General features: G+C 39.8%; 1 protein-coding gene across 1 annotated transcript; it reads right to left on the reverse strand.

Annotated features, from left to right (window-relative positions):
- Positions 1 to 10875: 10875 nt before the first annotated feature.
- Positions 10876 to 42203, reverse strand: SDHAF3 (succinate dehydrogenase complex assembly factor 3). Its single transcript, XM_065832238.2, has 2 exons — positions 42007 to 42203; positions 10876 to 11284 (listed from the first exon to the last, which is right to left on the reverse strand). Exons 1-2 carry the CDS (start codon positions 42166 to 42168, stop codon positions 11081 to 11083), a joined length of 366 nt encoding a protein of 121 aa, XP_065688310.1. The 5' UTR covers positions 42169 to 42203; the 3' UTR covers positions 10876 to 11080.
- Between the last annotated feature and the right edge of the window lie 22930 nt (positions 42204 to 65133).

Genomic DNA, 65133 nt, shown 5'->3' on the forward strand with positions numbered 1-65133 from the left:
CCCATCTCCATCGCTGGCACAAGCTGCACCAGCCTGGCTACGTGGGCACAGGTGAATTTTGCCACCTTCTTCCCTGCATCTGGGATTTATCGGAGGAGCGGTGCTCGCCCATGTCCTGGATTCCAACTCATCGATGATGCTGCCGGTTGCAAACCTTATTTCTACAGCACTGATGGTTTCCTTTTCCATAGATTACAAAGGACATTTTTATCATCTGAATTGCATGAGCTAGCAACACAATTTGCTGGAATATAGTATCTCTATAAATATTTCATAGAAAATGCCAAGTACTATAAATTGTTTCATACTGCCACTAGAACACTGCTGAAACACAGTGCACATCAAAGGCATTGCAAGGCCTGGAGTCCAAAACCTACCAGGAGGAGCTGCCTGTCCCATGTGTTGGCAAGGGGAAGAAAATACATTTAAAACCTTGCTTGAAGAAGCTATTCACCAGCACATCACCAAAAGCCTCTGTAAGAGTTCTAAATTTTCATGGCACACCATCTTTATCTCCACCCCTTACCATGCTCTCCAGGGGCAATCTCTGCACCTGCCTCCTCTGCCCCTGCTGAGCAGATGTGCTTTTTATGATGCAGATGTTCGTACTTTCCCTTCCATTGGCAGGGGGAGTGAGAATTGTTTCTAAAAAAATTAAATAACCAGCCTGGGGCTAATTGCCAGTGTTAAATAGTTTATTTTTTGTTTAAAGACGTGGTGTTTTAAGGCCATTATCTTTAAAAAGTTGGTGTAATGTAGTGCCCTGAGGCTGAAAAACCAACCTGGAAATGCTTTGATCTCCAATGCCTGAGGAGAGGCAGAAATAGTACATTGGGTCTTGAGTTGATGGATGAAAAGCTCACACGTGAGCAGTCTGTTGACACCAAAGTGTTTGAGTAATTACCAGAAAGGTTCACTTGCCGTCCAGCACAGACAGATGGTACAAAGTTTCCTTTCCTGTGTGTCACATTAAAAATAAGTCAGAAAAGCCACACAGTTCCTTTGGAGGGACGTCAGGGGCTCCTGCTCATTTGGACAGAGGAGACCTTTTGTGCAGGGCCCAGTGCAGTGGGTCCTGAGTTTCCCGAAGCTTCAGATATTGCTGTAAAATTGCATTAATTTTAATAATCTTAAACAGCTTTGCAAACCTTCAATAGGTTTGTTTACCTGCAAAGGGGCAGAGCTAAGGACTGCCATGTTTCCAAGACAGTTTTTCAGTGTTTTCAGCTGAAAAGCAAGTAGTTCTGGTAAAGAAATAGGATTTCCCTCGGTGGCTTTCTCTGCCACACCAGCAGTGTGGAGGATGGAGGTGGTTGCCCTGGGCCCCCTAAAGCTGGTCACCCCATCAGCACAAGTACCCGTTTGGGCTCCAGAGAATGCTGCAAGAGTGTGACATCCAGTGATACCTGATATCAAAAGAAGTCAAATGAAAGCCAGAAAGTGTGGTTTAGCTTTAATCAGGGTTACAGATCACACCTCATGTTCCCAAAAACACGCTCGCTGCAGCACTACGCTCTTAAGCGTCACAGCTATTGGAAAACAGCAACTGAATCCCACAGGTAGCACCAATATTTCATGCTTATAGCTCTCCCCAGTTCACTTTAGGCAGGGAACAAAGTTTTGCTCTTACAAATGACTACACCGTATCTAATTACACAGTGATCAGTTTGTTTTAATAGAAGAGGTTATGCCGTAATTATGAGACCCAGAAGTAATCATAAACTACAGATAAGGTTCATGTGACACACGCAAAGAGCTGCACGGATATCTCGCTACATAAACTATGTTCAGCAGTAAGCAATAAAATTATTCATTTAAGTCTTTTTCTGCAGTATAGCACAGGGTATTTTTGATTTCTAATGTCTTACTTCCTTAAAGGGACTTTTTAATAGTGGTCTTAAGAACCCTTACCATCAGTTTTTGTCATTACTTCCAAATTTGAAAAGAAGTAGCTACATTTTTTAACTCAACAAGTGGTTCTGATCATCTGGGTAGTTTCAACTTTGCAAAATTAAGCAAAAACAAAATCAAAACAACCCCACTATGATAGGAACAACTAAGGAAACAAGCCGGGTCAAGATGAAGATACTCAACTTGTAATTCATGAGACAGCCCAACTACCGCAATTCACAGAAAGTTAGCGAAGAAGGTTTCATCCTGCAAAGTTTGGGATTTGCTCTCAGAAGCCCCTTTGACTCCCTGGTAAGCTGCAAAGGTAAGAGCAGAAGAGACAGCAGCTCCAGCCCACGTGCCACCTGCTGTGCCTGGATCACTCCACACAGGAAAAGCACCTCACAGCGACAGGCAAGAGCAACAGACTTAAGGTAGTATCAATTTCTTAGCTTGCACTTCGCATTTCAAGACCTTCTGGGGTTTGAAGCACATCTTCCAGATCCCCCTTCCAGTTCTCCAGGCGTTTTATCAGGAGCTGCTTTACTCTCCCTATCTTTGAGACTGATTTTTACATGGGCTTTTAGAGTTCATCCACTTTTTGAGATGAGCAGAATTATGTTTTGGCCTATGAACTTGTTGAATAGTGGTTTCAAAATAACTACCCACACCGTAGATGACAATAACATCTAAATAGCTTTTACAGGATTGCCTCTACCTCCAAGTGCCCCCTTGGCATTCCAGGTTGATATTCCTTGCTTGCTTTGTCTCACTGTATAGCTTTTAGTGAGCTCCTATTGTGATATCTAGTAAAATCTCTACCACAGTTTGGCATTAGGAATCAAACTAGTAAATTCCTATAATGTGTCTCCTGATATCTCATTTCTGTTGTTTTGTTGTTCTTGTTTTGGTCTTTCAGGGTTTTTTTTGGTTGTTTTTTGTTGTTGGTTTGTTTTTTAATTCCGAAAGCCATTAGCCAGTCTTTAAATCACTGCCAGTCTGCACTGAAGTCCAGACACCCTCAGCCTGGCTGCTCTTAATGCATGGAGGCTATAGCAGATGTTTTCAAACAGCCAGGAGGGCATTTCCTGCTTTAGGAATCAGCTGTGGCTTTGTGGAGTCAATGTGAACAAAGACGAGCAAATGGAGAAGATAATTCCATCTGATTTGCTTGTTCTGGAACATCTCCACTCAGTGTGCTGCTGCTTCTTGACTTACACAGACATCACTGTGGGAAAGGACAGGGATTCAGGTGTGTTCTGAATCACAGCAACCAGAAGAGGCTGCGGATGAACCTGAAAGATTAGGGATGGGGCCACAGGGTCACCTTCTTTGCTCCTTCAGCACAGGACTTGTGCTCATAAACCAAAAGGGATGCTTCTCTATGATGCTCTGAAACCTCTTTGACCACTGTGTTAGGGATGCCTCACATGCCCACACCAGGGCTTAAATCCTGTAATATCAAAATAGCTTTAGTCTGGCAGAGTCTCACTGTTTGGTGTGGATATTTTTTCCAAAGGGCAATTTGTTATACTTAAGACGTGTCATCTCTTGAAGTTCCAGACCTGCTTTCAAAACTATGCCTAAGCAAATACTGCAACAATCTACTTACTGTAGCAATGTGATCAGACACACTTCATGCTTTCATCTGCAATAGAGCAGGGTACAGACACGTGCAGGACCATCATATTCACACCAATCACATGCCCACGAAGAACAGGTACATGTTTGTGCTGTTTGTGTTGTGTGTACTACACCGCCATGCCGTTCCTGCAGCAGATTTTGCCTCAGGCAGTGGACCAGCAAAGGAAGCCCTCAACCACAGCCATTGAGGAGAAGGCGAAATCCCAGAATCCATATCCCTGTTGTGCAAAGACACAGATTATAGAGAAAATGGGAGTAAGTCTTATCATTAGAAAGTGTCACACTGTTCACTGAGCATCTGATGCTGACCAGAGTGCATGAGCTGCCCGGCTGGAGCAGTGACTCTGGACAGGGAACACTGGATCCTACAAAAGACTTGCAACAGGTGGTTGTCCTTCTGTCCACTATGGCCCTAGTTTCTTCTTTAGCCTCCTCCTAGTTCCTTCTCTGCAAAAGAGACTGTCTTGACACAAAGACTTTTTTCCCCTTTTTCCTGTCATCTTTGTTTTCCTTTGTGATAATGCTGGGAGGTCCCTCAAACTGTAATCTCATGTACCAGAGGCTTTGTCTGTGGTTTTGTTTCCTTTATTTTGGCATAATATCAAGGAGATGGGAAGCAGAACAAGTCGTTACTACATAAATTTGTTCCCATAGCAACAATAAAAGTGTTTTCCTTCCTCAGGTTTACCATTCAAATCCTATAGTCTCATCTGAGGCTTGGGTGGGTAGTGAGAGGTTAAAACATTTCCCAACCTACTTGCTCATTGCAGAATTTTAAAACCAGGCTACTGGAGTGAGTAGAATGGGCCAAGTGAAAGCAAAAAAGCATCCTGAGTTCCAGGATGTGAGACAGGGGCTTGGGAAAGGTGAGCAGGAAACAAAATTTTTACCTCTGTAGGACTTGCATGCAGTCAAGCGCACTCCTGCAACACAAATTGGCAACGGCAAAGAAAGCGATGGAGAAAACACATTACACAGTGTCACTCTTCCTCAGATTGACCATCCCACCACAGCGGATCAGGAAGAAACACTGTACTAACTCACCCGAGAACATGACATGGCATTGCTGTACCTGCAGTACAATCAAAGCAATTGCCTTGTCCCAGGACTGTGCTCTGAGCCCGCTGCAGGGATGCAGGGTGCAGGTAGGCAATGCAGCACCCCCAGCTTGAGGGGACTGAGAGACACCAACCGCTGTCTCCTGCAGCTTCGTGCTGGGAAGCACAGTTCATGAAATGCTAAAATTGCCAAATGCTCAGGAAGAAAATTCAAGGAACACAATGGACAAATTGAATTCCCCAGCAGAGACTGGGGAATTTCAAGCCTGAGGAAGACTGGACCCCAGAGTCCCCATCGACCGCTGGCACCAAGATTTCTGCCGAGGCTTTGGTACTTTGTGTGATGGATTAGTGCTTTCTCTGGAGAAAAGTACCTACTTAGAAGGCATTACTGGTTTTTGTAAAGCCAGTTCTTCCTAAATGTCCTTTTCTTCCCTGCCTGCCAGCCTCCCGGGCAGGGGCTGCAGATGTGCAGTCATATGCACATCAACGCGTGCCAGCCACACATCATTAAGACATCCAAGTAATTTGAGTAAAAGGTTGTTGATTGCCTCTGTCTCACAGTCTGACCGAAGTCCTGTCGTATGAAATCAGCGATTAAGAGCATGACAGGCTGAAACACAGATCCATCTGAACAAACCTTATTGTACTTCAATGGACATTAAAATGTACTTAATTTACTTTCCAAGCTCATCTTCCAATTGATGATGTTCATTTGGAATAGCTGGACAGGAATAGCATATTTTAACTCAGGAAGAAAACAAAGCAGCAGGGTCAAGTTTCACCTTTTGTAAAGAAAAGCCCCAAATGAGTTTTCACTTTTACTGCACCTGAGGGTATATTCTGGGAGCACTGTACAATATCATCTTAAGATGAAGTTTTCCAGTGGTTAAGGATTGCAAGGGTTTGCCCCTAGAGGCTAAGAAACTGTCACTTCAAGATATTTAGGTCAGGTTCATTTTCCCACCATCCAGTAGTATGTGCTCACAATATAAAATTAAAGCAGAAAGAAATATAAATTCTCAAAACAGTTCTAACTGGGTCTTTGATTAACAGGGTGTTTTCTTCATCTTTGTAAAGTTCTTTTAACTGATTAGATCACAACCAAAGGTGACTTCACTGATGACAGCACGATATTGTTAACATGTACTCAAGTAGTAAAGGGCACGTACAAGGATGGGATCCTTCTGTGAGCAGACTGACTGCACCATCCCATTTTTGATGTGGGTTTCTTATGCAAGGGAAGAGCAAGTCCAGTTTCCATTGCTCTGGTGGACTTTTATGCTACACATTCTCTACATTATTCTACGACAGCAAAACTAAGCGATATCCTGCCTTTGGTATAACCCTCCAACAGAGTACTGCCAGCCTACTCTCCTCTATGTATTTTACTGGTTTTGCTGTTAATCTGTCAGGATAAACATATACCAGTATTTTAGATTCTGTGCTAGTTGTTCAGTCAAAACCAGAAACAGGAGCCTTCTGGGAAAAAAAGGTAAATATGCTATCTCACTTAAAAGATTATTTAGATTTCACATCATCCCTCTAGGAGCGTAATTGGCATAAAACAGAGAGCTCATCTGTGCTAGAAATGGTGTTGCAAATGGTGGTATTTCAACAAACCACTTATTAAGGGCTTTACAGCAGTAATACGCACTTGTCTCGATATTCTTCAGCATTTATAACAAGTTGACAGATATTCAGTAACTAAAGGTCATTTTATTAAATAAAGGATCCTTGTTTTATAGTCTCAAGTACAAGCTTTGGAACTGTTAGAGAGCAGTTTAAACACTGAACTCCCCAGACACACATATCTGTTGTGTAGGATCATATATCACATAAATGGGCTTGTTGAAACACCTGACATTTAGTCGTAACACACACCGCTACAAGTGGCAAAACAATTCAGTTCTTGGTCATTCATATGTTGAATTTATACATTGACATATAGCTCTCAATTTCAATGAACAAAGTATACTTTGGATGATACTTACATAATGGTTGCATCCAACTAAAATTAAATTCTGTGATCTTCATGTGCTTTAATTGGTAGACACAAATCACTGGAAAAGGTGGAAGGACTCAGCACTGTTTAGTCTGTTCCCAGGGCAGAGCTGTGACCACTGAAACTGCTGAAAATGTTCCTACCAAAGACAGAGGTTTTGCAGCAGCTAGGTAACCTCCATGAATAAGAGCAGATCATTTACAAATGCAATTATTGTAACTTTTAACAGCAGCCATTTGATTTGCATCAGCCTTTACAGTGAACTTCTTGATGTGGTTCAAAGGGGAAGCCTTTCTTCACGGTGAGGCTCTTGGGTACCAAGCACTGGCAGATGCACCAAGCCCAGGTCAGCACAGGGACACCAATCGGTAGGAGCTGGGGCAGACAGTTCTAGCACCAAACAAGATGTGCAAAAACTGCTGCTGCATCTATAACCTCCAGGAGGAAGGATTTCCTTTGAAACCCTTTCCAAGAGGTCTCAAAATCAACAGTTCGGTAGGACAGCGCCAGTATGGGAGATGCCTTTTACATTTACTCGGCTTTTATCCTTCCTCAAAGGCAGATGGACACTCTTTGTTCAAGCTTAACCAGTCTGCTGAGAGATTCAGCCCTCCCTCTGTTATTATTTTGGCTACACAGAGCAAAAATTTAAAAATATTACAACAGGCAAGGTATGATCTTGCTCCTTCACCAACTGTTCAATATTTTAACCTAGAAGTCAATGAAAACTTGGCCACTGACTCATCAGTGAGTAAGAAGCCTCTCATAAATATGTATCCAAGAGGAAGAAAGCCCACTAATAATTCTAAAAGATTACAGTCCAAATAGCTGAGAATGAAACTCCTTCATAAATTCTACCTTCAGTATGTTATTAATTTTTTTTAAGCGAGAAAGCTCACATTCTAATAGCTCTTGCTGGACAGCTAGTTTAAAAAGCGCAAACCCACGTCATAGAAATAATAAAACACTGAAGGAATTACATTTATAGTTGTTCTTTTTAAGATGTATAACTTCATATTTTGCAAATCAAAACTGTGGTAATTTTTAATGAGACAGATTTCTGAAAACTTCAGCTCATTCCTTTTCCAGCTATCTAAAATGCAGCTCCCTCCAACTACTACCAGTTTCCAGGCAATCACATAGCCTTATCACAGATAAGATTTAGCCAAATTAACCAATTAATTGTATCACTCTCTTTCAGCTCTAGAGAGCCAAATGAACTTACAATCGCCAAAATACAGAAGATCTTTCTTGATGATACGCTGAATGGCGAGAGGTCTCAAAAGATGGATGGTAGGAGCCTTTCAGAGCTCAGTTGTATAACAGTAATCCATGCCAATATGCACAGGACAGAGCTTAAAACTTCCTCTTCGTTTGTGATCACGGCTATTGTTCATTATAAGGTGATCATCTTTTTCTAAGCAACTCTTTTGCCATTTGAAATTGCAAGCTGCTAGTAGTTTTGAAGTAATTTTGATGAATGCTTTCTTTTGTTCATTATCCATCAAACTTTGTGTAAAATTCCCTACAGAACATATCCTGTACCTTAAAAAAATGAAAAAATAAAGAAAAAGTACCTTTGTCACTCAGCCTACCTGTGGACAGGATGAGATGCCGATTGTCCTCCTCAGCTTAACTGGCATTTTTCACACTTATAAATCAAAGAATTTCACCAACCCGTGGTAGCATTTGCTTTGCAAAGTTTCTGTGGGGCCACCCACGCCTGCCCCCCATGTAAGCGCTCCTCAGATCACAGCACGCCTTACCATTTGCACCAACTGTCTTAAAGCCAGCAAGCTTTAAAGAGGTTTCATTCCTATTGTAGAATTTTGGCTTTTGTAAGAGTTATTTTAAACAAGAATACAAACATAGTACAAAATAAGAGCTACCACTGGCAATGAAAGAAAAAAGTTGTCAGATTTACAGGAAGAGGGGCTGTGGATGCACAGATGTTTACCCTCACCTCCAACTCACTTTAGTTTTTGTTTTTCATACCAAATAGCAATTTTTCGTTATAAATTTAATTTAGCCTTTAGAAAGGTGTATTGTCTAGGTATAAACAGCAGTAGACAGATGCAAAAGAAGTGTTTTAGCTAGTTTCATTGAACTAACAAGTTTCATTAAATGTCCTGATAAAAATAACCATGCTCTAAATCACAATACTTGAAATAAATCTGAAGCAACTTGTATATTGACTGGAGAGCAGGCACACATGTAATAGCCATCAAGGAGTGGAAACAAACTCTGTTGTCAGGCACCCAAACATTGCTTTTGGTATTAAAACGAAGCAGATCTGGCCACAAAAATTACTGGTTACTTTGCAGTTGCCTTCAACGGGCCAAGAACCAGGACTTGTCGCCTCAGCCATGCAGCCTGATGTCATCTCCACCCTTCTGTCCCTATTTGGATTAAACCCTTTGCACAGTAGGATGTTCCTACTGTGCAAATGGCAGAGGAAGATGTAGCAAAGCTGCCTGAAGTTGCACACGAGTCTTTCAATCAACCTGTTAATAGAAATTAACAACCTGCAACCTAAAATCCTAGCAAAGAACTGGGCAGAGAGGTAAGGGAGAGCACAGCAGGCTGCTCCCCAAATTGCCCCCGGTCAGGATCCAGGAGCATAGCTCTGGAAACAGCGTGTTGAGACAGATGGAAATGTGCTCACTTGTCAATGCTGTCATCCCCCAAGAGGAAAGAAATTAAGTTGTCTTGAACATGCTGTGGGTAAGAGACAGGGAAAGGTCCAGAAATAGAACAAAACTAATAATATAAAACCAGGTTTGGAAGACAACATGAAAGGTGACTTTTGCACAGAAAGGGGGGTGTATTTCTTAGCAGATAAAAAAGTAAGACTTTTTTTAGTCACAGTAAGTATTACAATAGGCATGCATTCTCCTGATGAAGACTTAACCTATTACCCACTAAGTATTTATATTTGTTAAATAGTATTATGAACAGGATAATTTCTGTCATTGAGGAGTTTACAACTTCTGATCTATACAAAATATTGAGCAATATGAGATGCTGAGCTTTAAAAGGCCTTTGAATTCTAAATACAGCACAACCAACTCACAAATGTTTTTTCAAAATTTTAGAGACTAACAGTAATTTAGATCTAGCTTTGAAAAAACAGCAGAATTTTCTTCATAAGCCAGTGGTACCTTCAAGGTGAATTTAATAATGAACTACATCTTTTATTTTAAAGTGCTTTTCAGACTAAAGCTCAAGAAGAAAACCAACTTTCAATTTCAACAATTGCATGCGTTTCTAACACTTTTCATTTCTTTCCATTGAAATGAGCCCACTCTAGTACCATAACTTTGTTCTTTGGCCATTGAATCCACATCAGAAAACAAATGCTAACTGCATCTTTTCCATTAAAGCAGAGGATTATACACAAACAGAAAAAATGTTTTGCCCTACAGGTGCTAAGATTAAAAAAAAAATATAAAGCTTTCTATTTTAAAAATGTCAATTTACTCTTGCCAAATTCTTTCAGTCTCCACCTTCCATTAGTAGAAAAAATTATTGCCATTAACAGAAAATTGTTGTGATTATTCCATTTTAACAATTTGTCCTGTTTTTGGTTAAAACAAGACCAATTATCTTTTAGTGAATTTTCCTTTCAGCTAGGCTCTTCTAAGTGACTGCATTTTTCTGAAGTTGGCTGCATGATTTTTTGACACTGTTTGCTCTGCAGCTGATAATGGCTGATATTCGCAGTTTTACTGAGCTAACAGCAGGAATGCTATGCAGAAAAGGCCCAGGTTTATCTTTTCTTGCTCTAGGAGCCAAGGTTGCTGATAAATTTCATACATCCCACAAGTGAGAGGGTTTTGTTTGCAGGAAGGGGTGGAAATAACAGGTAAGCCAAACAGACCAATGAGGCATTCCATGCCACCCACATCATACACAGGATAAAACTGGGAGATCATGAGGATCTCTCTCTTTGTCCATGGCTAGCATCTGAAGAAGACCCTGCCTGTTCTCCTGCCTACAATCCTGATCCTGGTTCCAGTCCGTGCATCACTCAATCCAGCTCCTGTCTACTGCCGAATGCAGTCAGGGACTCCAGGACTTCCCAGTGCCCGCTTTGCAGCCTCAGGCACGACACTGTGCTATGCTGGGAAATTCAATATTGGGTTTGTATATTTTGCATTATTTTCTCTCATTATTAGTAAAGTTTCTTTAACTTTCCAACTTGTAAGTCTCTCTCTCTTGTTCTCCTATTCCCCTTCAGTAGTGGGGAAGGCGGGGGTTAACAAATTATTAATTAAATTAAAGTCTGACACACTTTATTGTTGCCCTGCAATAAATGTGGACACATTTATTCTTGCACAGAAAGCCAAATAGTCAGAGACATGTTTCAGACAAGTTATGCCATCAGCAGTGCCCATTACTGCACAGAAACCACATTCAAGTCCAAGTGGAAAAGGAAGTTTCAAAATGCTTCCATATGCATTAAAACATCTTTTAAAACCTTTCAGTTTTTGCGTTCCGAGTCTTTAGAAATGGTGATTTCTTTATTAGGTTTGGTAGCTTCGTCCATCAGTTCCTTCAGTTGCCCAATCTGTTCATCACGGAAGTCATTAAGTTTTTCTTCTGTGAGCTGGATTCCATACACAGTCTTTTCTCTCAAGTTTTGTTTGTCCTCATTAATTTGTTGCTGTATCAGTGCTGCGTAGTTCTAAAGAGGAAGGGACATAAAGGTCACCAAAATGACAAATGGAGGATTCAGGTCAACTTTTAATACCATCTTACCGTAATAACATACTCTTAATCAACCTTCTACAACAGCCTATTAATCAACATCAAATGACAAAACCCCACACTTTTTATAACAAAGTTAAGACATTTCTAGTATCTATAGTCAGTTTTAAGTAGATGATAGTTTAAAATGTGTGTCGTATATGTACAGGTTAATTTAATTCTGTCATATCATGTACCACCACTGAAAACAAAAATTAATTATAGGTTAAATATGTTTGTGTAGTTATAACTATTAAAATACATGTTTTCTATCTAGAAGGATATCAATAGGATTCACTTTCTAAACTGCTGTATCTGGAAAAGCATTATTCTTGAAGAAATATATTAGAAAAAGCAATCTATAATTAGACACTATCCTACAGCCTTTCTGTCTAACCACTCTCTGCATTTCTGAGAACAGACCGTTTGCACCAGCCCTGGACTGCTCCAAAGGCAGAAGGAATTCAGCAGCTGTGAGACTTCAGCTATTCTGCCAGTTTTAGAATAAATTAGTAAAATTAAAAGTTATGACGGATACCTCCACATTGCATGCTCATTCCCTGAAGAAGACAAAAAATATAACCCCCTTTCTGTACTGGCCTGAACATAGGTAAATTTTTTCAAACTTTCCTTCAATCCCATTGTAACAGAAGGCATTTAGAACATGTTTATTTAAATAACAGTATTTATGTCAGCGGACAGGCAGAACTGTCAGTACATACGACATCCATACCAGGCTGAGCGCCATTACAAGGCAAAACCTCTCAAGGCAGATATGGAACTGGCCAACAGTTCACACCAGTAATGCGGGCATAGCTGGAAAACTGCTTTCGCACTGCTTTGGAGTGATCTTTGACCATTAGAAAAGTTACAACACTTGAGGGTTTTGCAAGGACGGCAGTTCTGCAAAAGTAATTTGGCTGTCAGCGCTACCCCTGAGGCCACTGTGCTCAAAGCCCATCAGTGGGGTCCTGCACCTTCCTCGGCTCCCCGGTCCAGCCCCGTCCCGCTGCAGCCACTCTCCACGACGTCACCATGAGGGAACCTGTCAAAATCCTCATGGCGCATGAACCTACTCAGATGTTTAAAAGTTAAACACACGTTTAAACACTGGGTTGGGAGCTCACACTTCCCTTTTTCTTAAGTGGAACTTAAAAAACAAACTACACAATTAAGAAATTAATTTCAAAAATTAGTTGCTGTTGGAAAAAACAACAACAGGCTTCTCTCCTATTTAGTAAGGGATCCTTTAAAGCATCCTTCAATTTTCAAGCACAACTTAGAATATAACATGAGAAATGGAACTAAAGAACTGTAATGGTAACACCTTTTTTTTTTTTCTTTCTTAATAAAGGATTAAGTATTAGGAGTATTCAAAACCACGGGATTTTTGCAATGAGATATAAGCATTATTTTAAATTCAAATTTTCAGCTGAAAGGAGCCTCATCTTTGAATACTGAATTGTTAATCCAGTTACCAAAGTTACTAAAGCCACTACTTCAGCTGTACATCTAATAACTCCCGAGAAGTAGATAAAAAGGAAAAATGTTATTCATAAGCATGTGATAAATTTGAAAATCACTACATTTACTAACATAAATGCACTACGCTGTTTATGTACCATGTCAAGCCTCACTAAAGTCAGCAGCCCTGCTGCAAAGCTTAATTCATGGCTCTTCAAAGAAAACAGATAGATAAAACAAAGCAGGCAAAACAACAGTAAAATTTTATTCATACAGACTCTGAACTAAACCAATTCCTCATTTCTGTAGTGGTAGAACTTTGTGTTAAAGTTACCTAATAAGAAAAGTAGCAGTTTCATAATACTGAGGTTCTTCCCCACATAATCTCTGCCCTTTTTACATTAAATACACATTCAAAAACGGTGACACTGCAGTTAATCCCTACAGTAATTCTACATCTCCATCGTATTATTTTATGGTAGAGTTGGTCCAATATTAAGGAGGAAATACATATCGTTTTTTTCCTGATGACTGAGTATATCAAACAGTAACAATAAGGTAAAAAATTCTAATGGGTTAAAAAGTCTTCAGCTTTGTGAACCACAGAATTTCTCAAGGTAGATAAACAAATGTGACCTCTGAAGCTGTCAGCAGACAAGTAACACACCAACATGGTACACATCAACTATTCCACCTCATTCTATCTCCAAATTTCTGCACAGAACAATCCGGTCAGTATTGGTTCTAGACTCCAAAAAATAAATTCTCATTACACTAAACAAAAACATTCAAAGCGTATAATTCAGAAACAACACTGAAAGCAAGCAATGCGAAACTCTCCACATCTCATCAAGAGACCTGACTAAATGTCCAACCCCTGAGAACCCTTCCATGCAATGTCCTACCAGGGCAGGTTCCACAATGGGAGAAAAGTCCTTCCCTTCACTAATGATCAACCACCTGGGAGCAGCCAGGGGCTCCAGTGCCTCGGGATAACTGTTGTCTATTTAAAGACTGGTTACAATTTTACAAACTTTGTTGACTAGCAGATCATCTTTAAAAAAAAAAAAATCAAATTAATTACTGGTAAAGACTCTGCAATATTATTTCGGTTTTTAGTCTAGCATCAAATCATCACAGTTCACAAAGCATCAGCATTAAAGAAGTGATGGTCCTCGACAAAGCCACAACGCCCACAGTGCCCTGCATCCGATCACGCAGCGCTGGATGGTGCTTCTCCCTCCCCGCTGCCAGGTGTTCTGCTCTGCAGCACGCCAGTGGGCTCCCATCTGGACATGTCACCGCTGGCTCTTTTTCCCCACTCGTTTTCTAGCTGAACAAATGTTTTGTACATGCCAGAAAGCCTCAACGGTCATGGTTTCACATCGATTTGCAATGTGAACAAAAATTCAAAATTAGACCCTGAAAACATGCTGGGTCTTGGTTGGCTTATGACAGAAAACTTCATTTTACCAAAAGGCAGTGATGCACCAAAGAAAATATGTTTCAGCCTTTACAAAAGCACTGGAAAAAGATCAACTATATGGCATATGTAATTTTCTCTGCCTATGATGCCAGATGACGAACTAACAAAGCTTGAGATATTTAAGTGTTTAACACGTTACTGTTCCCTCAGAAATTCATACTGTTATTAAGTGATCCGTGATTTGTGGAAAGATACTACATCATTTGCTGGTACATAGTTCTGCAATTTAAGGTTCAGCTTCTATACAGGAAATGTGCAATTTTGCTAACTGCACACGAACTTTTAATACATTGAACTCTGAAGTTCAGTAATAGGTTTAAAAGCATAATTTAAAAAACAAACAAGAAAACATGCTAACGTTTGTTCCTTCAACAATATACCTTTGGTCACAAAATATGATGAGCACAGTCCCTCTCTGGCAATAAGGAGAAGCAGCATGTTTGTGTACGCTTTAGTTTTCATTATAACTTAACAGATACAGAATTCAACTATTTCCTGGTGTCATCTTCCCTACCAGAAGAACTGAAACAAGCCCTCTGCTTTACTTCTGCCTCTCATTTTATTTTACATACAACCACATCTTCCAAATATAACAAAACTCCTTTGTCAGTCATGACGCAAATCCCTGGCAGATTTTTCAAGGGCATCTCATTCCACACTCTGCCCACAGAACCACAGACAGGAGACAAGTAAAGCTGCGCCCTGGCAGAGCCAAGCTCAGCGCACACGAGGAGGGCAGAGGCACATGGGTGCGCTCCTCACTTGCACGCATGGTCAAGGGTGGCAGGTCAGTCAGGGACAACTTCTGCACATCAGGTGTTCTTAGGTTGGTTGGTTCTTTCTTCGTACGCAGTTCTTACTACAATGATGTTCTGCCTGCACCAAATGTACTCTATCTGGGCATCTACAAAAAAACAAACAAAAAACAAAACACCAGCTGAGTAGTAAAAGCCTTTGCCCCTTGTACATGATGACCATCAGAAACACAGAGGAGCAGAATCAAGTCCAAGTCAAGACAACCATTCCTGACCATTTACCATCCAAAGATGGCTGACTTATCCAGTACCCAAACCTGGCATGCTGGCCATCCACACCACAGACGGTCTCAGAGCCCCACTCCTCCCAGTACCCAGCCCAGTCTTAACGGAGGGTAATGGTCCGAGGTGCAGACTGGGTTGCTCACTGCATTGCCAACCACAGAGACACCCCAAAACTCTCCATATCACCAATGCAGGGAGGACGACGCCCCACCTGAACACTCTGGTGCTCTCCTTAGAGATGCTGCTTCTGCCCAGAGATCACATTGGTATCTACAGCATGCAAGTTGAATATGGCCATTAGGCTCTCTTAAAATCCTCTAACATGATTAAATACTTGAAACTCTAAGTGATTTTACAAAAATACAGAAGGTATTTGCTGTAGTCCAGGGGTAGCTACTCCTACATTTACACAGTCCTAAAATTACAGTCGGTCCTCCGAAGGCAATTGCGAAGCTGATGTGGCCCCCGGTAAAAATGAGTTTGATATCCCTGCTGTAGCAAATTACCGGAATTTTTTCTTTAAATTCACTAACTGAACCAAATAGTTTTCTTCTGCTGATTCATAAGCATTCACAAAATGCACAAATTATCAGAAGGGCAAGAGGATGGGTGGCACTCAAGGTTTTAAAATGCCACACATTACAGAAAGGGTGTCAGACTTGTTTTCAAAGACTAAATACAGAAATAAAAGCAAAAACCACACAACCAGAAGCCCCACTCCCTGACTGCAAGATGTATAGACTGCTCCCTGGTACAGTGCATGCTGACAGACCTTTATCTCATAGGTAAATATAAAATGATGAAGAGACATGATTTAATTGTAAGATTAAATGGGTTAAGAGCCTATCTGCCCATTTTCACTGGGAAGAACAGTAATCATCATTTCTATTTCCTTTGGCATCCTCCTCACAATGTATAATACTATTAATACATTTTAGAGAAACACTTCAAAATTCTCTGTAAGATTAATTTAAACAGAAAAAGTGAGGATAGAGGTCTCTTCACAGTAACTACCTGTACAATTCACTTTCTTGCCAGATTTCCAGGTTTTCTCTTTAAAAAGGTCCCTAGTTTTAATCTCCCTTACGCAGTTAAAGTCAGCATCTTCATCCATTCCAAAAGACTACCTCCGCATGCAGTCAAAGTAATTATACCACTGATAAACAACAACATTACCTGGGGCCAGATCAGAAGCTGCTGCTCTGAGACATGTTAAACAAACATTGCAGTCAGGCACTGAAAAACACTATCAAATTCTTTTAAATTTCTGTTCTCAGGGTGACAAAAAAAAACCACAAGTGTGGCCTGACAGACCACCCTCATCACTCCCTGGAAGTTAACTTAGAATTGGAGTATTTCAAACCCTGCTTCTTCTAGGAGCAAAATCAAACACATGCTGCTAGGACAGCAGCACAAAGAAATGACTGCGAATGAACAGCACAGCAAGGAACAACCTGTTCTGATCACCGTGCAGAGATCTGTTGAATGAATTACTGTATGCACGTTCAGCCAGAAATCTGCAACTGATTTACTGTATTTTTTATTATAAAACTGTTCTGTTTGTTAAACTGAGTATCAGCAAAAGATAAAATCTTTATAGAAGTGTTTTTTAAATGGGTGATATACCTCATGGAATTCCAGAGCATCTTTATATATTTACCTGAACCTGTAAGTATAGTTGGAAGTGTAATAACAAACCAAAGAAAACAGACAATTTCAGTGGATATTTTTATACACTGATACGTTAAGATATAACAACCTACATTTCATCCTATAAGACAACTTAAAATAGCTCATAAGCATTTTTAAAATGGCATAAAATACAATTACTGTCAAATAAATCACCTAATCTGAATAAAAAGCTATGTGAAGTCACACATCCTCTAACAGGAAAGTGCATTATCAGACAATTTCAAACCACATTTGTTTTTGTAAAGGACACACCATGATCACTTAAAAAACATGTCAATATACTATAAAGGGTGGTGAGTAAATCTTCCTCCTGCTTTTGAAAGTGCTCATCAAATGGTATTTGAATGACACCAGCTAATGACATATGGCTGGCATTATCAGAGTTTCTTAAGTGGAAAATTAAAATAGTAACTGCTGGGAAAAGGGCAACAGAATGCAGACAGGAATCTCACTTTGATGTATGCAGCACAGCAGAGGACCAGTTCCTACTGTAAGTCCTGACAGAAGGTGAAAAAACAACTTGCTCTTCTGGCATTTAAATCGCCTGAGCACCCATCACAAATGTAACAACAAAGCAGAGGCAACTCTGAGCAAAAGGAACTTGCATGAACATTCAGCACTGGCTTAACACTGCTCCTGTCAAAAGTCTGAAGGATACACAGCAAATGGTTATTGCCGAGTGGCTTTGTGGGGAAAAAGATAAAATAAAAAAAAAAAATTCTTGACTGTTAGTGTGAGCACAAGAGGGAAATCTCCAAGATTATTCTCTTTCTGAAAATGCTACAGTACTTTACATGTAAGCCTGGAAAACACCATCATCCAAAAGGTATGAGGCCAATGTTTCATCCACAGACGCTCCAGCTCCAGTGCAGCAGACAACGCTCACATTCCGAAACAAGAGTAAGGCCTCTAAAATGACGCTGTGCTCCAGGTAAATAAAGCACTACAAACAAGCTGATCATCATAAAATTAACGGCTACACTACGAATATAACAGGCATGTATAGAAAAAATCTAGTGACAAGATTATATATTACAAAAATCAATGTTTTTCCTCATGTTTTCTTGTTCTAGCATCTCCTTCATTACCAATGTCACAGCACAGAATCTGTGAACAAAATGTTTACTGTCTACTAAGAGAGGCAGAGTTGTGCAAAGTAACACCAAGTTTTCCGGTTTCAAAACCAGGGAGATTTTCCCAGCATGGACAGGTTACAGAAAGTCACAGAACAGCCCTTCAGCGGGTGGTCTGAGCTACGGCGGCCACAGCTGCGAAGCTGGAAACCTGAGACGGTACTGCAGCAGCAAAGGTACGTGAGGTATGAAATAATATTATAATCCTCCTTCAATTCACTTACAAATCTCTGTCACTCAAATTAAACACACTGTAAACTCAAGTTGTTTGGCTTGAGTGAAGCACCACGGTTGCTAATGGATGGGATACCAGTCATTGTGCTACAGGCTACAGATTTAATCAGCTGTTTCGTTGTATGATTTACTTATATTTCATGAGAGCAATTTGGTTATAAATGCTGCTTTTCTAAGATCTGTTTACTATCTTCTGACAGCTCTTAGACATAAAGAATAAGATGTTTTACACAAGCTAAAAATCTGCCATTTCTTTTACACGTCAAACTTGAGCCACCCTTGATATTTTCTGTTAATAACAGAAAGGTTCAGTGAAACTAAAGTTAGGATGGAATGTGTTAAACAGGTACATTTTATTCAGACGTTTGCTATGTATAAAAATGTGAACACTTAAAAAACAGACTGAGTAGCTTATATGACCAGTCATAAGTCACTAAGTTGAAAGTTTAAGCACATATGAGAAAGAATCGAAAAGGGCATCAGAAAGTAAGCCTTATTTTTATTAAAGCTGCAACACTGCTCACTCTATTTCAAAAAGGAAAAAAATAAAGCGTGATTTTATACAAATTTTTGAGAACTTCAGATTATGTGAAAGAACATAACCAAAATTTTAAAAGGAAGTTTTTCTAACCCAGCAACAGTAAAAATCGCATTCCTGTCAAGATGAGATCCCTGCTCATCCCCTGTGCATCACCATCTCTTCAACAAGGTAGTGAAGCAATCCCTGAAGGGAGAACAAAACAACACCAAGAACCTAACAGTGTGGCTGAACCACTGCCCCTGCCTCTCTGCTGAGGCAGCCACCCCAGTAGCACTCCACAAAGGGAAGGAAAAACAGGGACTGCAGAGCAGCACACAGAGTCCATTTAAGCACAAATGCAACACACAAGTACAAAAATGACAGAGTTTGACAGAGGCCAAACTCGTTCCTAACGTACCCTTCAAGGCCATGAGTGTGGAGAACCCGCCTCACTAAAGAGTGCATCTCCCACCCCCAAAGAAAAACAATGCAAGTGAAAAAATCCCCTTTTCTAGCAAATATACCCACTTGTAATTAATGAGGAGCTCTAAAAATGAGTTGTGTGAAGAGCAGCTTGGATAAGCTACTTTGTATTTCAGTCCAATATTAGAAGGAGGAGTTTGTAGAGGCCATTTCAAGCCAAAGGGACAGTCTAGAACTTGCGATGGGATTGTCTCCATCTAAATGTTACGTGTCTAACTGCAGCAAGGGATGCAGGTTGGCTTTGTGTCGAGCATCAGAAACTTCTGTCTTAAAGATGACGTGATGACTGGATACGCTGTCCTCCAGAGATGTGGGTCTCATCACTGCAAAAGCAACTACGTGTCTCTCTCTCGCTGGAGATGACTGGATTTAATCAGCTTCCTTCCTTTCTTATGGTAAAAGGGAAGTGTTCATTAGTTTGGGGGTTGTTTTTTGTTTTGTTGGGGTTTTTTAATTATAAAAGGCAATAAAAATACCATTTATTTTCAAATGAATCCATAATCTCTCCCCTAGAGCTTGTTTTACCTTTGGGTAACCCTGATGAAGTCAGACTCGGCAACATTGCAGTTCCTTTTTATCCTTAGAAAACTTCGAATTATGTGGTATTTTAATTTCTGAGTATGGAAAACCATGTCACCATTTCTAATTACAATGCACAGGAGTAAACCAGATTTCTCCAGGACAAAGTCAGTGGATCGTAAAAAACTGATACAACCAGACTCAAAGTTTTAGAAAAGTTAATCTGAAAAAAAAGCCAAGAGAACTTTAACAACATTATGTTTTTCCAGGAGATTCAGGAAGGATGCTAGAATATGTGATTATCGAACAAATTTCACGGTAGTGACCACAGTAACATAATGATGCACACACTGCAAATATACAGAACTGTTACCGTATAAGGGGTTTGGGTTTTGGGAGGAGAGAATGAAAAATTGTTCAGCTAAAATGGAGCCAGGGAATATAATTATGTAATACTTAGTAATCAGCAAGGAGAATTATTATTTGATCAGGAAGGTATAAATGGACTACTTTTTTTAACACAGTTTAGTAATATCATTAAACTGGAAGAAATGACATTTATTTAGAGGAATGTGAAAAAAAGCTTCATGACTAACTCAGCTTTGCTTATAGCTTAAATAACGTGTTATTTTAATGTCCTTTTTTCATGTAAGACTTATAAGATCATAATTTGAGGTGAAATTGGGAAGCTCGTGGCCTGACCATCAAGGTAAACATATGTCAATGCTATTATGTCCAAAACAGAGCATGACAGAATCTCAGAGTGACTTTACTGTCATTTGTGGAAAAACAAGCATCAGTACTGTACATCAGGGCCAAAATCTAGGTCACTAAAAGCTTCCTGCACCAACTGGTAGCAACCATAGTCTTTAAGATCCTTTCAACTTATGTTAATAAGCTTCATCTCAGACCTTAAATAGAAAGCTTGAGCTTGCTTTAGTGAAGAAGGGAAAAAAAATCAGAACATACTTGATGGAAAAACAGCATTTCAGAAAAAATAAAAAGACCAATCAAGTTTTGAAAAGAGATTGATGTGGAATGTAGAAACAGGTCAGGAGAAAGAGGTGGGAAGGAGAATCAAAGAGATGGTCATGCACATGGGTTCCAACGGCTTGACAAGATCCTGTCATGGCCCTCTCCCCTTGGACATGCTGTATCATCCAAAGCATGAGCTCCACCAAAAAACATACTTATTCTATGAAAGAACTTAAAAAAAAAATCTTCTCTGAAGCATATATCAGTATTTGAGAGCATTTTAAATTGGTACTGGAGACAAAAACACGGGGAAGAGAAATTTACTAAAAAACTCATTAGAACTTACTATAGTTAATAATTCAAGAACAAAACATGGCTAATTATTCAGTCTGGACCTTTATCTGTAAAAATTATAATGAAATTACACTAATAACAAACTCTAAGATTGCTGTGACTGGACAAATAAACTACAAACCAGAAAAGTTAAACTTCTTCAAGAACATTGTTTCATATTTTCATACATATCCTAATAAATCCTCAGCAATTTGAAAGATGGTTATTTCTTGACTCAGTTTCTGGTTTGCTTTGACATTTTTTGCTGTGCCTGGCAGTTCTCTGGCTAATAAAAGAGCTGTCCTGTGCACTTCTGTCTACTGCTGATGTTTTGTCTGGCAACTAGTATGCCACAATCTCACCGAATATTCAAGGGTTTTTCACATGCTGTTAATTTAAAGCAGGGCAAGGGAAAAAACTGGAAGTAATAGTTCAGTTTTAGGAACTTATTCAACACATCAGTTATACAGTAATGTTTCTATTTAAATATTAAGCTAGGAAATCTTGGCAAAGTGCTTCACTGCAGATAATTCTCCGACAAATATCAACACTAAGTACCGGCATTTTACCTTAGAAAACCTAAAGACTGTTTCAGCAACATAATCACGCAACTATAATTAAAGCACACAATGCAAACATCACTTATAGACTCCCGCACCAATTCTTTATATAGACAACAAGCATCTTAAATTTGCAGTTTTTTCTTTCACTATTACTTCCAGATTTCCAAGGAAGACAATGATTTCACATATAGATATTCACAAAAGGAAAATAAAACCTGTTTCCAAGACAACCACATTAGTTTCTAGACTGCTAGATAGTAAGAACATGCAAAAGATTACATATCCCAGGTGATGACACTTAGAAGACTTTCCATGCACGTTCTTTTACTCAATTTATACCAAATGAAGCATGTTAAGTGTAATACATATTTTAAAAAAAGACTCAGAAATCTTATTTCTCCATTACTCACATTCCTATATGCTCATTAGAGCCAAAGCCTTAAACTAATACATTAATAAAGAAAACCTCAAGTATAAACAAAAATTTAATCCACTAATAGGCATCTTGCATTGATTTCCCTGACACCACAAATAACCTTTCTGCTGAGGGGGCACTGAAGTTTTTACTTTAATGGACCTGTAGAAGAATAATGTGCTCGAATGAATTAAGTAAAAAGTCATGGGCGATATTTGATAAACAGACCAAAAGGTCATTAGCGTAAAAGTCAGATCCATTCCTCAGGACAAACAGTTTAAAGTGAATAAATTCTACATTTCCTGTTCCAATGCAACACATGGGATACTAATTTAGCAACAAAAAATACTGAGTCAAAGGCTGATTTTCTTGGCCAGTCTTCCCATGGTCCCTCTAGTAACAGGGAGGAAAGACAAGGCCTACCTGGGTGCCTGTGGAGGCATTTAAAACAGACCTGTTTCTTCACAGAGCACTACCTGGGAGACTGGCCATCAATAAAAGCAAGCCTACATAGAGGTGGATTCATCTGGTTTCAAACATTAAAAAATAATACTGCCATAGGTGAATTATTATAGGGGTGTTACTTAGATAAATACAGCATTCAGTCTGGTACTCTTGAAAAACCTACTCTACAGAAATAACTCAGCGTATTTAACTACAATCACTTCAATCCTTCTTGCTTTTAATTAGCAGCAATAATGCATCTCTATGCATCTCTATTAAAATAAATGCATACTGATGTAACTTAAGTTTTCTTTCAGACAACTAAAAACATACTGGTTTACATTTGTAAACTCACTCTATGAAAAGAAGGCTTATTACTGCAATTAACATGTACTTAATAAAAGAAGAAAAACATTAACTCATTGGCCTCTGTGCTAAAACCCAGTGCAAATTTTTCAAGTTCTTGTTGTTGCAGCAAAAGATGCTAAATGATGTTCAAGTTTTAGACCTGACATACACCTTACATACACATAAACATATCTCTGTTAAATGAAGTTAATAATATAAACTGTTTAAAAAGTCTTTCATATCCTCCAAGTAATAGGATGAATCACAGCATTTCCTTCTTCTTTAGTTTTATTGCTCTCAAAATTACAACAGAAAGTTCCTTACTCCGTTATATTTTGCTAAAATACAGTGATACAACATACATGCAGTGAGAAAGTCATCTGACACAACGGTGCAGACAAAAAAAAAGGTCAGAGAAATTAAAAGTTCCCACTCTAAATATAATTCTAAAATTGTGGTGATATTTTTAACAGTTTAAAAAAACCTCTAAACCTACAAATCTGTATATCTTACTAAGGATTTTTAACTTGCAAATTTTATACAATCCCTGAACTACTTCAGAAGTAGCCGCAGAACTGAAGACAACAAATGTGTCATCAGTTCGTTCAAGAGGTGCTATAAAGGAGTACTCATCTCTACTGACTACATCAGAGCACCCAAATCTGAAAAACCCCAAAACTTCCATAATCATTTGCAAGTCACTTTATCCAACAGCTCTGACATTTAAGAGGATTTTCATAGCGTCTGTCACAATGCAGCAAGTATGTGCTGGGCTATCACAGAAGACTGAAGGGATTAAGTACAGAAGGAGAAAGGAAAATTCACTGATCTGGTGAAAAAATTTCAAAATCCAATAAAGGACTGTAGAGACAGCTAATTTGAAAGTACTTCCGAAAAAATGCCAGAAAATATTCTGTACTGTGCGTAGGGAGATCAAATACAGATCAAATTCAAGACTAAACACATTCTCTTGTAATCTCTATACAACAAATATTTCAAAATTAACTCACCTAAATCTTGTTCTATTTCTTCTTTGTTGTTTCTGCTACTGCAGGAGGTTTTCCAGCTATTAAAGGGGACTTGTTTTGAATTAGCAAATGAGAGGGAAAACTGGGTAGGGGAGTAATAAAGGGTTGGAAATCAAGTAAGTGAAATAGTTCAGTGTTCCGCATACTTCATCTTGAAATGAACACTTAGTTAACAAAAACTTGAGCTTTTGCAACAAAAACCCAGACTGCCTACTTATTTGTAAAACTTCTCACCCATCTAGAACATCTCCCCTTTTCTCTGTACAACCAGAGGCTGTCCAGTCCCAAGCAAAAATACACGTTGAACAGGAATACAATTTAATTTACCTCAATTATTCAAAGGAAAGCATCTTAAAAAGAGCAAGAAAAAAGCCAGGAAAATATCGAGGCAACCTTTCAGAAACACAAACATACCACATTAAGAAGGGTGAAGCCAGCTTAGCTCTGTGCTCTGGCTGCCAACCTCCCAGGTGCTTTCACAACTGAGTACCACGGTCTTCAGCTATGGGTAAAGCACGATCATTTGGAGCAGAGGCAGCCTGCCTGCGGACAAGATAGCAAGAATGGCAAGTGTAGCATATTAGTTCTATTTGTACGTCAAAAAACTCTGACATAAATTACCTCTGCTCTGAGTTAAGTGGTACCATTTAATCACTTTGGTAAGGTACATTCGCATCCGCTCTGATGTTCTCTCCACACTAATACAATGATACTTTTATCATTAGCGTCAATGTCGAACTGCTGAACTGTTTGTTTATACCATATTAAGAAACAAGACCTTTTTCTACTGTATATGACCAAGCGGAGTTTTCTAACTGACTACACAAAAAATTTTAGAAAAATCTCTGCCTGCCATCCACTGATGATGCAAATAAATAGGTTACCCCAAAGTTTCTGCCAGTCAGGGAACACCAAAACTACTCAAGACGTTTCATTTGTGTTTCAAGACTTCTCAACACTAAGGAATTATCTCAACTTATATTTGCACAGCTTTAAAATTACTCTGGAGTCGTTTAAAGTAATGCAATGCTATACAAACAATAAAAACTTGAATTATTATTGAGTTTTTTTATATATCTTAATGAATTTTGCTTGCTAGCAAAGAAAAATATGGAAAAGAAAGCCTCATGTACATCTGCCCACAAATAGGCAGTTACATGAGAATCACCTATGACTTCCCACTCTCCACTCTGTAGAATAGCTTATAGAGCTACCTATTTGAGGTAAACTCCCAAGTAAGCTACTCTACTTTTTAATGTAATCACAGGATTCACTATAGAGTTAGGCCAAGATAGAAAATGGGAAAAAACTCTCAGATAAGTTGCCTGAAGATACTAGCAGAATAATCTTGAATAACATCTATATCACCTACTATCCACCAATGCTTCCCCTTGGACTATGATGGTAAATTATAGGGTCTTCATGAGCGGGGGTTTTCATCAGTCTTAAGGGGTGATGAATATTAGCATGCCTTGCTATCCTCTAGAATGTTTCATGTGCCTGAAAAAAATCATGCTCGCTAAATGGAGTGAAAAAAAAAAAAAAAAATAATAATAATAATAATCTTCCAGGTAACATCACTCCCATTGCATTTGTGAAGCCACCAGTTCAGGGGAGGACTTACTAAACCTGTTCAGTGATGTAGTGGGAACTCCTCCCGCTCCCCAGTACCATGCAGATGCGGCAGGTGAGCACAGGACGCAGCTGCGGCAGCTCACAATGCAGAACACTGGTCCTGCACAGGAAGGCATCAGATTGTGAAGGTCCCTCTGCCATCCCAGCGTATGCCCCATTTCTGTCACAGTAAAGATGTGCAGACAAGAATAAACAGTTGTTTACACCAAAACCCACTTGTGCACTGCTTGCTGAGCTGCCCCTGTGAGCCAGGCACTGCATGGTGTCCTGACCACAGCGCGCATCCCATTCACCCCAGCTCCCAGGGGATCTCCCCCCACCAGCACCTGCACTACAGAAAATTCAACCGTAAAATCCACCTGCTGTTAGAGTGCTGGGCTAGCCTTTACTGTTGCACTAGAAAAACAGAACAAAACATAACCGACCTTCCCTGTTTCAAAACATAACAGTTTAATCTGTAATTTCTTAAAAGAGGAAAACACTGAAAACAAGACAGTACACCAATGGAGGAGGGAAGCAACAGGATCATTTGTATTCTACTGTATTTATTTTTTATGAGAAAAATACAACAGATCTCATCTTCACAGAAGTGCTTGCTAAATCCACTATAGCAGTGATTTTACAAATCACAGCTTTGCAAAACATCTTCCTTTGCAGAACCAAGCTCAGTAATGCTTTCTGTCATCAGGTGAGTGAAGAATCTCCCTCGGAAAGTTCTGCCACAATTGCCGCCAAAATTGTCATACCTATTTGAGATATCTTTAGGATCCTACCTTCCCTCAGAAATGCTGCCTACAAGCAATCTAATCACAAATGCAAACAAACAAAAAGTCCCATTACTTGGGAAAAGCAAACCTTCAGCGAATAACTTGCCAGTGATGCATCACCATATCAAAAGCTTTAATCAACAAATGGGGTATGCTAAATAGTACAAGAGATCAGGAGAACTTAATCTCATGCAACAGAGCTGAACATCTGAAGGTAAAAAAAAAGACAAAGCCAAATAAAACAAATTCAAAGTGCTCATTCACACTGCAATTAAATCCAGTACACACTGTTGCATGCTTTCTGCTAGACTACTAAATAAATTCAAGTGAAGCAATATTAGATACCAATCCAGCTAACGCATCCTAAAATTGTAATGCCATGAAAGACTAGAACTGTGTCTTTTGGATATCATGGAATTCATTTTCAAAAGAAAAATCTGCACTAATTTATATGCTTAATTTATTATTACCTATACTTTTTATTATGCATTAAAAGTGCATATTTGTGCAAATAAGTGCACAATCCATTAAAATTAATACAATAAAAATTAATAATGATGTAGACCACACTCACACCAGTATAATACTGATTTCCAAGCCCTTGCTAATTGCCATAAAAGTTTTTCCATCAGTTACAATTCATACTGTCTAGTACATTAACCCTCATTTCAGCCACGTATGTAATTTATATGGTTGACCTGTGTCTCAATATAAAATCAGATAAACTAAACTAAACCATACTAAACATACTGTTGAAATGTAAACACATAGCCAACATGATATCTACATGGTTACATTTATATATACTAAATCATTTTTAGGCAGAACTCAATACAGTATGATTTTCAGTTCTTCAGGACGTATTATTCTTGGATTGAAAACAAGTGATTAAATGTATCACAAACGATACCAATGTGTGCCAGTGATTAAGTACTACCAGAGTACTCAGTACTTGTACTTCAGCACCATTTAGTCGTGAATGCTGATTTAAATTATGATTTTCTGACTTTTAGCACTGCAATTACTTTTGCTTGAACACCAGAAACTCTGGGAATTTTCTCAGCTAATATTTGAAAATTATACTGTAAGTCAAATCTTTTCTCCGCATTCTCTACATCAAACAGCAAAAATCACAGGGATTTGTGACCAGACAAGGCCCTTGCTCTGAGCAGGGGGCTCCAGGGTCCCTTCCAGCCAAGGGCTTCCAGGCCACCTCTGCTTTACTGCTCTACTCATTCAAAAGCCAAGATCAGTCCAAGTTATATTTTAATTACTTTCCCTAAGTAAAAAATATTTTAAACACAATCCGGGATTACCGGATAAGATCTGACATTATGTTTCAATGATTATCAGACTTGTGATTTTTTTTTAATGTTCCAGTACTGAATACATTGTATTCTAACAAAGTTCTTTTCTCCCAAAGCAAATGTACAAAAACAACTAAACCAACTACTAGTTTCATTAAGACAAGTTCACATACTTAAGAGAATAGTAGTAGAATATTATCATCACTCAATAATCAGCTGATTTATTCAAACTGTATCAGAATACGAGCTTTTACTGAATGCATGCATAAGGTAGTTTCCATCCTTTCATAACAAACACAAAACTTCATTAGCAGCAATTTCTCAGAAAATAAACAGACTGCATTTAATATTTTCCTCACTAAATCAAAATAATTGAAGTTTTAATTGTACAATATGCAAATGAAGAACAAAACCTCCTTTCCACTTGAAACACAATACACATTATGCAACAGCACCCAAAAAAATACCTGACCAAAATTTACAAGCAACACACCTTAAAGATACCATTTCACCAAATTAGGCTCAACAACAACAAAGCACAAATTAGAAATGCCCTAATACACAAACTGGCATTAACCAAAGATGACAGTAGCTCTGTTTTTTCCAGGGAACGCAGGGGTTGCCCTAAACCATCATTACCCAAGCAAGTTTAACTGGGCTCCTTCACGCCCCCTTCACCCACACAAGACACTCTCATGGGCAATGCACACAATGAACTTCACAATGTCACAGTCTCATCTGCTATGGCCCATGAGTTTAAACTTGACCCATGACTTTAAGAAGTGGGTCAGTAAAAGGGAATGATGAGAAAGTGTGCTTACCTTACCAATGCAAAGAAAAAGTATGAATGACAGCTGAGGTACGTTCTCAAGAGGACACTGAAAGGGTTAATACCAGTGAACGCTCTCACTGAATTGAAGCAGAAATTAAATTTTAAAGAAATAGCAGTATTCAAATAACACATTTCAGATCTAGAATGCAGAGTAACAAGACACATGTCTGGCAATCCCTCCTGGCTAGAAAGACAGAACTTTCTGTTCCATTCAGGAATATATTTTCCACCTATTCAGAGCAGACTGTTCACAATCGCTGCTGTACAGATGCAGCATCCAGCTTTGACATGCAATTTCATTAAGGCCTACAGAGTCCCCCCTTATTTTACCAGACCAGTAATAGAATAGCACTAGAGAGTTAGAACTTGTTTCTAATGGCTCGGGTCTGTACACAGGTTCCAGAGGTGACAACTCTAGGAGAAAGCTAGATAAATCTAATGGTTGATGAGAATCTGATAATTCAAGAGAGAAAGAATCCATAAAAAACAAACAAACAAAACAAAAACAAAACAAAACACAAAACAAAACAAAAAAACACACAAAGAAACCAAATCTTGCACTTAGCATCAGAGGAGTTAGAGCTCTGTCTGCATTAGCAACTTAAAACAGTGCCAGGGAGCGCTTGGAGAAGGCACCAGAGCTCAGCTACCCACCCTGGGAGCACAGTGCCACGGTCCCTGGTGCGAGTTTTGATGAAGGACAACCAGCTTTCTCCCACACAGCTGCCAGGCCCAGCCAGTGAGCTGGCACAGGTTGGGACTGCTCCCAGTAGGCAGTCTGGATGTGGCCACCCTGTCTCGCAGCAGGGACATGGGCTGTTCTGCTGCCACATTCAAGCCAGCAATTCAGACACAGCTTTAGCCCCACAGTGCTGGGGCCAAACAGTCAAATTAACAGATCCCACCATGCTCTGCAAGACATGTATTCCCAAGTCAAATGCTTATTCACACACTGCTTGGTTTTGGATCAGAATCTCCTCCATGATGTACAGTTATTGTATTGGGATAGTTTTTTCTGAAACCTTGTCACTCAGCCTGTGAAGACTCTGGGTAGCAGAGTACACTGAAACAGACAAGATTTAGCACTATGTTATCAAGCAGAATTAAAGGTCTGCTTCCATGAAAACAGGTAAATGATCAAGTTCTTTGCCTGCAAAATTCAAACTCCTTTCTTTTAACCAAAAAAGAACAAAACAACAAAAAGGAAAACAAGAAATCATGTTATTTAAAAAGTTACTTTAATTTGCTTCTTGACTGACAGGATGATGAGGATTTTCCTAACAATGTAATTCCTTTCAGTTACAGTGATGGTACCGAACTGTTCATGAATCAGACCAACATTGCTAGTGCTGCCCATGGAATTCCTTTTCACTGGTCAATCAGCAGCAGAACTAATGAGAAAAAAACCCACAGCTATACAAGATCTCATCTTTGTAAACCACTAAGGTCATAATATATGTCTGTTATTTCATAAAAACTCTTCACATCATGGATCGCTTAAATAAATTCTTACAATTACTAGCTGTAATGGATGTTAAAAAGCTCACTAGCGTGCTCCACTGCAAACAATCAACTGAATCAAAAAACTCAGGAGGCCCAGGAAACAACTGAATATCATGACTTGCTGCACACCTTAGATGTAATTCAAAGCATTAAGTCAAATTTAAACTACTGTAAATGAAGTACATACACAGAACAAGTCATTTCAACATGAACGAGAATATCCTTAATTCTGGAGCATCCTGCTTGCACCACAGCCTGAAGCTTTCCACCAGCTGCTATTCTTCTAAGCCACAGTTCTGTAACTGTGGTAGACAATAGCTTTTTGGCCTAAAATATCATGACGGATGACCAACACATGCCATATTCATGTTAGAAGGGACAGAAAAAAGAGAAAGAGATTCAGCTGAAATGTTTCACCCATGTCGAGGAACAAAAGTAGGAACAAATACATTTTTATACTATATTTTCAAAGAAAACTTCCTACTCTTAACACCACCATGTAATACCAACGTACTTTACAATGGCATCCAAAAAGTGGCATTGTTAACAATAAAGTTTCTCTTTTGGTGAAAAAAACATGCACATTGGGCTAGTATTATATGATTCCAAAAATATAATAACTTCAAAACTCAACAGATCCCTGATAAAATAAATAATAATAATTCAAAAAGAGAGTTTTGTGTCTACATACTGAGGCTCCACTGCCTTTGGGCATACTTTGTAATGACTCTATTCAGCTGCCAGGTTAGTCAGATGAAACCAGAGCCAAAAGCTACTGTGATAATTATCTCCCTTCCTGATGCCATAGTAGCAAGAAAGGTGTGCTTCTATGTCACGTATGTCATACTATATGACATCTAACAGCTAAAGAACCAGCTGGTTATCCAACTACCATTATCCAATGTTGATTTGCCGTATCAGCAATCATCCAGTTGACAGACTTTCAGAAATGCAGGGAGGTTGCTGTTGGTAAACTCAAGCCATGTGCAGAGGAAGACTCAGCCCTGGTGTCCTCACTGCTCTGCTGGCGCCTGGTCACAGCACATTCCCCTCCCTCCCAGCCCTGCGGCATCCGAAGCCCACAGGTGGAGAGCGGGGAGCTGCTCAGCACAGCTCAGCGCAGGGTCCAAGGCGCAGGGTCCAAGGCGCAGGGTGGGCACAGCCACTGATGGAGGCACTGAGGGCATTCTGCTGGGATGAGAACGCTTGCTGGAAAGTTCATGTTACTGATCTGGATTACGGGATGACAACTTGGAAAGAAATACTGCAACGGAGAAAAATAAAGAGCAAAATACTATATGGTGTGTCAAAAAATACACATCTGTTAAGGAGTACAGGAAGAAGAACGCATTTAATCTAAATAATGTGCCAGAAGAAAGCCTGAAGAGGAACGAACAAAAGCAAACCTATCACGTTGGACTGTTCAATCATAAGACTATGAGAAAACAACTGTGAACAACTCCAAGAACTTTCCAACTACACGAAAAAAAGGGATTTTTACCATGTCAATATCTGTTGAAAAATGCAGAGTCAGATGCTGGGGTCTAAAAAGTTCCTAGAATGCTATTAGGAATTTTTTAAATTACTTTTTAAATATGGTGGAGACTAGTGCAGGGTGTTTATCTTAGGCTAGTTCTCCATCACAGGTTTGACTCATCTACAAATCCAGCTGTGAAAAGTAATTTGAGTAAAAATCATCACAAAATGAGACACCAGCACTCTATAAAAGGAAGCATGAAAAAGGAACATACAAGAACTCTTTGCAGAGAGATCAGATATACTATTCCAATGGAGAAAAACAAAACCGGTCCTCAGAAAAGCAAACTTCAGCACCACTGGGAAATCATTAGTGTCAGAGTGTGACAGGGTGCTCTCCCCGCATACCGACATGACCTTCTCCCATAGCCCCGGTCCAGTGATAACTACCAGTTGTGGTCACGATGAACCCGTCTGGTCACGAGGGACGCCATCAACTCAAAAGTGGATTTGCGGGAGGCAGATAAGGACACAACAGCCAGGGGCTAATTCATGGCAATGTGCCCACCAAACCACAGTGCTGGTCAATGTCCGACTCAAGCAACATTTGGAAAGCATAGTCAGAGACTAAGGCTGGATCCAGCCGCACCCAGGCTCCTCTCTGAGGAGTTTAGAGCATAAGGGGGTCCTCTCTGAACCTCATGACTCAATGGGAGGGCCTCCCTGATGGTTTTGTCTGACCCTGCCCTCTATGCAGTAAATAATCAAGTGTACCTTGCCATCAAATCTTGTTAAATCACTATCATGTTGACTGCCTCACTGGTTTATATTAATAAAGGTTATTGTTGCTTCCCTCTTGCAAGAGAAGCACATCCCTCCCTCTCTCACTCCACCCGCAACACAAGGCAATGCTTTGAGGGATAACACAGGGTTGCAGGTGCCCTTTTGCCTGCCAGGGTATTGAAGGGGAGCCACGCTCAACACTGCAAACTACTGCGGTAGCAAACTACCTCAAGGCAAAGCAAAACCAGAAAGGACATGAGGAAAACATAACAGCTAAACCAGGTAGAAACCACAGTAAAGCTTTTGAATTAATTTTTTAAATTTTTAATTCTCAAAATCTGCAGCAGTATGTTAACAAATATCAACATGTATTTTAATGAATACTTTATCAAGGATTGAATATGTGAAAATTCTAGTTAATATTAGAAAATTCAACATCCTATTTGTTTCTAGTACAGGAACAGGCTGACTCAATTTAAGTATTTGCTGCCATCATGCGTACACTTTGAAAACTGCAATCCTATGAAGGATACTTCTCATTTATTAAGTCAAAAATCAGCTATCAGACTATACATGAGGGCATTACAGACTTCAGTTAGAAGGTGATGAAGTTTCAAGGATTGATAACGTAATACAAATTCTTCCCTCAATACAGACTGCATATACATCAAAGAGCACACAAACTCAATTCAGTTACAAAGACCACGTGCTTCCACTACGCAATCATAAAAAGCAAGAAACTGATTATGAGCTAAATGGTATTTGGTGGTCCACAGAAAATAAACCAGTTGCTCTGGTTCATTCCATGCAGATATCAATGCTACCAACACAATTCAATACTTTCAGGCACGACATCTCCAAAGAAGCACCGGTGATGGGAACTTCAGTTCAAAACCTTCCACCAGGATTCTTCTGGTTCAGACTCATAAAAGAATGTTGCAGTGACCTAACGATCTGTTCATTTCCTCTAAATTATGGAACAGAATGACTCAGGAAGAAACGATAGTACAAAATAACATAAAACAAAGGTATCAATTTTACATAATTCAGGAATTCTCACAGAGCAAGGGAATATGTATCTAAATCACACGTATTCTACACCAGTTGCTAGCCAGTCTTGAAAGGTGGGTGCAAGATCAATTTAGAAGGTATTCTACAGATTTAGGCAGTTACTGCAGGGGTGGGGAAAAGTGCATTATGGTCTCTTTACCCTCAGTCTGCTCTGTCTCTCACTAATATCTCTGAAACAACAAAAAAGGAGCATATTAACAGGACTCAAGCTCCCAATGTATCACTAAGCCTAAAAACCAACATCACTTCTAACTTCTAGTGTCATGAACATTAGAAATATTTCATTAACACTACTTCTGGAAATTACCTTTAAAAACCTATAAAAATCAAACACTTTATCAGACACTATGATTAAATACGTCTTCCAAACCATACCCTTCAAAAAAAGCAGTTTGAAATTAGCAGTTCTGAGACACAGAAATAAAAATATTTCAGCAGAAATGTTCTGCTCAGTATATTCCCAGGAGTGAGCTGCATAAACAGCAGGATATCAATTAGGTGTCTGGTTGTAGATACAAGCAGTTTCAGTATTAAAACAGCCAAAGCTCTCAGCATTAGGGAAGACAGCTAAAACAATGTGAAGATTGATAAAGATGTTACTGAATACAAGATTATGAAGTGGAAATCCGAGTTTCAGCTTCTTGCAAAAAAAAATATTTGTTTAACTGACTTTAATATTAGCGAACCGTATAAAAAACAAACTTCATCCCTTAATGGGTCCAAACACATCAGTGTGTCTTGAGTACAGCTCTATATTCAGATGTGATACACACATCTGGAGCTTTAAAAATCCTCCAATTTGTATAATGCTATTTGTTCAAACATCTCAAACTATGCTGAAAGAAGGAAAAAAAAATCCAAAACAATTACTTAGATGGGCTTCAGATTCCATTTTAACTCACAGAAAATAGCAATTTTATGTCTACACAGGACAGAAAAGCACATCTATGCAGCATGTACAATTACAGCACTCATAATATTATTGCAGTAATTACAAAATATGGTACTTGACAGCACTTGTGGAAAGTTGGCAGTGTTCATAGTGTTGATAGTGGAAATACACTGAAAATGCAGTAAAACCTACCATGCTTACAAAACACTACAAGCTGACAATATTCACATAAGTACCAAACAAATGCTAGAAGGAAGGTGTCAATAAAACAAGCAGAAATCCTTATGAATTTGCAATTCCAATTCATACTCCATTTGTCTGTTTGACCCACTACATTGTCTTAAAACACAAGAAAGTTCAAAAAATTTGTGGATTAGTTACCTTGATATTATCTTGATCTGAAGACATAACCTGGTAAGGTTCTCCAAATTTTACTGTAAAATACTTCAAATAATAAACAGTGCTGGAATATCAAGATAAGGGCAAAGTAAACAGAACACTCACTTTTTTTTTTTTTTTAAGTCTAAGAGGAAACACGAAATCTAACAAGACTCATACTTGCATACATACAACTTAAAGACAACTTTTTAAGACACCAATTTTCTTTCTGTAACCTGTACAGAGTTAAATGTTTGAAATGGCTGCCAAGGAACACTGAAAAATTATCACACTAATTTCCAGCAAATCAGATTCAAAGAGTACTCAGGGACCTGAATGCACACAGCCAGAATAACAGATTCCTGATCATTACAGCTCTAACTTAAAAAAATCTGGTGGCCCTGAGAACTATGTGCTATTACGTATATAATTTATACATAACAAAGGCTTTTGATTTCAAACACATACACAAGTAGTAGGCTGTTAGCTAGCATGGTTACACATACGCTGTCTCATATGGCTTGGACAGAATTTTATACCACCACTAGATGGAAATGTGAATTACCTTTTAAACTGACAATTCTGGCAATGCTTCACTGCTTCTACTGTGTCTGATGATTCCTATTTTCTTATTTAGTGATCTAATCACATGCTAGCTGTCACAAACCCATACTCACTAGGAAAGTATACATGAGCAGGCATACACAAAACTTCTGGTGTCTTCAAATCTGAGAGTATTAACGTAAATACGCCCTGCTCATTTCCCAAGCCAGTGCTACTCAACGCAAGGAATAAACTGTTATACACATCAGAGATTTACACCACTTCTACAGCAATTTAAACTTTTCCATCTAAGTTGTATCTTATAAAGATTTCTGTACTCTGCCAACAAATTTCAATTGGGATTTAATTAATGTCACACTTTAATATCAAAGGCATGTTATATACTTTACAAATACATGCAACAATCAAATTATGTGAAATTTATAAATCTATTTGCACACCACATATTTATACAAAGTCCCATCACTTCAATGGAATTCACTATGCAATGTACTATACCCTGAGGTGACTGGCAGACGCAAGTCACTGACGTTACTGTCTGATGTGACCCCCACAATGATTCAGTTATTATCTCCTGCTGTGTCAGAACAGTTATAAATTAAAACTTCAACTAGCAGACAGGCACGGTTCCCAGGGCAGCCATCTGACTAGCTACATGTAATCATGGATATGATAATATAGAGATAATTGGCATAGTAACACGACAGAAGCACTGAGAGTACTGATGCCACAGCTTATGAAATTTTGAATTCGGAAACTACAGCAAAGGTCTAAAACAAAATCTCACATTTGCCTTTAAGTCTGATTTTCCATCAACCCCAGGCCACACCATTTTTGAAAGAGGAAAAAAAAAAAGAAAAAAGCAGTGTATTTACACATAACAAAGTTACATGAAAGAAGTTAATCAACTGCTATCCTGCACCAATATGTACACAGGAAAAAAAAATCCACCAAGAAATTACTGGTCCTAGCAGCGGCCAGGTGAATCTGGAAGAGAACGATGCTGTTCTCCAGATGAGAAGTACCGAATGCCCCTTCCCATGAGGGATGTGCAGCATGCACAAGCCAGTGGAGACCCACCAGCCCACCCCACGTGTCTCCACATGAGGAAGCTCCCTGACAACCTGGATTCTCCATGGAAGGGGAGCAGACACCAGCTCCTGCTCTAAACCCAGATCTGAAGGAGCACTGAAAGGATGGAAGTGATGCTATGATTTGACAAGGATGTTATTACTGCAAAACTTTGCTACAGTGATCCCTGTGGTCAACCTTTGCCTTTATTTTTCTGCTCAAAGGGACAATTGCACATGAATGCTGGTTCATGGGTGCACTGAGGCAAAACTGCCATCTCGCACAGGTAGACTTTGAATCTTAAAGCAAAGCAGGAACGTCAAGTCAGACAAACAGGCTGATTTTCTGTGGTCGGTCACACCAAATCCCACATGTTCTTCAATTCATCAGCCATGGCTCTCAGAAAAGTGAGAACTTCTTTCCTGCCTTTTGAGAAATATCAAAGAAAATAGAGGAAATTGTCTCCAATTTAGTTCTTACAAATTAATATCCAGTGAACACCCTAAGTGGGGGCTAAACACGTAAGTCTCAGTAGGAATTTACTCTTAATAAGAAGGTTTTCATCCAGAGAGCCATAAAAATCACTAAAAGCAAATTCCAATGTATCCGGTAATGTTACAATGAAATACTACTCTTAAATCCTACTTCACAACTTTTATTAAAGTCATAAAATGGCAAAAACCTTAAAGTCATATTTCATTTCCAAAAAATGTATTTCTTTGTCAGGCAAAGAAAAGATCACTTATATAATGCACTTCACTGAAACTGAGAGCGGAATACAGAAAGTCAGCAGCTGTTTTAGACTTACGCAACCTATATATTTGCTGAAAGACAGCACAAATACATGTCCCATTCCCACCCCGGTCTGAGTCCAGTGCTGGCCACAGCTTCCCGTTCAACCTATTGAACTTTGTTTGGCTCCTTGCTCTTCAAATTCTCTTTCAACATCTCAATGTATTTTTGAGTGTCAGAAGCCTAAAAATCAATCAAGAAGGGGAGGGAAGATCATATTAGCCCAAAGAATTAAGAAGGAAAAAAATTCTGTCAGTGTATCCACTCATTAACAGAAAAACATGTATCAGGACAACTACATCCTGGGAACTATGATGAGACCATCGCACAAAAATCCCAGCACACTAAATACTGTAAGTGACATGGGCAACTGAAGACAAATTTGATGAATGACAATTATTTGTATCATATCTGATATCACACCAATTAAAAAAATTAACCATACCTGAGAGGCTACATGACCAAGTTCTCCAGACAGAGGGATATAGTTACACCTTAATTTTATCAATATAACACCTAGATTTGTTATCAGGAATGAAAAAATATCACCTTTCTTCTGAGTATACAACAGCAGGTGTCAGCTCCCAAACCAGTCTCAGCTCATCTGAAAGCTTATAAAAATGCTTTCAGAGTCAAGAGCAGGCAAAGCATTTCAAAGGCAATTTATGCAACCTATTAGATGTGAGAAAATGTCATGTAATTCTGCAGAATGATTCTGCTCATCTCAAGATAGTCCAGACCTTCCTATCTGTAAGGTCAGGCCTCTTAAACAAGCCTAAGTACAAACTGGCCATTTTCAAAATTAAAAGAAGAATTAACTTAAATGATGTAAAACAAATTATTACTGAAATTACTTAGCTGAATATTCTACATCATATCATTTGTAACCTGGAGTAAAGTAATTATCTTAATATTACCTGTTCTTAAGTAAGCGTTCTCATCAGCTACCATACGATTTAGAACACCGTTGAACTAATTCACTTATTATATCTGTCAACATTAATTCAATAGCATTTCAAGGTAATAATCACTATCAATCCAATTATATCAGCCACCTCCTGTAAATGAGTACCAATTATTTTAATTAAAATATTAAATATTTAGAAAATAGAAAGGAACATACATTAATAATTTATATACTTGATTTGAATCTACCTGAACAACCATAATTCCTGAACAGCAAAGCTTGCTTTCTTTTTATCACCCTTTAACACTTTCCAGGAGGTTTCAAGACAAAACCCATCGATCCAACATGCATAGGAAAAATGCAAAATTTACATTGTTCTACTTTCACATAAATGTATACATAATTGCAGATTATTTCTATCAGTCTTATTCACTTAAGATCTCTTCCAAGGATATTCAACAGATAGTTTTCCGATCTTGTACACACAAACAGGTCAGTTTAGGTTTCCCATAAAATGACATGAGCCATCTACACAGCCAAGTTCTAACACTAAATCCCTCCATCCCTGTGCATGGCAAAGGCGGCAATTCCTTCTTATCTTCTTTATGCGAAAACAATACAGATCATTCACATATTGAGACAACATTATTTGGGAGCCCTTTTACGTCTTTTTTTCCTCTACTTCTTTTCAAAGCCAATCTTAGAAATCTCCCTGTTGTACCTGAGCTTGTGTGCACTGTAAGGATACTCAAAATGCTCGTAACAATTTGAGAATTAGGCAGAGCACTCAGGTCCTGCACTGAGATTTAGGTTCTTCCCAAAGGCAATGGAATAGAACACAATGTTAAAGAACTACGGCAATATTAGAAGCTATGTTTGCTCAAATGCCCTGTAAAATTAAATTCCTTTAATAGTTCTTTCTAAAGCTTTTAAAAGTAAAATCCTATATGTTTTTCACCACGTTACACAAGAAATGAAGGGAATTTGCTCAGCTTGTTTTCTTTGACAAGCAACCAATGTGCCCAGTTCCCTTGAATCAGCATAATTTAAACACCGAGGGGAAAATAAATTGTTTGGCACAACCATAACGTAGTTAAAATGCCAGGTCCGTTAACTAAACAATTTGGAAATACAAATCAAATTGGAGGACAATAAAGTATACTACAAATACAGACTATGAACCAGGATATTTTCAAGCATACACAGAAGGTCTGACTATCCAAACAAAGCCTGAAGAGCTTTAACAAAAGTAGTTTCATGTTAAAATTAAGTTGTCCTTGGAAATTTTCATTCCAAAAGCACATGGGGTGGCTTATTAAGATTACATTTCATACTCAAGTCCTCCTTCAAAGTCAAGAAACATCGATGCAGTCATATCCATAACCTTAACACTCTGGTGAATACACATTAAGATACACTATTTAAATATAAAATTATGAATAGTATTTTTCTGTCATATGAGACATCACAGCACTCTGTACCAGACACCCTGCATGCAACAAGACATGAGGAAAAAACTTTTCCAGATGGAATACTGACAGCACTCAAGTGCACACTTAAGGTATACACCATGTACCTTAATGAACAAGCAAATCGGGAAAGGTGCCTGACATGCGCAACAGGCCAAAATACTGTTAACAGAGCTCTAACTTCGCATTAAAAAAAAAATTGCTAAAACTTAACAGGGAATATAAACATCATTTTTTATTAATGTTGTAGTGATTTATTTGGGGCTTTTTTTTGTTTGGTTTGCTTGGTTTTTTTTTTAATAAAAATAGATATTGGGTCAATAAGTACAATTATGATTCATGTATGTGAAGCAGCATATCACAGCTCCGCATGTCACCATGTGATTCATAAGCCCTTCAAGAACTGGACGCTTCACCTCTACGCCAGTGTGTTCTGCCAGAACTAGTCTAGAGCCTTCAGCCTACTGCTGATTTAAAAGGGTGTCTGCTGCCCAGGATGGCTGCAAAGAGGACACACATGAATTGAAGCGCCTTTCTCTGTTGCCTAATCCAAGTCATCTACAGCCCATCTTCCTCAGTTATCTAGCTCAAGGCTTCAAGGGGCTGGGAACCACGGCACATTGTAAAACGCAGAGTCCCACACGCCATAAATGTGAAAGTCTGATTAAAATTCCACCCTTGAAACAGATTATTATTATTTGGAGAAGAAAAAAATCCCAGAGCAAAGTAAAAATTAAAGATGAGAAGAGCCACATTAACTATGTGCTAATCTCTCCCAGTATCTTGTTAGAAGACAGACATATTTGCAAAGTTCTTTATATGCACACACTCAAAACAGTTATTAAATCAGTTTCCTTTCCTTGCACATATCATAGCTAATAGCACTAAATGTCAGGTTTCAAAATTCAACTTCTGTTCCTTGTAGTCTAATTTTTTCCCCAGTTTTCCCTATAATCTACTTTTAAAACATTCTAAAACAGAGAAACATTTTCACTACTTGTTTACTTCACAGAAATGGCTAAAGATATTTCAATGTAACATTTTCTTCCTTTTCTAAAACTATTTTAAGGAAGATTTTAGCACTGAAAACAGTAACCTGTAACTTGTCTTTTTAGCTCATGTTAAAATTGGAAGCAGCAACGCGGAAACATTTTGGCAATATCAAGTAAATGGCAATGAAGAATTACAATAGCATCAGGCTTTTGAGAGGTAGATATAAATTTTCCTGATTTCAGGATCTACCAGTTGGCAAGAGGCAATTAAAATACACTTATTCCTTTCCTCTGAAGAGAACACGAGAGTGTTCTCCCCACTGGCTCCTGATGTCCCAGCACAAGGATATTGGAGCTGCTTCCCCCCCTCCCGGCAAGATTTCAGCTACAGCAGGTAGAAGGGACGGGTCAGATCTCCCCCCATTACCCTTCTGATGGTAAACCAGCTTCCAGGACACAGCAGAATAAAATTTTCTTCCACAGAAAGGAAAACAGTTTCAAGATTCAAAAATACTACCAAAGCAGTAGATCGGTGAGCATGAAAATTAATGGGAAACTTGTCTATAGATCTGTCTCTTGCAGTTATTTTCGTGGTCTGAGAGGTTTTCCTCTGTGAAGTGTCTATAACATTTGCCTGTCCTGTGGATATTTTGGCGCCTACTAATACTCTGGCATCGGCTGGACTTCAGGCGTGTGGGGCAACTCCCTCCAGTCTCCCTCCTCTGCTGCTCCTGAAACTCGCTACCTCCTGATCACTTGTTTGTGATCTGTTTTTCTGCCCTTGCTGGTGTCAGCCACTAAATTCAGGAGGAGAGGCGGAGGGGGGGCAAGCAGAGAAACACTGTTCATGTAAGACTTGTTTCTTTTAGGAAACACTCTGAAAAAATGTCACTCGAAAGCAAAATACAAGCTCATGGGGAGGCTATTTGCACATATGTATTTAGCTAATTATAATTATACAATTAGCTATGTATGTAGTTACAAATACATAGACATTTATATAGTGTATTATTATAAATTATACAGTTAATTTTGTGTATTTTTAATACATGTTACATAGCTAATTATATAATTGTCATTCTGTTATAAGTACTTGTGTGTGCATAGTTATAATCACACACAGATGAGACAAGGAAATAAGAACCACAAGAGATAACCTGCCCAGGGATGTAGAACTACAAGGAATTTTGTACCTTTGCAACGAGTTTGCCCTTCAGGGGGTCGTGCCAGAGAAAGAACACACACTCAGCACACGAACCAGCGATCAGTGGTAATTAGCAGCGAAGCAACTACCAGGCATTTTCTGTCTCCCCTTCTACGACACGTATCCCTAAACAACGCCAATCCAGCACGCCGCTGCTATGGCAGGTCACCGCGGGGCCGGCCACCGGCTGCGAGAGGCCGGAGCCCCTTCCCAGGCCGGCGCCTGGGCCCTCCCGGCCGGGGAAGGCAGCGAGGGCCGGGCTGCAGGGCCCGGAACACCCGGCGGGACGCGGCTGGGGAGGCGCCCCCCCGTCAGACCCCGCGGGGCGGCGGGCACTTGCCTCCCATTCCCGCAAGAAGCGCTGGGCCTCGGCGGGCCCGGCGGCCTTATGCTTCCTGAACTCCTCCTTCACGTAGCGGTCCCCCAGCGCCCGCAGCGCGGCCGGCAGCGCCCGGTGCAGCAGCAGGATCCGCCGATACAGGCCCCGCGCACCGCCCGGCATGGCGGCGGAGCCTGAGGCGGGCGCACCGGGGCGGAGCCAGGGGGCCGGGGCGGGAAGGGCCTTTCCTGGGCTGGGGGAAGCGCAGCCCGTGCCGGGTGCTGTGTCGGCGGGGTAGGAGCGCGTGTGGAAACTGAAGCTCCAGTTTATTTGTCAGAAAATAGTGTCGAATGAACTCAGAGACAGCTTTTAGCAGAAAATTCATCTGCACCGTGTTTACCTGCACGGTGTCAAAGACGTTGCCAAGAAATTCCGTTGCAAACCTTATTTTTAAAATAGATGGAGGGTGAACAAGCAACTTGTGTTGTTTCAAAAAGTATGTGTGCAGGTGGCAGGGACACAATAAAAATAAAAGTTGGTTAATTTTTAGTTCTGTTTTCACCACCAGAAGAGAGAGCTGTGGACTTTATACCTGTGTAGAATTCAGTGCGAATGAAATAGCCCATTAAACCCAAGCTTCATAATCTCAAATTTTATTTATCTGCATTTTTAAGCATGGGTTAGAGACAAGAGGAGGCATAGTAAGAAATCTGACTGGCTCGTGGGGCTGCTCAAGACTGTGCCATCACGTTGTGACCGATGAGCTCCTGCTTTCTGCTGTCTCCCACCTACAGCTAAAGCTGCAACTCCCAGCTCTACATAAAGTTTTTTCAGCTGTGTAACATCACATCTAACCCACCCACATGGAAAAATCTTCAAATGTCAACAGCTGAGGATATTCTGAAGAAAGCAAGTAGTCTGAAACTCAGGCGGTGGCAGCAGTGACAAAGTCCTTCCTCATTACGGAGCCTGTTAAATTCCTTCAGCCTGTCAAATCATTGACACTTCAAAACTAAAAGGAAATATTTCCATAGGCACAGGGAGCATTAAGCTTTCCCAGGATACTCAGAAATGTCATTAAAGTGTACTGCCTCATCAAAAGCTAAGTCCTCATATGTGAGCAAGACAGGAAAGAGCAAACTACTATTTTGCTCACTACTATTTATTGATGTATGTTTATTCTCCCAAGGACTTTGGTGATGGAAAACTGAAGTTCCCAGTAAGACAAAACTTACCGAAATAAAAGAAAACTATTATCATTTCACTTTTTCTCACTGGCAGTTTTCAGTTCTCTTAGTCCCTGTGATGCTCTTAGGATGGGCAGATGGGCCCTAGCAGGCCCTGATCCTCAAATTGGTTGATCTTGCTATAGTTTCAAACTGTATTTTCTGCAGACATTTATTTGAGGAAGGATTTCTGGACTTAATGCGTTTTGTCTACCCCTCTGTCCTTCAGTATGTTTGAATTTTTAAAAGATTGAGGTTAAAAAACTGATTTGCTTTATCAGTTGTATTTGCACTGATGCGATTCCACTGAATCATCTGAGGGTGCATTCATTTAAAGAATTTATTTAAACTTTTAATTTCTTTAGTAATGAGCACCATATTTATGTTGCACATTGACAGCTTTCTCCTTGCTACATCCACCCTGAGTGGTTTTTAGGAGTCCTTTTCCTTTAGTGGCCTGCTTAAGCCCTCTACTGGGTGCACGTTTTGTGGCTCAAATACTAACCAGGATGCATCAGCCAGATCTGTGACCTTCAACATTTTTTACACTTTGTCTTTCTGTCCACAGAGACCAAAGACCACTTTGCCCATCCTCTGGGGCAGGTGGTTCCTGCCCAGCAGAAGAGAAGGATCCCCGCAGCAGCTCTTCACCTCCAGGTTGCTCCAGCTGCGGGTCTCCAGCCCCCTCCTTGCGCCTTCCCTGTGCACTGCCAGAGGAGCAAGGAATTTGCCTGTAAATTCCCCAGGGAGCAGGAGATAGAGCTGTAGGCTCAGCAAGCTTTTTGATAACAGGCTTATTTGTCTGTCTTTGCCCATTAACAATTTTTATATCCCAAAGTCCTTGAAGGGCTCTGCACTATCAGGGATTGCAAAGAGGCTACAGAGGCAGTTGAATGCCAAATCTCTGTGTATGGACTCACCATCAGAACTTGTTAAGATATAATAAGATATTAGAGATATTATTCTGTATAGTGGCCTGTCAGTCATCAGTACTCAAAATATCTATGCCACAGCTTGAGTCCAGACACAATTTTAGTTAACGTGCATGAGTGCAACTCCTCCGCTTGCCTCTTACAAACAGCTGCCTGTGCTTCCAGGCAGCACTGCTTCTGTGCAGGGGTATATGTGATTTATATACCCCATAAAGGATTCTTCTGTATCCAACTGGGCTTTGAGCACTGGCTCAGTGTTAGTTATGCTAAAATTGGAGTGGATCCTACAAACATACCAGAGTATCTCTGTGCCATCCTCCATGGTGCCTTGGATGTGGAAGGCAATTATCAGCTCTGTCATGGGGCAGCGCATAGGCAGACAGAATGGCGTAGCCAATATCCTAAATCTTTATGTGGCTAGGACTGTGTGAGAAGCATCTCAGCCTTTTCCAAAAGATACATAAAAAATCCGTGGTAAAGCATAGATGCAAAATGCATTAGTTGCTTAGCCATCCTTCTAAGATAGCAGCAAATCAATGAAAAGTAGAAGACCGTTTTTGACCCCATGAATTGGCCACAGTGGCCACGTTGTTTGCTACAGTCCTAGCTATGAACATAGAAAGACTGGAGGAACATTTCCATGTTTGGGGTTTTTTTTTCTCTTATCGGTAATGTATTGACTGAAGAAGATGAAGCTAAAGTATTTATTGAGCTGTCATAATTGCTGTAATTTTTTTAAATTATCAAGAGCATCCTGAGAGGAGTTATTTTTGCGAATCAAAATAAATGATTAAATATAGAATGCAATGATGTTATATTCCTTTCCAGAACCATTGGTAGTCCTGACAAAGATAAATTGCATTGTCATCTGTTAAAAAACCAGTATAATCAGCAATCTTCTTCTCTAAACTGAGGGTAAACACTAAAGTACAGTCTAATTTCCTGCTATTAAAAAAAAAAAAAGAGCATATAGTCCTGTCCCATGTTTCTTACTTTTGCGTTGTGCAGATCATGACAAAATTGTATCTCTGACTTCAGAACTATGAAGTTTTTAATAACTCTCTAAATATTCAAATATATTCAAGACAGTTCTTTTTTGCATACTATGCCAGACATTTCTGATTCAGAAACCAAGCCAAAGATCTGTTATGATGGCACAAATTGCCTGCTAAATATTATGTGGAATCTTCCAATGTGCCTTGTAAATTACAAAGATGCAGAATTAGCCCTTCTTTGTGGGAAACAACTGCAAAATGAATTGTTTCATAAATGATGTAGAAAAAGCTACGGGTAACTCAAGATTCACAGGATGCTTCTGCCTGTATCAGAGTGGAATAGAGCTTGTCCTTGATTCAACAGGACCAAAATCAGCCCTAGCACAGGACACTCTGCTTCAAAACCCACCAAAAAGTTGGACATTCAAACTATTATACATGGATACTGTTAAAAAATAGACCAGGTCTTTCCCCAAGGCTTGGGGAAACGGAGGCTGATGAAGATACCAGCCATGTTTGCTGTTGGCTGCAGAGACAACTGCCTGTCCTTGTCTGTCCCAAGTAAAGCCCACATTCTTCACACAGGCTGTGCTTGGTGTGCCCCTGGCTGGTCAGCACGGCCTGGCAGTGGGAACAGGACAGATGGTTTTCTTTCAAAAGCTCCATTTCAGTGAAGAAAAAAGATGCCATAATAAATGCTGTTTGGTGTAACTCATCGGGATGGCTTCAGGTACTCATTTATGCACCTCATAGTAGGATGAAACCACATAATAGAAAGTGTTTCTTATTAAATAAATGAACTATGTGACAATTTTGGAAGGGAGAGAGAACCAGCTGTTTCTGGACTTCAGTCAATCGCGTGCTTGGCACTTTGATAGCTTTTGGGCATTGAAAGGAAGCTCTGCTTTGATTCAGTGTATGCTTGAGCTGCTCATTTATTGCAGGATTTCTTGTTCTTTCATCTGAAGCATATGACCTCTATCATCCAAAACACTTTATCTGACAGTCAAAAGAAGCAATTCCTGAGGAAGCTCTGCTTCCCTCGTGCAGACTTGAAAGATGCCAAACTTTATCAAGTTTCTGTTTGAACATGTGTGAGCAGAGCTTTGCAGCGTGCCAGATGCAGGCGGCTTCACACCAGAGGAGCGCCAGGCTCCTTCGTGGACCCTCCTGCTCACCATCTCCCCACCTTCCACTCTGCAGCTCCTCTCCTTAGTCCAGTGCCAGATCCTGAAGCACAGAGGCACCAGCACTTCTCTGGCAAGTGGCTATGGAAGAGAGAGGGATTGCAAAGAACCTTTGAGGGTCTTCTCTGATCTTGTTTTCAGAAACATCTACTATTCAGCTGAAATTTTCTAAAACAATTCAACTCAGTGAACTGATCCAAAATTGAAATTGTGGGTAGAATGATTAAAGACCATAAAAACTCAGCATAATGGGAGGCAAGATATTTTTAGGGGAAAAATCCTGCACCTTCGCTTATAGACAGTGGTGCTAAATCAGACTGTGAGCTGGAAATATTTTTGTCTTTAAGCTATTATTGTTTTCAACATTCAAAGAAAACACCCAAAAAAATTGCCTGTATTCCAAAACAATTTTTCTACATCTGAAAATTCAAACGGAAACTGAAAATGTCAATATTTAGAACCATTGTGTGTCTTCTTTCATGAAAAATCTTTTTGGTAAATTCACTACTAACCCACTTGATTACTGTGCTGCATGTGCTGTTCTGTTCAACCTCATTAAAATTCTATAAAAGATGTGATATTCTCCTGTTAATTTACATAAGTACAGTTTGAAAAAGCATGGTTTGTTATTTCAAATATAATATGAAGTGTGCACCATTCATGGGTAGAGCTTTGTTTTCCTGGTCTACTTAGTAAGTCATTGTAAAACGTAAAGCCATGCAAAGATGCTTCTACAAATCCATTAAAATTCCTTCCAGAAGAACACAAAAAGAGCACAGAAATTGTTATGTTGATGGTTGTAACAGGGTAGGGAAACAGAACAAGGGAGAATATGGCCAAACCAAATAAATTAATATTTTCGAAAGCTGCAGAAAATACAGTATGTGAGAGAATGCAAATCCATAGCTCAGCCTTGGAACATCAGGACAGGAGTACGAGTGACCCCATCTGAATAACAGTGTCCATGGATCCTGGGAGCTCCAGATGAGACACCATGGGGTCCTGCAATCAAACTCAGGGAATAAAACTACCTAGGATACATCACTTTTAAGCTTTAGCCCAGCTTCACATTAACCCAAGGGGAATTTAGAACACAACATAAACATGTGTTTAAATGGAGTTAGAAGAAAGCTTGTTGTCTTGTCTCCTCTTTTAATTAAATATGTTTTATATGAAAAGCATAGCTTACAAATGCAAGCTATGTGGTTTCTCTGGCAGCATTGCAGCTCTAAGTAAACACACTGTAGTATTATTTTGTTTGCTTTCTTCCCTAATTAAGTTTTAAAAGTTTCCTCAGCTCTCTGTGTGGCTGCTTTAGTTTTGGCAGCAGTACTGTGGCAAAGGGGACTGGGAAGAAGAATACGTGTTCTCTTTCTCCCTCCCTCCGATCTCAGATCAATTAGAAATCCCTTCTCCTTTTTTTAAGCTGTGAAGATGACAGACAGCATGCCACACGCGAAGCATGAGCCCTGTGGGTCACAGCGGTGCAAGAGCCCACACCCTCCCACAGGGAGCTGGCTGCACTGAGCATGGGAGGCGCAGCTGGGATCGCCCAGACTGTGCTGCACGCTTCATTCAGAAGTTGGAGCTGAGCTGCAAAATTTGAAGCCAAACGTTAATTTTGTCATCCTTTGAGGTTGTCTGGATTTCTCATTTTACCTTCCTCAGAGACTATGGGCTTTCAGGTTCAAGGCTTTGCTATAAAACTTCATGTTTCGTGTTCACATCACAAATCTGGATCATTGTCTGCTGTTTAAAATGAAGCACGTGTAATCCAATGTCATTCCTCCTTTTGGCATAAACAATATGCTATCAGGAAAGCACATTTCCCATCTCAGGCTGTTTCTAGCCCTTTGATAGCCCTCTGAATGCCTTCAGTCTGTTCAGGACAATTTAACATACTGACCAACTACTGGAATACTTAACTGACCCTGTATTAAAACACGTGGCATCCCCTTTGATGTGAAGCACAGGATAGGCATCTCTTGTCTCTATCCAGTTTCTGGTGTCGTAATCAAGCAGGAAAACAAATCTAATATGAAACTGTGTAGCTCTTTAACTGTTCGTGTCTGTTTGTTTTGTTCCCTACCCTGAAAGTCTGCACCACACTGCGGGCTGGGGGGTATCTGGATGGTTACTCATCCTGGCTTTGTTATTCACTGGTTCTGGTAATATTTGGGGTTACATTTCTTGGTAGGCAGGATTTTCCTTCGTGGTTTCTTGATATAACATCACATATTAATGGCTGAGATTCAGGATGGAACCATAGGATACCACATGAAAAAAAGATAGCTTTAACATAAATGCTGAAGGTTCCTTGAACCCCTTTCATCCAACAGCGCTATCACTGTTCATCAATTCCTCCCTCCACCCCCTTCCCAAACCTCTCGAAGGCAGGATCGGTAGTGATCAAAAGACATGCTGCATTTCTTAGTATTGAAATTATCATATCTGTGAAATATGGATTTTAATAATGAGTTTATTGCTGTTTGCTTTGTGAATTACTGCTTTGCACTTCTAAACCAAAACAAAAGTTATTTACAAGGTGCTACAAGAATAGTTTTCAGACTGAGAAAGAAGTTAGAGACCACAAACTCCTCACTGATTTGTGAAAGTGCCATTGGGATTTTCACTTCTTTGAGATTTGATTTTACATTGAGATGTTGAACGATAAATTGTTCTTATATGCTATGGGGCAGTAGCAACTACAGATGCTACAGAAAGCACAAATGTCTTCAATGGCAAAATCAAGATGTAGGAAAAAAAAAATTATTGACTGTTTCAGTCTAATGTGTTAAATAGCGAGGTGGTCACATTTTCTTCAAAAGAAAAAAGTTGGAGATTTTCCACTGATGGGAGGTTGCAACTACAAAGTGTCATAGCATCATTTATTCTCCTATTTCCTTTTTTTTTTTTTTACCATATATAAATTACAACAGTTCTGTATTAATTAATGGAGCAGAAAAAATAATGTGTATTTGAAAACCCTTGACAATGCATCTTGAAAGCAGCGTGTTTAATGGTGCAATGATCTATTATTGGAGTTTATGGTGAGAATAACATTCTGTAGGACAGCTGATTTTTTTGGGAGCTCTAAAATGCAAAAGTTTGTTGGGTGATGATGACAAATCAGAGAATCCCATCAATTTCTAGGGTACAGGTTGTTTAAGAAGTGAAGCTCACCTTTAAAAAATATCTCAGCACTAATATCTGGCAAGTCTTACTGTGTTCAAAGGATCATTTATTAATTTTTATGTGTGGAGGAGCACAAGCATACCATGAGCTGTACTGGAGGGGATCAATACTTCAGAACGATTCAAAAGAACAAGAACTGAATCCTTTCTATTGCTCAGATTCTTATATCAAAATTGTGCTCTTCAGAGCTTCCAGAGGGCTTTGCTGTGACTCATTTGCTGTCTTCCTGCACTCTGTTTTCAAAGTTATGCCCTGGGAGCAAAACTTCTCATTTAAGACCGAGATTTCAAAGTGTTCTAAAATCCACAGGCATCTCCGACATGTTTTGAAAATTGGTATACCTCATCAGAGCCAAGGGCAACATTACCCATGCAAGTCTGAAGTCAGTTGGTCTGGCAGGTCTTCAGGTAATACCCCTTCTTTTCAGCCTCCCCAGGAAGGACTGCACTTAATATGCTCTGAAATCCACTGGGATGTGACAATTGTCTTGAAAATTCAGTAATGACAACGATTGCAGGACAGTTCACAGTGTAAATCTGGGGTCATTCCTCCCTCCCTAGGGAACTCCATATAGCAATTTTTTATTCTTGTTTTTTTCATTAATAGCTCAGAGAAATCTGAAGGTATGAATCCCATGAAATATGTATATATTATGATCTGATCAGTGACCAAATTCACATGACTGAAACTTGGTAACCAGACAATTTAGAAATATTTAACACTATGGATTGATCAGAAAAAGTGTAAAAGTCAAAAATTGCTTTTCTGTTTCTAAAACACAAATCCCTTTTATTGCTGTCAGTAAATGCTTTTGGTTCCTGCTCAGCTATTGTCTGTATGATACATGTGCTGTTGTATAAGCAAAAGAATAGATACGGCATAGATACACCACTGCAGTAGTATGTTTATATATATGCATATCCCTGTTTTTGTATATATGTATATGCATATACATCCACCCATGCACCCCTCCAAGCACACATATGTATGTCCATACACACACACACACACACACGCGTAAATGCACACAAAACTCTTTTGTCTAAAGTAATGCACCAAACCCATATTTCTCTGTTTTACTTTGTAATCAGATTTTTTAAGGTTTTTTATATGGTAATTTTTTTTTCTTTCTGGTAACTCATCCCAGTACTTCCCACAATATGAACTGTAGCCTGTGCATGTGTTCTTGACACTCACTGATTGCTCTGTGTGCTTGCATCCCAAAATGTGCCTTCAGCTACAGTGAGATTGCCTGTGAGTACCACATCCCCATTCAACAGATGGGAAACTTGAGAAACCGAGACATCCTGCAAACCCAGCAGCATTAGTAGGACAGTGGCAGAGATGGGACGATAACTTACAACTTTCCTGGGTCTCCATTCAGTGCTTTACCCAACAACTTGTATTGTCTCGGAGGTTCGCATAGCTCTGTATTGATCCACAGTGTGTCAGTGTGGTGGCTTTTATTTAAAAGTTTTTGGACAATACCTTGTCATTGTGTGATAAGTTAACCATGCAAAACCAGTGTAAAGTCTATAGGAAGCTTAGTAAAATCTATCTGTAGGCACTATAGAGGCTCTCTCGACAAAGGGAACATGCAGTTGTTGAGGTCTGAAGTCTTGACCCTAAAATAAGCTGAAAGTTGTTCCCGCAGCAGAGTTGCAAATGTTCCTAGCAGCAGAAGACTTGAAAGTTAGTGATTGATTCTGATTGACATTAAGTTACAGAAATATGTCTTAAGGCAAGATTAAAACATGCAGTAAAGAAAGAAAATAAAACAGCATTACAAAAAGCTGAGGTTTCCCCCTTACACTTTAGTAGTTACAAAATATTCTCCTGGCTCTTTAATTGCAGCTTGCAAAGGCTTATACTGAGTCATTTAGTTTCTGTAAGTAACAGCCCTGTCCTAACCTTCTTATTGGCATTTGCTTCTATGCCACCCACATTGAACTCCAAATCTGGATCCAAGGATTGCTGAGCTGTGAAGACTGTATTTGTATAATTCTGCCAGTAACCACCCCTATGACCTCAGAAAAATCAAAGAGAACTAAAGATATGCTGAAACGTTCAAAAGTCATTTGAACAGCACCTACCAGGAGATGCTCACAGGTTTAAGGGTATTTTGTGTGCATCCTGTTCCCTTCTCTGGTTGGTCTTTGAAGAATGAGAAAAGGTCAAAAACAACTGTTTGTGTTTGGTCATTTAGTAAAAAAGAAGTTTTGTATTCCTCCATCTCACCTCCATAAGGTGGTAAGTCCAATCTCAGCACTGCAGGACCAGAATAAGGCAGCTGAGTGTTGCCACAGGGTGAAAAAGCATGTTTAAAAGGAGAGGAGGACTAAAAGCTGCTAAGAATAATTAGCATGGCCGTGCTGTTTACCCATTCCACAGTTTCCTCCTTCGCTACCTAGTAATCATCCCTTCCTCAGCGGTTGTCTCCTTTTTGCCTGTTTGCTAAAGAAAATGAAGAGATTTACTGAGGGCCAACAAGAGGTCAAAGCAAGAGCAGAGCAGCCTTGGCATCCATCCTCGCTCAACTGGCTTCGCCCCTCACCCAGGGAGTTCCCATGTCCAGTTTTGCGTGTCCCAGAGGAGTTCTGTCTTTGGGCTTGACAGATGATGCTGTAAGGCTGGAAACAAAGTGTTCATTACTCCTAGTGCCTGAATTAAGTGTCCAAAGGACAGCACAGGCTCTGTGCTCCCAAAATGCAGGTCATTCCAGGATGTCTCAAAGTGAGTACTCGAAGGTGAATAACAGCAGCTCGCTCATGAAAGGTGCCCAGGTGGAGACTGCAGCTCTGTGTGTGCAAAGCTCTCTGGCTCATCTCTACATGTATGTGAAGAAGGTACATCCACGTTGGCAAACAGACCTCTCTATTGAAAACAAGAAAACACAAATTTATGTAAAAGGCCCTTCTCCACTCTGTTTAACTGGCAATAGCAGAGATCTTGCACACCTGAGGACAAATGTTCTTCCATCTGTTCTTTTTTACCAAGGGTGTTTAACCCTCCCACCTTAATTTTCTGAGACTTTATGAATATTTTTCAAGCATTTAACTGTCCCTCTGTATTCCTCATTCTCCCAACTTGGACAAATAAAATTAGTTGATTCATTTCAGGTTTAAGTAATGAATTTCTCATCATTTTATCTCCCTGACTCCTATGTGGGAGCATAAGGCTGCATTGTCTGGGATGCATTGGCTGAGAGGAAGATGTTTATTTGTAATAAAGACATACCAAAATCCCCTGTATCCACTGGAAATGATAAACATAGAAATATCTCCATGAGTCTTCAGTTTGTTAAAAAAAAAAAGTGTTTATAATTACTATCTTTAGGTCCCAGTTTGACGTCACAGTGTCCATTTAAACAAATAACCCAGGCAATGCAATGCTTTTTGGAGGGGGAGCAAAGGATACCACTGACTGTCTTCTTGCTGGTCAAGAGATCCAGCAGATTTGGGGGGGGTCAGTGAAACAAACCCCACCCTTTATTATCTGAACAAATATTTTTTTCTTAACAGTTCCTACATAATCAAGTACATGGGAAATACAAGTAAAAGTCAAATGAGGGAAGAGAATAACTTGGGAGATGCTGGATAGTGTTCAGTTATTACCCAGAATTATTGTGTACCTTGGATACATACACATGTGCACCCACCTGCCAGTGTAAAAGGCAGAAAATTTGTATTAGCACTAAACAGGGACATGAGTGCCACACATAGTTTTCAGGCCACATCTTAGTTGGTTACTGCAGTAAGTAAATCACTAATATACATGACCACTTACAGAAGTCATAGGTGGCACGGTGACATAGGACAGCAGCCCAGAAGTCTGCATCTGGTTTATTTTTTATTCATTATTAGGTGTCATTGTGTTTAACATGAAAATTCACAACCCACAATAGCTCTGTTTGAAGAAGTTACACATATCAGAAAATATGGAAAACACTTTATTGCACTTTTTTTATTTTCCTTGATACAATTTAGCCATTCAGAATCAAAACCCAGGATGTCATACCCAAACAAGCAGCTTCACAGATACACACATTCCTGTTTTGTCCTGCATCCTCGATGCTGCCAACCAGGCGTGAAATGCCAATTTTGATGCTCTTAATCTATTTGAAGAGGGAAATCCAGCCCACAGTTGTCCCATTGCCAGCATCCCTGTGTCCCTGCAGAGAATGTGTAAATCCGATGCACAGAAGGATACATCTGCTGTATATGGTCTGATAAGAACTTTCTGTAATATTTTGGCTGTCAGAATTTTTTTGTCACATATTTCTGGTTTTTTGCTGTGAAGAAGACCGTTTTTAGATCTGTATGATCGCAAACTGAACTAGTAACACCTTGCCATTTTTTTCTTTTCTGTGTTTTGCCTTTTCTCCTTCTGTTTACTCCCTCTCCTCCCTCCCCTCCTTTTCTTCCTTGCAAACAACACTGTGAAAAGCCCATTATTGAGCAGGGAGGTTGTGACATAGGGTCAAATCCCAACCCCTTTGCTCACATTCCCTCTTCTCCTCTGTAAGGGATGAAATCTAAGTGAGGGAGTGACATGCAGCACTGTACAGAGCTTTGGACCACTCACTTATGTTATAAACAGAGCCCACAAGTTGTTGCTCCAGTGCAAGCACATTCATGACGCTTGCAGAAATCAGTGCACAGTGGTACTCAGGTCTCCATGGATTAGGATGATCACCTTTGATGCAGAGCTTTATATCAACACATTGCTCATATTTGCTGCTTTTGCTTTCTTGCACAGTATTCACCATTTTTGGAAAGCCTAGGTTTTCTTCTCACCACCTAGAAGACTGCACAACACTGGACTGGATCTAGTCCATGCTGTATCCCTCAGCTCTAGATTGATTTGCTTCCACGAACTGGAGCCAAAACCTTCCTTTCCACACAGTATATTCCTCTTCTGGATGCTGTGCTGATACTGTAGCTGCGTAACATTTGCAACCCAGTGCTGCTGACTGAGTCAATTAGAACAGCCTACCTGTTTTAGAAAGCAATATGATCATTTTTTGAGGTGCTGGTTCTGCTGAACTGCATCGTCTTGTTGAGGCAACGGACCTAAAAATTACAGGAGCAGCACTGATGGAAGACAAGGGATTTCCAAATGACACACTTGGAACGTAAGAAGTGTGTGCTAGTAGGAAATTTATTCTCTTTGCTATCATTAGCATTCACACCTTCAGAAACAGACATGTTTTGATTGCCTCCTTTATTTATTTTTAATAACACTGTTTGCAAGAGAAATACCTTCCTGCTGGAATACTGTGCATTTGGGGTTGATTAGGTATAATTTTCTGCACAAGACTTACAGAGATTGCATCATGTTAAGAGAAAAATGCATTAATAGCAGTGCAGTGCAGGAATCAGGACTGTGTCATTTTAGAATATCAAAAACCCCTGCTTCCATGCATCTCTTTTTCAAAAGCAGAGAAGGCATGTTTCTGCACTTTGGATCTTTTTTTGTGGATTTCAGCTTGTTACACCCAGTGTAAATTGCCTTAACTCTTTTTTTCCTCTGACAGCCACTACTGAAGGCAATAGGGAAGCTTTGCATCAGTGTTTTGGTTGGTTGGTTGGTTGGTTTTTTGCTTGTTTGCTTGCTTTTCAACTGACAATAAACAAGTGGTACTTCTTGTATATTTTCTGGTTTGCAATTTCCATTATATTACTTGAGATATGTGTGGATGCTCTTCTGGTTTATCATCTCGTCTCTCAGAAGGATGACATCCCCTTTCCTCGCAGAGTCAAATCTGCGCTGTTTTCTGCACATAATCCTCCTGCCAACGCTCCTACAGCCATCTGCATTGGCCAGTAGATGTCATTGTGTTTCCACTGCAAGAGCCCATCAAATGTATTCATCTGGCTGTAAATGCATGTCCAGTCCTGCAAACACTGCTGTTGACTATTTAGGACTTTTTCTAGCCTGCAGCAAAATATTTGTTAAAGATGTTTAGCCAAAAAAGAGTGAAAATTAAGTTCCAAACATTCGATAGCTGTGACTAACTAGCCAGAATGCCCTCAGTCTCAGCTAATATAGTGCCAGTGGTGTTATACAAACACAGCTTACTCAACAGGACACAAATCATTGTTAATAAACTATTACAAAAGATGGCAATAGAAAATGACAGAAATAATGTTTCATGGATCAGCCAGCTTCTTTAAGTAACCAGCTTGCTTTGCTGTGAGGTAATGTGCGCTTCAGTACTCGAAGAGGCAGGATTGAGGATTTATACTTCTGAACTCTTTAAACCTTGAGAGTGTAATGAAAAGTGGCTGCAGCCTGTTATATTTCAGCTATTCTATCCTGGACTATGTTAACAGCTTCCTAATTTGCATGATATAACAATATTTGTGATGTAATTAGAAAGTTCCATTAGAGGTCAAAATATGGTAGCAATAGAGAAGCAAACATTTGGCAGTCATCCCAGAGGTAGGTTTTTCCAAAAAGTCTCACATATCAGCAAAATCAAGCAAAAGATCAAGACACATCATTTCAGGTTGTATTTTTAACCATCATTTCATAAACTTAATGAATGTAAACGGGTTTTCATATTTAAAAAGCTACATTTTCAATTGCAGCTCATTTCCCAAGCTAAAGAAGAAGTACAAGATGAACGGAGGGTGAAGTCAGCTTGCGACATCCGCGACGGAAACGGCATGTGGGGCCAAATTCCCCGCTGGCAGCAACCAGTGAGGCTCCGCTGGCTCTGACAACACAGGAGACCCTTGACAAATTCAGCAGAGAACTGGCCTTTTGCAATGTGTTTTGAGTCCCAGGGGCCAGCCACAAAACTGAGTGAAGTCAATGGAAATCTTTTGCTTGCTGGCAGTGGGCTGTGGATGAAGCCATGAATCAGGTTTTTTGGAGGCTGGATGCAGCACATCTGGGTTGGGGTGAGGCAGCTGAAAGGCGCGGGCTTGGGTTTGAAAGGACAAGCTTCATCCCTTAAGTGTCTCTCTGCTCAAGCTTTACTAGCTCAGGAATAACCTTAGATGATGCTGTGATAAATGACGTTCTTCCATTGCAATGCCTGTGGGAGGTATGAGGAGAGTGGCTCATCCTCCTGCTTGCTCACAAAAATGTAGGAACCTCTTTCTGGCCTGGGAGACTTTTGCACAGGGAGGAATCACAGACTGATTTGGCTTTGAAGGGACCTTTAAAGATCATCACGTCCACACCCCCTGCCATGGGCAAGAACATCAGGTTTGCTCAAAGCCCCATCCAACCCGACCTTGAAGACTTCCAGTGATGAAGTATCCACAACTATGGATGGGAACTGTGGCTGTTTCCAAGTTTGGATATGAAGCGTATGCTGTATGTACAGAAACCCTGTAACTGAAGACCCTTTTTGCTGTCCTCACCACCAAATCCTTCCACTTGGACAAGCAGAAGGATGCCCAGTAGAGGCCTATAGGTTCTGCAGAGGTTTCCTCTGGGGTCTGAAACACATACAGCACATTTAAGGATTGCAGCAGCATCACCTGCTGTTTTACAGATAAACTCACTTGCAAATACACAAGCCATCAGGCGTGCAGAATTTTATTTAATATTTAATAATATTCCTGTGTCGTTCCTTATTAAAGAAAAAAAAAATGTGATAAAATATAAGCCTGACATTATTCATGGGTGACATACCCACACACCACTCCACACTCATGTCATAAATCCTGCTGCTGCTCACTCTCTGAAGCAGGCAGAGGAAACTGCACCACTCAACTGAGACTGACTGGGGCTGTCAAGCTCCCAGAGCTGTGCTTCCAGACTTTCACATTTAGCTGGGATTTCTCATCAGAACGAGATAATCATAATCACCCTCGGGTAACTTTTTTGATTCACATCAGCTGAGCCATAAATATAAAAGAAGAAACATGCTGCTGCTGCCTTGAAAAACTGTATCCCCAGCTCAGTGCTTTCCCACCTGGTTTCTCTCACTCCCTGTCCCATGCAGCCAGGGCTTGCTGGCACAGTTTTACTGAGGATTTACCTGACTAAAAGCACATCAGGAACTTTTCTACTTTCAGGTACACACTATTTTCAGGGAACTTACTACTTCATTACATTGTGACACTGCCAAACATACACAAAACGTAAATGAGAAGAAAATAAGGCCCTGATTTTCTATCTGCCTGAGGACATCCACACACAGATGGAGACAGTGGCGTCTGTGCTGGTGGCGTGGATGTGGAAGACCAAAGAGCTGACTCTAGTCTGGACTCCAGCAAGTCTCCTCTGTCTCATTTTTCCATCTCAGACAGGAGAGGTAATGCTATTCATTATCTTGTTTCACCTGAGGAAAAATGTTATCAAGGTTAGTACAGCACTTACATACTACAGAGACCAGAAAATTCCCGCTCCTGCAAAAGATCATGAAGAAATGACTGACTCTACTTGTTGTACCAAATGCAGTAACTAAGGGAGAGGATCGCTAATTTTAAAATGACAGTAAAAATACTGACCTATATCTCACTTCCTAAGCATGCCCTGGATATCCTTGCCAACACAAACGTTCCAATTACCAAAAAAAAATAGTGGTTGATGTTGTAATTATAGCCTGTGTTAGAACGCACTTCTATAAGGGAGATGAAGACTTTCTGAGTATCATACATTTTGAGAAATCCAAGGTTTGCTGCATTTAGAGCTGCCACTATCTTAATATTTTTTAATTTTTAATGTAATTGTGCATGAACTTGCATATCTTCCCTTGCTCAGAGCAGAGCCGAGCGTGGGAACAGCCAGGGGCAGGTGGAGGTTTTGCAGGAGGGTTCAGGGAATCAGAGCCACCCACCGCAGCAGAGGTGAGATGTGTGTGATCCTGGGGTGTCTGCACTGCTGGCCTGCCTGGATGTCACTGCAAGAGCATTTCTGGTGGGATCGATTCCCCCTCATCACAGAGGTCTCAGAGAGGCACCTGGCTTAGTCTCGCCGCCTGGGATTTCCTGCACCCCAGGGAGGCAGCTCACTCACTTTACTCCCCAGCTTGCAGAGCCAGGAATTTATAGACAGAGCAATGAGATGTGTTGGGGGTTTGGTGTGGTTTTATTGTTGTTTTTCTATCTCGGTATTTTTCTCCAGGTGCCATTCTTTACCCCGTTGGGGGCAGCTAGGCTCTCCCAACTTTAACTGCCTTAAAGTTAGGCAGAGAGACTAATTCACTCCTCTAGGCTCCCTCTGCAGTTGAGACCACCATGTCCCAACAAAATCTCATCCCATCTTAAGAGACGGGTCTAACACTGACAGATCAAACCCCCTTCAGTTCCTTCTGCTGCGCGTGATGGAAGCTGAGACATCTGGGCACCTCACTGCCCAGCTCAGGCACTTGACTTCTGAGGGGCCAAAGACGATGGACTGACTCGTGACTCCTGATGAGCGCTGTTCCCACCTTTGCCACCCAGAACAGCAGGATGCGCACCCACCAGGCTCGACATTCTCCAGCCTTGGGGTAGCTTCACCTATACCTTGAATATCTTGGCCATTTTGAAAAGAAAGAGACTATCCAGCTTTGCAACCGCTGAAAATTTAAGCAAGAAAACCTGATTGTGTTCATGCATAATAATTACTCTTCAGCAGGGTTATTTTGCATTCTAACTGTTCTTAGTATAGCATCATCACACAACTCTCTTGGTGTACTCAGTGTGGAAAGTCAGTTGTGATGCTATAATGATGCCGAAATGAAATGCTGTCAGCGTAAATCCATAAAATACATAGCTGTGTCAGAAATGAAAAGGAATCATATCAGAGTGTGTTCCAGCACCACTCAAAAATTTGTGAGAGGAAAGGGTGCCACAATTTGGGGGCAATGTTTGTTATGACAGAAATGCTCAAACAGCTTAAAAGGGAAATTGTGTTTGCCAGCCGCATCACTTTTCAATCCAACCTCATCAAGAAGTTCGACTAATTTCCTCTATAAATATCTATGTGAGCAGAACAGTGTTTTGTGTTGCAGAAAGTGTTTTTTAAGTAGTTGCAACTCCAGGTTTCTTTTGAAACGCAATGGGAAGGTTCATTGCATTGCTTGCTTAAATAAACAGTCATTTCTCTTTTGAGAGAATGAAAAAGAAAATACCTCTCATCTAGTTATCCTCCTGAAGGAAACCCACATCCCCACGTCTGTCACACCATCCTAAAGAAAGGACTCCCTAAGCATCACGGGGAGGACAAATCTATCCTTGTACCTATTTTTTCGACTTTGTGGTGCCTACAATTGCCTAGAAATTCCCACACCCTTTGAGGAAAGATCTGTATTTTTGAGCTATTCACCTCCCTACCATGTAACATCATGCCCAGCAACAAAACCTGAGGCAGAAGGAGGGTGGGGTGCTGGCTTCCAAGGTGGCCTATGTTCAGCAACTGGCTGGGCATTGGTCTGCCTGTGGGAAGTGGTGAGTGATTCATTTGCTGTTTTTTACTCCTTCCTTCACCTATTAAATTGCCTTTATCTTGACTCATGAGTTTTCTTGCTTTTGCTCTTCCTATTTTCTCCCACCACCTCACCAGGGAGGCGAACTGCCTAGCACTGCTGAGCAAAATACAGACCTCCTAAGCTTCAGTATGACTTGGCATTTACTTCATTAAATCTGTGACACAGGTTTTCCAAGCTGTCTCATAACCAAAACTATTTCTAAATACTTCTGAAAGTCCTCCTTAAAGCCAAGTGCTATGGACGGCATAGCAAATGGTGAAACAACATGCTGCAAAACCAAGCAGCCAGCTTCATCTGCTGCAGTGCAGACACAAAACTTCAGGTGGTGGCTCCTGTCCCTGTCCGGTTCAACAACTAAACCAGAGCACATCATGGTAAGCTGAGAATTTGCAAAGGCTCAGCAATGACCTGATTTGGCTTCTGGGGAAGCCTGTGGTAAACCTCCTCTGGCACCAACAGGAGCAGCTTGATTCCAAAACACTTCTGACCTGTTTTGCTGATGGTAATGAATTTGCCATGGCCTTTACTATAGTGTCTGAGGCTTAAATACCTTCATTATTTAAAAGGAGCAGTATCACTTCTGTTTGAGCACTCTGACTTCAGCTTCTCCTGGGATCACACTGCACTTGTGTTTGAACACCCATCCCTGGTGCTTAGTGACAGGTGTGCCAGGGGATGCTCTGATTACATTAAACATCAAACATTAAACTCCTGGCATATGCACACACCAAACAAAACCACCTTTATCTGCTGGTTCTTGGTGGAGCTCCTGGATTACGTGCAGTTACAACACTGAATGCTCAGACTGTCTTACAGATGGTCTGGAAAGTACTCCTGAGAAGTTAAATTAATACACCTTACAGTGTTTATATTAACATCCACTAGTATCCTAAATACTTGAGTTTGACAATATTCTTGGTAGAAGCAACAGATCAAGTATGTAGTGACACAGCTGCCTCATGATGTCTCTTCTAGGAGAGACTGATCTCTCCTTGAGACACATCCATCATTCTCCACCTCAGCAATGGAAGCTGAGGGTTCTGGCCTAGACCTGAGACATCGCTAAAATAAGGCAAGTAGCCTCCCACTGGGAAAGACCACGCTAATGAAGCTTACTGACCAGATTGTGCCCAATGTTCATGGGGAAAACCTTCAAACAAAATAAAACAGGTTGCTTAAAATCTCAGCTGCTGAGATTTCAGCTATCTGCTATATGTTTTACATGACCAGAAAAATTCATCTGACTTTCTAATTTCTACAACATTCAGAATAATTATTGAGTGATTGTTCAAAATAAGTTTTTAAAAGATCCATCAGACTTCCAAGTGAAGTAAAATCCTACCTAAAATGCCTGGACTTTTTGAAAAGTGGTTACCTCATATCAGTGATGGCTGAAAAATTGAAAGCAATATTGCTAATTTCAAGGAAAAGATATTTTTCTGCAACGATTTTGCAACTTATTTCTGCTATAGAAATGATGGCAAGAAAAAATTCAATTTCATTTCTAAATAGATATTCAAGCAGATTAAAACTCCTCAGGAAATCTCCGAAGGCGCTGCTGATTTTGACTAAATAATAGTCTTTGAATATTTGCAATTTTGAGAAAATATTGCCATTTGACTAGGAATAGCTCATTAGGCTTTCATTTGTGTAAAATATGCTCCCCAAAGTAGTAAAGACAGTGTAAAATCATGCCTCATATTATGGTAAAATGGGGATAATTTGTAAGGCCTTCCAATTAAAATTTTGACTTCTTCAAGGAAGGTTGAATATTCTTTTTTCCCCTGTATAAATAGGATTTTCACTCAAAGGAACTCTCCAAGATCTTCTGTACATTCATATATTTAAAAAGTAAGTCTATTTCTATGTCAAATGTGTCTCACTGGGAAAAGCTATTGACTTTTCCATTCTATTGCTTTAATTTTCCACTACTCTTGTACGTTGGAATACTCCAGGTGGGTGCTGTGTGTGCTTCTGATTATGCTGTGTTACACAGCAGGGAAACCTCTTATCTCAGACTGGTTGCCTGGTTGAGAAAAAAACACATTTAAGGTAGTAAACACAGCTGTGGAAGAAGTATTTTCTATTTCCTTGCTGTTTGTTTTAATGTACTAAAATGACATAATTATGGAAGCTTGCAAAAATGCCAAAATGTAAAACACAAAAATAATTTGATCTATGTGTTTCTATTATAGTCTATTTGACTTCAGATATAGCTTTAAACAGTCCAAGAAAACGTTTAGAAATTTATTTTCTGCTTTATGCTCTGTTTTGCCCTGATAAATAAAATACAGAATTTTAGGGAAAAAAAAAAAATAAAAATAAAAAAAAGGAATTTAAAAGTAATCTCATTGTTGTATTGGTATTAAGAAGTGTTCAGATCTTGTTCTTGCCATTTTTCTTGCCAGCTTAGAACTTTTGGCTTGAAGATTTGTGTTTCTATTGTTTTCGTTTTGACTCTGTGCAAACACTTTAAAGATAGGAAATTTGCAGATCTGTGGGGAAAAGAAAAACAAGAAAAAAGAATAGAGGTTTTGTGACTATAACCACCACAACTTCATTTGAAGAAAATGAAATCTGAACTCTGAAAGAGGACAATGCCTTTTATTTTTTTCTTTTTTCTGCTTGCAAAAGAAATAGGGTAATGCAATCTCTTTTATTTCCTATTTAGATGAGGCTGAAGCGTTTTCACCTGTGGTGTGTAAAGTCTGTTTTGCAAAGAATACATTCAGAGCACACACATTGTAAGTATTTGCCAAGAGCACCGGGCTTACATTCATTAAATAAACAGCACTATAATATTACAATTATAAAAACAAATTGTGCAGAAATATGTGATTGCCACTTTTTTTTTTTTTAACACTCTATTACTTTCTGAAGTCCTACTGGGAAAGATTAAATGTGAAGCCCTCAATAAGGAGCTCTGCTCCACTTGAGCTGCAGCCATCCTCCATCGCTTATTCTTTCATCAAACGAAGAACCAGATTTTGGTAGAGATCATCAGTCCAAACTCTGCCCACAAACATCCAAAACCATCTCCCCTGGAATCCTATGTAAGATAACACTGACGGCATCCCAACCACTTCGGTCGATGGAAGATTTCGTCTTTTATATCGCAATGTGTAAGCAGACAAAAGGCTGCTTAAAGTTCTTTTGACTGTGGCTGGAAAGGCTCACACTGGCACCAGTTTGCCTTTGGATCACACTGCACCACCCTTTCACTCCATCCACAACTATTATTTCACTGCCCAGAATTGTTGTAAGATGACTGCCTCCCTTCATAATCTCTGCATTTTATCTAGCTTCTTTTCCAAAGCCAGAGAGGATAATTGTCATTTCTTGTATAACACAGCAAAAACGCCGACGACAGGCTTTAGGGCAATGGCTTTCTCTGTTCTCCAGTCCACCCGTACATTCTCCAGACTGTAAGAAAATTGGGGCAAAGAGCACCAGCAAGTATGATGAGGATTTCAGATTTGCCTAAAATCAGCAACAAGTGCCAGAGGAAGAAAATATTTCATGTCCTGCTTATCACAGTAGAATCCTCCAGCAAAGTGGGATGATGGAGAAGAAAGAGGGCAGGTGAGAGCCTCTGAGGCATGGGTACTGAAATGGGCAGGCCAAGGCACAAGCCACAGCTCTGTGGTTATAAGTATTGAGCCAGGAGAGGGAGTGTGGGTGTGCAAAACATTTGTCTGACCCACTGAAGCCAATGGGGGGCCTTTCTACTGCTTTTAGCAGGACCTGGGTCATGCTGGTGTCTTATATCTGCTGGGTTCTACAAGATCAGGGAGAAGGAAGAGACAGCCATGCACACTGTGTTGAAGAGAGCTCTAGAGTCAACTGCTGGCCCATCAAATGATTAAAAGACCCAAATCCAGACCCAGTCATCATCAGCCAGCCACCATTTCTAATAAAGAGGGATTCCGAAATCAGAGTGATGGCACATTAGCCATAAGGACTTTATTTGGCAGCACATGAGGAAAAAAAAATGGATTTTTTTAATGAACCTGACAAAAAGATTACTGAAAATATAAATACTTGAAGGCCAGAAGGGACCACAGCAATAATTTGTTCTGGTTTCTAGCACAGCACAAGACATACAACCTCATTTGGACTTGTCTGCATCATTTCTTCATCCTCTGCTTGATCCAAAGGTCTTACTTGGAAAGGGAGGCACCTTCATGAAAAAGTACAAGTCATGCAGAAGCCACCATAATCCTTTGGTGTTTTGCTTTGGTTTGGTTGTTTTTTTTCCCCAAAGGTTAATTTACCCTTTTTGAAAGAAGAAGAAAGTAAGAAAAAAAAAAAATCTTATTTCTAATTAAAATATATTTTTTCAGCTAAATATCTTTAATGAAAATTCTTTTCCTTCTCTAGGTATCCACCCAGGTGGTACTTTACCTCAAAATACATGCCTGCCTCAAAGTCTCTTAGGAAAAACACCTTATTTCTCATTCCCAAACCAAGGCATTTCCTAATAATAATAGAACTAGCAGGCTTGCAGAAGCACAAATTATACAGCCCTAAGAGCTATTTTTCAATCACTGACTAGAGAACATCATGATGAAGAAATCTGAACTGAAGAAGAAAATAACCTCCATTTTTCCAATAAATGAAGATCTTCACAGGAATGTAAAACAAATCTTAAAGCAGACCATCTTGATGTTTATTGCAGCAGGACCTCTTTCAAGGACAATGACATAATTCAAACATGAAGACCAGATAAAGAAGAAAAAAGTCCTTTCCTCTGTGTTTATGATTATGACCTTACAGAGCCACTTGAAGAGACAGCACTGACAAGGCAGCCAGTGACATCCAGTGACATCCAGTGACATCCAGCTTCCCTGCAGGGCTGCTTGCAGCTGCAGGCTGGATTGCAAAAGATGAAGGAGGATAAGGCTCCCCTGTGCTATGCTGGAAGGTTTTAGGAGACCAAGTTCAGTTATGACAGCATACATTTTAGTGAACGACATAAAAGCTAAGGCAGATGATGAAATAAACAATATAGCCCTGGAACTGCAGTCACAGGGAAGATCTACCATATATTTATTTAAAATAAATAACAAAAATAAGGCTAGGCTGTAACTGAGGAAGTGAACATTACATGGGTTTTATAACAGATGCAAGTTAAGTCAGATATTATCTACTGCTAGCTAGCATATATAATGTCAGTGG

This window comes from Patagioenas fasciata, chromosome 2, assembly GCF_037038585.1.
Source record: "Patagioenas fasciata isolate bPatFas1 chromosome 2, bPatFas1.hap1, whole genome shotgun sequence".
NCBI classification, from domain to species: domain Eukaryota; kingdom Metazoa; phylum Chordata; class Aves; order Columbiformes; family Columbidae; genus Patagioenas; species Patagioenas fasciata.

Bases quoted from the DNA above. Each gene is read 5' to 3' on its own strand.
- SDHAF3 (XM_065832238.2), bottom strand. From the start codon at position 42,168: ATGCCGGGCGGTGCGCGGGGCCTGTATCGGCGGATCCTGCTGCTGCAC. The intron at 11,285-42,006 runs GCAAGTGCCCGC...CTTCCTCTTTAG, and splicing joins GCTTCTTGCGGGAATGGGAG to AACTACGCAGCACTGATACA.